Raw genomic sequence first — 60948 nt, 5'->3', positions numbered from 1 at the left:
GCTCCTAAGTAATGTAAAATATATATGTGGCTTACATCTTTTTATTTTTTAAAAGTTCTATTTATTTAATTTCGAGAGAGACAGAGACAATGCGAGTGGGAAGGGGGGGAGGGAGAGGGAGAGAGAGAGAGAGAGAGAGAGAGAGAAAGAGAATATCCTGATGTGGGGCATGAACTCACAAAACCGTGAGATTGTGACCTGAGCCGAAACCAAGTTGGATGCTTAACCGACTGAGCCACCCAACCACCCCTATATCGTATTAAAACAAAATTTTTTTTAAACATTTATTCATTTTTGAGAACAGAGAGAGACAGGCTGCGAGCAGGGGAGGGGCAGAGAGAGAGGGAGACACAGAATCTGAAACAGGCTCCAGGCTCTGAGCTGTCAGCACAGAGCCCAAGGTGGGGCTGGAACCCACAAACCGTGAGATCATGACCTGAGCTGAAGTCAGGCACTCAACCGACTGAGCCACCCAGGCGCCCCAGTACACCGTATTTTTAAATGGACAGTGCTCTACTAAATCATCAGCCTAGCCTCTTAAGCCAACATAGAACAGGACCTTCTACTCAAGCCCACCTTAGTATTTCCTCATTCTAAAATAATAAAGTGATGGATGATAGAAAATTGTGAGTACCTGTGGTTTTATTCATTTAAGGCAGGCATGCCCTGTTATCAAATCGAAGTTGCTATTACCAGCTGACAGCTCAAGAAAAATACTTTCTGGCAAAGACAGCAAAATAGTTAACATGTTCAGTAAGTGTTAGATTGCCTTTAGTCACCCATGCTAAAAAAACCCCAAATCCTTGAATTCCATCTTTATCCCTGTTTTTCTTCTATATCCAGTTACTAAAATGTTAGCCCTTCCTGTTAAGTTTTTCAATTTTATTCCTTTTCTCTCGTAACTAATCCAAGTCTTGTTCACCTTGCTTTTAAAATTCAGTTTCCAAGTAGTCTCCCAGCTTTTCTCCCCTATCCACATTTGTTCCATTTTAAAGTCTATTTTTTCTTTTTTTTAGAGAGCACAGAGTGAGCGTGTGAGCGGGGGGGGGGGGGGGGGTGGGAGGGGGCGGGAGGGAGACAGAGAGGGAGGGGGAGAGGGAGGGAAGGAAATCCTAAGCAGGCTCCACACCATTAGCACCGAGCCCCACGTGGGGCTCAAACTCATAGGAGCTGTGAGATTGTGACCTGAGCCGAAATCAAGAGCAGCTTAACCGACTGAGCCACCCAGGTGCCCCTCGTTCCATTTTATATATTGCAACAAAATCATCTTCCATAGTATTTTTTTGCAAATATAATTCTCTGCTCAAAAACTGCCACTTTTCCTACGTTGCCCAAAGGAAGATTCCTTCATCTAGCATTCAAGCCAGGCTTTTTCATTCCTTATCTTTTGGTACTATCCTCCATAAAACCTGGGCTTTAGAGCAACTAGACTGACTTTATGTAAAGCACTTAGAACCATGCCTGGTTTATACTGTAATAACTATATATCTTAGCTATTATTATTATTGCTGACTTTCATTTGAGTAAGCTGTATGCATTTCTACCTCTGGAACACTGCTAAATCCTTTTTCCTATTTGAATAGGTCTGTCTGCAAAGGGAAAAGTAGTGATTTAAACAATCTGACTGGCACAAGCCAATTGTTAACTCCTTGAGAAAACAACTTCTCTTCCTGCAATAGATAGAAACTGTGAACAATAATTTTCTTTTTTTTTTTTTTTGAGAGAGAGAGAGAGAGAGAGAGAGAGAACGAGAACCAGTGGGGGGTGGGGTGCAGAGAGAGGACAGAGCATCTGGAGTGGGCTCTGTGCTGACAGCAGAGAGCTTGATGCTGGGCTTGAACTCACAAAACGCGAAATCATGATCGGAGCCAAAGTCAGATGCTTAACTGACTAAGCCACCCAGGTGCCCCTAAACCCTAATTTTCTACAAGATGTAATAACATTTAAGACTAGATGAGATATAAATAAAAGGTAGTATTTCTTGGGGTGCCTGGGTGGCTCAGTTGGTGGAGCATGCAATGCTTGATCTCAGGGTTGTGGGTTCAAGCCCCATGGTGGGTGTAGAGATTACTTAAGAAAAAGAACATCTTTAGAAAAAATAAAAAGCGGTACTTAAAAAACAGGCTGAAAAAATATGTGTTCTGGATTTAGGGCCAGATGGCTCTCCAACTTTGGTGTATATTAGAATAACCTGGGAAACTTTCAAAACTAATTTAAATGCCTGGGCCCCACTCCAGGTTTATTGAGTCTCTAGCAGTAGGCCTGAGGCGCATGAATTTTTTAAAAGCTCCAAGGCAACTCATATGCACCTTTTCAAAAGCTTGGCGGGTCATCTTCCTGTGCACCTACACCCAAGAATCATTGGTTTAAACAAGAGAAACTTTTGGGTTAAGGAGGCTGGTCATGTCTGGCATGTTTTCACCATGTTCTCCTGGCACATTTTTGAAACAGAAAATTCAGAGAACTGATTTGCCCTGATTTATGTGTTTGAGTAGTGTTCTTAAAATAAAAAACATCCTCCACCCTTGAGTTGATTTAGGGGATCAGAAAAGAAAAAAACCAAATACATCCCAAATACTACACTTGATTTTCACCTAAAGCCTTCTCTGCTAGCCCGACTTCTATTAATTTATAAATTTCAAAACAGAATTACTTAAGTAAATATATATTTAACTATGTACAACATTTACAGCTTACAGACTTAACTCAAAATTATACACTTGAGTAAATGTGTAAAAAGTTGGCAATATAGTATGTAATACTTGAAAAATTTCAAAAACAACTTTACCTCAAAAATATTTTACACCAACTTTCCAAAGTGCTATCTTCACAGGTTCATTGTATCTTAACAACCCAGTTAGGCATGAAGTAACCAAGATCATATCCAGAGACAGCACTTTTGGTACCACTGTAGAGGGTGTAGAAATCTTGGGTCTTTGAAACCCTATAATAAAGCCCCTTTTACCCTCCAATCCTGAGACAACAAATCTTGTAGTTCTCCCTCATCATCGCTGTCAACATTCTCCTCTTCCTTTTTCTGCAGTTCTTTTATAGTCAGAACCTCTTTAAGCTTATTTTTAATTTCATCCTGGCGATTCCGAAGCTTTTCCACCCGACGGTAACATTCTATCTGCTCATCGATCTCCCCAATTTGCCGGTCCAACCGTCCCTCCTCATCCTCTTCAGCAACTATGGCTTCAGAAATGGTATTGACCTGTCTCATGGCCTTTTGAAATTCGTCCCACTCTTTGTCCATCTGATCCTTTGGGGCATCAACCTTTCGAACCCTAGCGTCTATTTCAGGGTCATCAAAAAAGCCTTCCGGTAATGCTTCCGCTGTGTTTTCTCTCCTTTCCACTACTTTTTCATGTATTTCTGCTTTCTCAATGGACCCTGAATGAGGAATTAAAGGGGCCTTGGGAGGATTTGTATCCGAGAAGCCGCTTGGCAGCATACTACTTGTTGCCTCCCTCGAGGAGGAAAGCGAGTGTTCCTTGCCCTGTGCATCGGGCGGCTGCTTGCCGGCGTCTCCCCTTTTCCCTTCTCCTCCCTCCTCCTCCTCCTCCTCCTCTTCTTCCTCATCTTCATAATCAGGGAGTAAACCGAGTCCTGAAACCTTAATGAGGGTCGCTCTAGTGGACTCCTTCCCTGCTTTGTCAAAGTTGGTGGACAAAGCGGATGTGGAGGGCTGTACCTGGGGCAGCGGGGAGGCCTTGGGTCTTTTGGCATCTTGACCGTCCGCCTCCGACGCCTTCCTCTTGGCTGACTGAGGCACTGAGCTGGCGGACGGACCCTGGGTGGCTTCCTTCGCGCCTTTCAGCTCGGCCACTTTCTCCCGGTGCTGCTTTCCCAGGACGTGAGTCTGCCACAGGAGCTCGCTCTTCACCGGGGTGTTGCACAGGGCACAGCTCAGCTGCCCCAAACGGTTGTACTTCGCAAATGGAGATTCTATCCGTTTCCGGTTGGTGCTCAGACGCTGCTTCTCCTTCATCAAGCGCCGCAGTTCGTCCTGATTCACCACTCGCTTCCCCGCCGGAGTGCGAGCGGAGGCGGGGGACGCCATCTTGGCGCCCTGACCCAAGGTGATTCTGGCTTCCGTGCGGGCGAGGCCTGGTAACGTCACTTCCTGTGCTGGCGAGGATTGGCTGAGGGTTCGCGAGCGCGGGCGGTGGCGCCGGGATTTCCCTCAGGATCCGCGCTAAGGCTGTCTTTGCCGGCCGGGTCGCACGCTCAACGGTGCTATGGCTGCGATCACGGCGGTGAACTCCAAGGCAGAGGTGGCGCGGGCCCGGTCGGCCTGGGCCGTCAACATATGCGCCGCCCGAGGGCTGCAAGATGTGCTACGTACCAACTTGGGGCCCAAGGGCACCATGAAAATGTGAGGCGGCGGTTAGGGAGCCGGGGGCTTGTTGGGTGTCGCTGCGCGCTCTGAGGCCGACGTTCCATGAAGGGCCTGGAGCGACGGGACGCACCTGTGGGCCTGGTTGTCCTCGTTCTCATTCTTGCCCTGAGGTCATCCCTGGCCTGGGGCGGGAGGAGCCCGAGGAAAGGGCCCCCAATGAAGCTGTGACACCCACTCCCCACTCCCTACCCCCCGCCCACGTTAACGCTCTTGTGCAGTTGGAAAGTCGTTTCATCTGGTGTCTCTTTAGAAACATAAGCGGTTTAACTCCCCTGCTCTTTGAGACTATATGCCCTTAGGTTGGTTTGTGTTTGGCAGTGTGTTGTAGCGTTAAGGGCACAAAGACCTTGCGGTTGCAAATCCAAGTTCCCCTTCCAGCGTGCGTCCTTAGGCAACTTAACTTGAACGCTCCGCGCCATCAGCATGCATTTACTTAGTATCACAAGTTACTTTGGAAGAGTGAGGAAAAAAGAGCAAAAAATGTGTAAGGGGGAAAGATGCATTCTAAGAGGAATGAGCAAAATTAATACTAACGGTAAAAGAGAATGCTTGTGTACTAATTGGATGCTGGGAACACAGATGGTGAAGGTATCATATATGTTATTGATCATATATATCGCAAATATAATACTGAGGAAAGGGACTAATTACTGATGGTGGTAGGGAGAAGGAAAAACCTCCCGAAAACAGATTTTTAATCAGAGTCTTGATAAGTTAGAGTTCACCAGTTGGAGAAGGGAGTAAAGGCCTCCTGGTAAGTTAAGGAATGAGAAAGTCCAGTGGTGTAAATCCAACAGAAGTGAAAACAAGCATGACATATTAAAGGAACCATAGTATTTTCCCACCAGATCTCATTTGGTAGATGCCAGGAAAAATGGACATAAACCAGTTTGGGAAGGGTGAACTAGGTCATTGCCAAATAGTCTGGATTTTACCTTGAAGGTGATGGAGAACATAAAATTCATTGAAAGATTTTTTCCCCATGTTTGTAAGAATCATTGAAAGATTTTTGATCAGAAAACTGACTGAGCCACATTGCCTTTTAGAAAGATAAATGTAGTGTGGAAGGTAGATTCAAATTCAGAGATATTAGGATGCTGCTTAAGTAGTCCAGGCTAGAGATGTTGACAGTTGAACATGGAGAGGAGGGAGTAGATTCAAGAAATACTTAGGTTGTACAATTGACAGAACTTGATGATCTAATCAATGTGAGGGATGAGGGAAGAAAGTAAGTTGAGTGAATGAATGGTAACGTTTCACACACACACACACACACACACACAAAACCTACAGCAAATTTACAAATTTGTGGTTTGTAGACTTACAAATACTCTTCTTGGACCAAACTGCCATTCATAACTCATCAATTTCTGTTACCCTTAAACTTGTAAATGCTCCATTTGGAATGAAATTGCTATAGCAGTCCACATGGGGAGAAGTGATTCTGTAGGCTGTACATGGTGGTGGTTACCATGGAGTCTCCCTATGGCACATAGATGTTTTGAAGCCCAGTTCCTGATATCAAGGATCGAGACTGGGAAGAACTGAGAATATCTTGCTTGACCCTTGCCATCTGAGGTTTAATAACATCACTGTTTTCTGAACAGGCTTATTTCTGGTGCAGGTGACATCAAACTCACCAAAGATGGCAACGTACTGCTCCATGAGATGGTGAGCTGATGCTACTGACTCTAAGAAACCTTAATAAGCCTAAAACATAGTACAAATTGTATATCCTTAAAAAAATTTTTTTTAATGTTTATTTTTGAGAGAGAGAGAGAGAGAGAGAGACAGAGCACGAGTTGGGGAGGGGCAGAGAGAGAGGGAGACATAGAATCTGAAGCAGGCTCCAGGCTCCCAGCTGTCAGCCCAGAGCCCGACGCAGGGCTCGAACCCATGAGATGTGAGATCATGACCTTAGCCGAAGTCAGACACCCAACCGATCAAGCCACCCAGGTGCCCCACAAATTGTATATCCTTAAACCAAGGCTGTCAGCTTGCTCATACTGCAGTCATGAGTTATACTTGCTGGGTTAAACCTTAATAAAAGATATTTTTGGTTGTTTTCAAATCTTCATACAGTCCAAGTAATAGCTTAGAGATACTTCCAAATTAGTTCCATCTTTTAAAGGCACTGTGTTATGTTCTTTGTAATCATGAAAACATAAAAAATCCTTTGCAATTTTAGTAAATATATTCATCTTAGAGATTGAAGGATTTAATGTTATTTTGGAAATGTCATTGCATTCTAAAGCAAAGACTCTTCTAAAATGTTCAAACCTCATTAGTTCTCAATTTAAAAATTTTGGGTATTGACATTTATTAAGTATTGATACTACAGAATTTGTGAACGTGTAGAGTGAGGCTTATTTCATTTCTTAATTTTACTGGTGCCCTTAGGTTATCTTTTTGCATTGGACTGTTTTTTTTTTTTTTCAATCTCGTTCTTTTAATCTGTTGCTTGCTTTTTCCAGCAAATTCAACACCCAACAGCTTCCTTGATAGCAAAAGTAGCAACAGCCCAGGATGACATTACAGGAGATGGTACTACTTCCAATGTTCTAATTATTGGAGAGTTACTAAAACAAGCTGATCTTTACATATCTGAGGTATTAGCATATTACAGAATTCACATTCATGTAGTACTTCACTGTTTTAAATGTTTGTTTATTTTTGAATCGGGGGGGAGGGGCAGAAAAGGGGGATAAACAGAGGCTTTGTCGCCAGACTCGAACCCACGAACTGTGAGATCACCACCTGAGCTGAAGTTGGATGCTTAGCCGACTGAGCCACCCAGGTGGAAATTGTTGTTTTCACTCGTACAATGGTTTAATTTTAGAGGGCAAAAGTTAATTTTTATCAAGATACTTAAAAAAAATTTTTTTTAATGTTTATTTTTTATTTTTTTTTTCAACGTTTATTTATTTTTGGGACAGAGAGAGACAGAGCATGAACGGGGGAGGGGCAGAGAGAGAGGGAGACACAGAATCGGAAACAGGCTCCAGGCTCTGAGCCGTCAGCCCAGAGCCCGACGCGGGGCTCGAACTCACGGACCGCGAGATCGTGACCTGGCTGAAGTCGGACGCTTAACCGACTGCGCCACCCAGGCGCCCCTAATGTTTATTTTTTAAATTTAATTTTATTTTTTTAATTTACCCCCAAATTAGTTAGCATATAGTGCAACAGTGATTTCAGGAGTAGATTCCTTAATACCTCTTACCCATTTAGCCCATCCCCCCCTCCCACACCCCCTCTAGCAACCCTCTGTTTGTTCTCCGTATTGAAGTCTCTTATGTTTTGTCCCCCTCCCTGTTTTTATATTATTTTTGCTTCCCTTCTCTTGTGTTCATCTGTTCTGTGTCTTAAAGTCCTCATATAAGTGAAGTCATATGATATTTGTCTTTCTCTGACTAATTTCGCTTAGCATAATACCCTCTAGTTCCATCCACGTAGTTGCAAATGGCAAGATTTCATTCTTTTTGATTGCCGAGTAATACTCCATTGTATATATATACCACATCTTCTTTATCCATTCATCCATCGATGGACAGTTGGACTCTTTCCCTACTTTGGCTATTGTTGATAGTGCCGCTATACACATTGGGGTGCATGTGCCCCTTCAAAACAGCATGCCTGTATCCCTTGGATAAATGCCTAGTAGTGCAGTTGCTGGGTTGTAGGGTAGTTCTATTTTTAATTTTTTGAGGAACCTCCATACTGTTTTCCAGAGTGGCTGCCCAAGTTTGCATTTTCACCAGCAGTGCCCAAGAGATCGTCTCTCTCCGCATCCTCACCAACATCTGTTGTTGCCTGAGTTGTTAATGTTAGCCATTCTGACTGGTGTGAGGTGATGTCTCATTGTGGTTTCGATTCGTATTTCCCTGATGATGAGTGATGTTGAGCATTTTTTCATGTGTCGGTTGGCCATCTGGATGTCTTCTTTGGAGAAGTGTCTATTCATGTCTTTTGCCCATTTCATCACTGGGTTGTTTTCTGAGTGTTGAGTTTGATAAGTTCTCTATAGATTTTGGATACTAACCCTTTATCTGATTTGTCGTTTGCAGATATATTCTCCCATTCTGTCTGTTGCCTTTTAGTTTTGCTGATTGTTTCCTACCCTGTGCAGAAGGTTTTTTTTTTATCTTGATGAGGTCCCAATAGTTCATTTTTGCTTTTGTTTCCCTTGCCTCTGGAGACGTGTTGAGTAAGAAGTTGCTGCGGCCAAGATCAAAGAGGTTTTTGCCTGCTTTCTCTTACAGGATTTTGATGGCTTTCTGTCTTATATTTAGGTCTTTCATCCATTTTGAGTTTATTTTTGTGTATGGTGTAAGAAAGTGGTCCAGGTTCATTCTTCTGCATGTCACTGTCCAGTTTTCCAGTTTTCCCAGCATCACTTGCTGAAGAGACTGTCTTTATTCCACTGGATATTATTTTCTATTTGTCAAAGATTAGTTGGTCATACGTTTGTGGGTCCATTTCTGGGTTCTCCATTCTGTTCCACTGATCTGAGTGTTTTTGTGCCAATTTTTATCAAGATACTTTAGTACAATTGTAAATTTTCTTTTTTTAGTGTTTATTTATTTTTGAGAGAGACAGAGACAGAATGAGAGTGGGTTGGGGCAGAGAGAGAGAGGGAGACACAGAATCCGAAGCAGTCTCCAGGCTCTGAGCTGTCAGCACGGAGCCTGACGTGGGGCTTGAACTCACGAGCCGTGAGATCATGACTTGACCTGAAGCCGGACGCTCAACCGACTAAGCCACCCAGGCACCCCGGTTTTAGTACAATTGTAAATGGAAGTAATAATGAACTCTTTTTTTTTTTTTGCCAAAATAATTCCTTTCATTAGAATGATATCCCTTTTTAAAAAATGAAATATTTAAGGTATATAAGAAGGTAAAAAATTAGCCATATACCCATGAATAATGACCTAAAAAAGAAAACATCACTGATGAAGTCTAAACCAAATTATGCACCTTTTAAAAAATAACTGGGGAAAAATAATTGAAGGTTTTCACACTGTGAATTTACCTACCTTTCTATTTTATTTTCCTTATAAACGATCTACTCTAGCCAGACTCCTCCAGTCTACTCACTAGCCTCTGAAATCACTACACACATTTCTATGTCACTGCCTTTGTTCAATCTGTATCCTTTTCTTGGCATTATTTATCTGTCTAATCTAATTAAGTATTTGGGTTTTTTCCTTTCTTTCAAGAACCATTTCAGCAAAGCATTACCTGTCCAAGTGCTAAGATTAGTACTTTGCATTTCATTTAGTATTGGGAATTGTCTAATAATTCAGTACCTGCAACGTACCTCATTTAGGATGCCTTTGGCTGTAAGCAGTAGAAACTTGACTGAAAGTCACTTAAACAGTAAGTTATCTCCCATTACAGAACATCCAAGTTTGGTTGATTGAAAATGTCTATTAGTCATCAAGTACCCTGGTCCTTTCTGTGTCTTGGCTCTTCCATTTATAGTGCTGTTTCATGATAAAGCTTATTTCTGTCCTGATTATAAGACTGTCAGAGAAAAGTAGGACTACTTGCTTCCTTTAATAACACTCAGCAGGAGAGGGAGGATAAAACTATTTGCCCAATTATGGAGTTTAACTCCTTCCTTTATAATATAATTGGGCCAACTTTGATCTGTGTCCATCCCAAATCAATAACAGGTTTTAGGGGAATTGATTTAATCCAATCAGGATCCACCCCTTGAGTTAGCTAGAGAGGGTAGCTTCCTCTGAAGACCTGAGGAAGAGATACCTAAACAAGATTAGGGTTTGGTTAGGGAAAAAAAAGTTTGGGGAGGGGGAGATGCTGACGGGCGTTGACATAATTGTGAAACTGTGGCAGTATAGTGATAAACCTAAGTACCAGATGTGATAGAAACACTGAGGAAGGAATGATAGCCTAAACTTGCCCGAATTAGGAAGCACTCTTTGGAGGAAGTAAGACCTGGGTTAAATCTTTAGAATGAGAAGCAGTGAACCAGTGGAAAGAGTGAGGAGCAAGGAGAAAGACATTCCAGGCAGAAGGAACAAAATTAACAGAGGCAAAATTAACAGAGAAGAGAAGCAGCATGGTATGTGTGTAAAGCTGCAAGCATTTTAGTGTTGGCCAGACTTTAAAGTGCTGTGGGACGGCAAGGAAAGGCAGGAGAAGTAGGTGGAAGCTGGATTACAGAGGGCATGTGGTATACTAACCACGAAGAATGTTCGTGTTAACATATTAATGACTGATCTGGTCAGATTGGCATTTTAAATATTCGAGGGACAGCTTTAAGGGAGTCAAGACTAGAGGATCATAGTCCGGGTGAGAAATTGTGAGATCCGAGACTGAGGAAGTGTTTTGAAAATGTTTAATAACATCCAGGGTCTGGAGTCAGGCTTTGTAGGTTTAAATCCTGGCTCAACCACTTAATATCCTGGTGATCTAAAGCAAGTTTCATTATTATAAACCTCAATTTCCTCATCTGTGAAACAGAAATAATACCCACTTCATAGTGTTGAGAGGATTGAATGAAATAAGCCTTTTAGATTAGAACCTGGCACAAATCCTTAAGAAATGTTAACTTTAAAAAATTATTGTAAGACTGATGTAGAGGAATGGAGGAAGGGAATAAATTAGACCCAGTTCCAGCTTTCAATAAGTTTATATATTTTTCCAGAAAAGACAATTAAAAAAATTATTTTGTTGGGGTGCCTGGGTGGCTCGGTCGGTTGAGCGTCCGACTTCGGCTCAGGTCATGATCTCACGGTCCGTGGGTTCGAGCCCCGCGTCGGGCTCTGTGCTGACCGCTCAGAGCCTGGAGCCTGTTTCAGATTCTGTGTCTCCCTCTCTCTGTGACCCTCCCCCGTTCATGCTCTGTCTCTCTCTGTCTCAAAAATAAATAAAAAAAAGTTAAAAAAAATTTTTTAGGGGCGCCTGGGTGGCGCAGTCGGTTAAGCGTTCGACTTCAGCCAGGTCACGATCTCGCGGTCCATGAGTTCGAGCCCCGCGTCGGGCTCTGGGCTGATGGCTCAGAGCCTGGAGCCTGTTTCCCATTCTGTGTCTCCCTCTCTCTCTGCCCCTCCCCCGTTCATGCTCTGTCTCTCTCTGTCCCAAAAATAAATAAACGTTGAAAAAAAAATTAAAAAAAAATTTTTTTTAAATAAAAAAAAATTATTTTGTTATAATATCAAGCCTATAGAAATGTTTCAGGAATATTCCAAAGAATAACATTTCTCTCTTTCTCAGATATAAACGTATATATGGTGCATGCATATATGTATGTATGTACATATTTTTTTTGAATGGTGTAAGTTGCAGACATGATCATCTAAATATTTCAGTGTATGTTTCTTAAAAAAATTTTTTTTTAAATTTTATTTATTTTGAGAGACAGAGAGGGAGAGAGAGAATCCAAGCAGGCTCCAGTGCTGTCTGTGCAGAGCCTGATGTGGGTCTGGATCTCACAAACTGTGAGATCATGACCTAAGCCGAAATGAAGAGTTGGACACTTACCTGACTGAGCCACCCAGACGCCCCTCGGTATATATTTCTTAAAACCACGATATTCTCTTATGTAATCACAGAATAGTGATCAAAACCAGAAAATTAATATTAACATTGATACATTGATACAGTAGTATAATCTATAGATTTTATTCCTATTTTATCATTTGTCCCAACAGTGTCCTTTATAGCAGAAGAAAATCTACGTTCATGCATTACATTCAGTTGTCCTATCCTTATAGTCTTCTTTATTTTTTAATTTTTAACATTTTCTCAAAAAAAATTTTTAATGTTTATCTGTTTTTGAGAGAGAGAGAGAGAGAGAGCGAGCGAGCACGGATGCCGGGGAGGGGCCAAGAGAGAGGGAGACACAGAATCTGAAGCAGGCTCCAGGCTTCATTTATTTAGGGGCTCCTGGTGGCTTAGCTGGTTTAGCGTCTGACTTCAGGTCATGATCTTGTGGTTTGTGAGTTCAAGCCTCACACCAGGCATGCTGCTGTCAGCCTATCAGCGCAGAGTCCACTTTGGATCCTCTGTCCCCCCTCTCTGTCCCTCCCCTCTTGCGCTCTCCCAAAATAAATATATCTAAAAAAAAGTCAGATGCTTAACTGACTGAGCCACCCAGGTGCCCTCCTTTAGTCTCTTTTAAACTGGAATTATCCTGAGCTGTCTTTTGTGTTTTATGACATTGCTACTTTTAGAGTACAGCCAATTATTTTGTACAAAGTCCTCAATTTGGATTTGACTATCACAATTAGACTCAGGTAATAAACTTCTGGCATGAAATACCATAGACGTGTGGTAGTGTTCTTAATGCATTGTATCAGGAGGCACATGATGTCTATTTGTCCCATTGCTGTGATGTTAACATTTGGTGAAGGTGGTGTTTGTCTGTACTTTCCTCCAAATCAGCGTTGGTTCTTTTCCTCTGCATTAAAGGAGTCTTTTCTTTTGTGCCCATTCGGAAGGGTACCACATGACAGTGTGTCATAATTTTTGGAAATAAAGAGGAATTTTGTAGTGTTTTGTCCTGGACATAAATTTTTTTCTGTAAGTTTGAGGTTGTTTTAAATATGAAGCACTGAAAAATTACTTTCATAAGTTATGTACATGCATTTGTCTTGAGTGCCATTGATGTGGGTAATATTACTTTCTTTGGACATACCTATTAACAGGAGAAGATGGTTACTTTTACTTTGGATGACTTACCTTATGATTTTTAGTTTTATGTTGATGTGACAGGGCCTGCACCCTAGAATAATAGCTGAAGGATTTGAAGCTGCGAAGATAAAAGCACTTGAAGTTCTGGAAAAGGTTAAAATTAACAAAGAGATGAAAAGAGAAGTCCTCTTAGATGTGGCTAGAACATCTCTACAAACTAAAGTTCCTGCTGAATTGGCTGATGTGTTAACAGAGGTTTGTGATTAAACTTTTGCATTCAGAACAAATATAGACTAATGCATGATGATATTTTTATTTTTCCTATAAGAATCAACTATCATATGTGGTTCTTTTGAACATGAAATAAAATACAGAAGGCAAACATTTATTCACTTAGTTATAGTCTATACTTGATTGGTCAGAACAGTATGTGTAATTTTTCAAAAGTGTCATATTAAACCTTCTTTTAAGTTAACATGAAAGTTAATGAAAGGGGCCTGGCTGCCTTCTTAAACCTTCTTTTATTTTTATATTAAATTTAATTTATTGTCAAATTGGTTTCCATACAACACCCAGTGCTCATCCCAACAGGTGCCCTCCTCAATGCCCATCACCCACTTTCCCCTCTCCCCCATCCCCCATCAACCCTCAGTTTGTTCTCAGTATTTAAGAGTCTCTTATATTAAACTTTCTGTTAAGTTAACATGCAGGGAGCTTGGCTGCCTGTGGATCAACCCTTGTGGATGTCATTGGGGTGAGGTGCTGGTCTCTTAAAACCTAGAGGTCAATATTTATTATGTGAGGTGACACATAGGTTGTTAAGGTTACCACTTTAATGAAGCGTGATTGATCTGACAGATAATCTTCACATCTGGGAAATGCGTATTTATTTTGTTTACTTCTAAAGGTAAAATGTATGTAATTTAAGGAGTAGATTGGGTATTTTGGGAAGGCTTTTATCAGGTGGCTATAGTTTGATATCATCATTGTTCCTCAGCTTTGTATTTTCTGCAACTTGAATATATTGGTTTATCAGGAATGATGAATTCATAACCAAAATCACAAGGCATTGATATATAAATCAGAATGCTGTCTTGCTAATTTACTCTGAGAAATACAAATGACAAATGGACTAGAACACCTGATTGGTTTCTGGTCAATTCCCCTTACCAATAGGAAAACCTACTTTGCAAATCAGATTAAGATCAGACAATTTCTTGCTCAGCAGAGTTCAAATAAAGACTACAGTATTTTTTCCTGTTGGAGTACATATATCAAGTGATCCAGAATCTTCATGTTATCTGGTTAGTGCGCCCATTCTCTTTTGGAGTTGTAGAAACACTGATACTCTCATTATCCTGGGGTCTTTGTCATTATTCCCTGTTAGGTTCCAAAACCAAGTATCATGTTATCTCAGGTAAACTAAGGTATAGTTTTTTGCTTTATTTATATTTTAGGGTGGTTATATTGTAATACTTAATTTATGTAATTTCATATTACTTTCTTTAAAAAAAAATTTTTTTTAGCATTTATTTAGTTTTGAGAGACAGAGCACGAATGGGGGAGGGGCAGAGAGAGAGAGGGACATACAGAATCCAAAGCAGGCTTCAGGCTCTGAGCTGTCAGCACAGAGCCCGATGCGGGGCTGGAACCCACGAACCATGTGATCATGACCTGAGCTGAAGTCGGACATTTAACCGACTGAACCACCCAAGCTTTCTGAGCTAAGCAATAGGATATATTATTGTACCATGCTATATATCCCTGGGGCTATGTGGCAGAATAAATAGCACATGTCTTTCTGGAGTATCAATTTCACGCTGCAATTTTGGGGAAAAGCATTACTTTCACATTAAAACAAATGTATATCATGGCATGACGTAGAAGCTTTTCATGATAAAACACAAAATTTAAGACACTTCGTGTTAGTGTAACCAGCAAATTTTAGCTTTTACCTCAGATTACATTTCCTTCTTTTCCATTAAATATGTCTTTTGGTGGAAAAGTTTGAGTAGTGTTGGTAGTAGAGCAGTGGCTTGGCAGTTAAAGAAAACGGAATTCTAGGCCTGGCTCTGCTTTTAGACCTTGTGTTAAGTCTGTAAATTCTTAAAAGTTTCAGAGTTTACTTTACTTAACTGTAAAATGAAGGCTTTGGGCCTGATGATCTCTGAAGTTCCTTCAGGGTCTAAAGTACCCACTGGCATTGATTATTACTAATGTCCATGACAGAGTGGCCTTTGTGGCCTTGCCCTATATTTTGGGGCCTGAAGCCCTTTATCTGTTTAGTCTGATGATTACTTGGGCCAGTGATTTCTTTTAATAGACCAGTAGATTAAGGAGTAGATTGGGTATTTTGGGAAGGCTTTTATCAGGTGGCTATAGTTTGATATCATCATTGTTCCTCAGCTTTGTATTTTCTGCAACTTGAATATATTGGTTTATCAGGAATGATGAATTCATAACCAAAAACCTAGACCAGTAATTTAATAGACCAGTAATTTACTGTTCTCATTCACTTCTCTTTCAGGCTGTGGTGGATTCTGTTTTGGCTATTAGAAGACCGGGTTATCCTATTGATCTCTTCATGATAGAAATCATGGAGATGAAGCATAAATCAGAAACAGATACAAAGTAAATTACATACACTTTTTTTTTAAGGTTTTATTTTTAAGTAATCTCTACACCAACATGGGGCTTGAACTTACAACCCCAAGATCAAAGTTGTATGCTCCTGCGACTGAGCCAGCCACGTGCCCCTAAATTACATAAACTTTGACAATACATGGATTCTAGAATATTTGGTGTCATTCAGATACTTTTTTTTCATTAATTTCATTAGTTACTTTAATTCAATATCAGTCTATTTTTTAAAAAATGTTTATTTTTGAGAGAGAGCACAGGCGGGGGAGGAGCGGAGAGGGAGGGGAACAGAGGATCCGAAGCGGGCTCTGCACTGACAACAGTGAGCCCAATGTGGGGCTTGAACTCATGAACCATGAGATCATGACTTGAGCCGACGTTGGACACTCAACTGACTGAGCCACTCAGGCGCCCCTCAACATCAGTCTGTTAATTCAACATATATTAAGTGAATACTTACCCTGAGGCAGTCATTGTTTTGGGTGCTAGGAATGAAGAGTAGTACAAAACAGAATTTCTTTCTCTAAGAAGATTATGTTTTTAGTTGTGGGAGATAATAAATACATAAGTGATAATAAATGCTGGGAAGAAACTAGAGTGACTGAGAGCATGTGTGTGATTTTGGAGTGCTCAGGGAAGATCCTTGTGATTGGAAACTAAACTCAAGAGCTAAGGAGGTATCTGAAGAAATAAGGGAATTAGCCATGTGTATATTTGGATGAAGAGTTCTAAGTCAAGGGAATGACGGTTGAAAAGGCCCCAAGGCACCAGTGTGCTGGGGTGTCCCAGTGTGCCTGGAGCACAGTAAGTAAGAGGAAAAAAGAGTAGGATTTGAAGTTGGAGAGGAAAGAGAGGTCAGACAATTGACATGGTCTGGGTAAGTATGTACTCAGAATATGTAGCATGTTGTTGATTTTGGACTTAATGAATTTTAAACTTTCTTTTATGGAAAATTCTAAACATATATAAAAGCAGAAAGAATAGAATAGTGAACTCTCACATACCTGTCACGTTTATCAATTTTCAATCTGTGGCCCATTTTATTTTTCCTTTTATTTCCCCTTATAAACTCCTCTTTCTCTTCCTCATCCCAAACCTGGGTTATTTTGAAGCCAATCCAAATATCATATTTCATTTGAAAATACTTTATTTTAATATATGTGTGTGTTTGTGGATCTCTTTATTTACTTATTTCTTGAAGTTTTATTTGGTTTTTCTTAGATTGGCCATTGCACTTTTTATGGTGTCTTATTCCCTGCAGATCTTTCCAAGCCTGCCTTTTATTATTAAAAAAATTTTTTTTAAATGTTTATTTATTTTTGAGAGAGAGAAAGTGTACGAGCAGGGGAGGGGCAGAGAGAGAGGGAGACACAGAATCTGAAGCAGGCTCCAGGCTCTGAGCGGTCAGCACAGAGCCCAGCGTTGGGCTCGAACGCACAAACTGAGATCATGACCTGAGCCAAAGTTGGACACTTAACTGACTGAGCCACCCAGGCGCCCCTGTGTTTTGTTTCTATATGTGCCATTCATCATGTTTGAAAAAGGTATTTGTAGAAATTATTTGACACCTAGGATGAAGGTGCATTTCTGCACAGAGGATTTGAATTTGCTGTTGCAAGGAGCCTGGGGAATACTTTAAATTAAATCCACAGCTTGAGGGTTCTGTTTTTGTTTGTTTTTAATATCTAGTTGTGTTTAAAAATTTTTTTTTAATATTTATTTTTGAGAGACAGAGAGAGAGAGAGGCAGACTGCAAGCAGCGGGAGGGGCAGAGAGAGAAGAAGACACAGAATCAGAAGCAGTCTCCAGGCTCTGAGAGTCTCCAGGCTCTATCAGCACAGAGCCCAATGCGGGTCTTGAACCCATGAACTGTGAGATCATGACCTGAGTCGAAGTCAGTCACTTAACCGACTGAGCCACCCAGGTGCCCCTAGTTTTGTTTTTTTAAATGTTTGTTTATTGAGAGAGAGAGAGAGAGAGAGAGAGAGAGAGAGAGAGAGAGAGGAAGCGTATGATCAGGCAAGGGGCGGAGAGGGGGAGAGAGAGAATCTGAAGCAGGCTCCTCGCTGTCAGCACAGAGCCCCACACAGGGCTTGATCTCATGAACCATGAGATCATGACCTGAGCCAAAACCAAGAGTCAGACGCTTAACCGAGTGAGCCACCCAGGCATCCCAAATATCCAGTTGGTAGTTCTAACTACTGATTCATATGAGGACTGCTTGCTTCTAGTTCATCCTTCTGGTTTATGCCCTGAGTATGTAGCCCTTTGGTGTTCCTACTTAAAGTGAAGAGTGTCTCCTATTAGACCTCTACCTTCGATGAGCCCTGAGCTTTTCATTCTGTCCCCCTCTCATAGTGAGGTTGTTGAAACCCAAATTCAGATTGATCTGAATTGTCAAGTGACTTTAGGATAAGAGTACTTGCAGTTCTTTTCTTATCCTTTGGAGTTCATGTTTTCTTTACTATTTTAAAGCTCTCCAGTGTTTTTAAGCATTTAATTTTTTTAATGTTTATTTATTTTTGAGAGACAGAGACAGAATGTGAGTGGGGGAGAGGCAGAGAGAGCAGGAAACACAGAATCTGAAGCAGGCTCCAGGCTCTGAGCTGTCAGCACAGAGCCCGATGGAGAGCTCAAACCCACAAACCTGAGCCAAAGTTGGACGCCTAACCAACTGAGCCACCCAGGTGCTCCTAAGGTTTTTGTTTTTAACCCAGCATTTTGCTTTTGGTAGTAGGGTTGGTCCAAATTAGTCTACTATTGCTGAGGGCAATAGCAGTTCTGATTTATATTTCAGGAGTATCTCTGTGGTTATTGTGGGGAGAATGCACTGTGAAGCAGGGCATTTCCCAGGGCAAGGGCAGAAGTGGAGCCCAGTCAGGAATCTGTTGTAATATGGGTGAGGGGTGAAAACACTTTAGATCAGGGTATACTTAGAAGGAGCAGTAGGATCTGTTGATGGTTTGACATAGAATGTGACAGAAATAGTGTCAAGGATGTCTCTTGGGGCTTTGCATGGAGCATCTGAAGAAGGGGAAATGCCATTTCTTGGGATGGAAAAGACTCGGGGGAACAGATTTGGGGAAATAAATCAAGAGCGCAGTTTGGGAAATGTTATGTTTTAAGATGCCTGTTAGGCATCCATGTGTGAGTAGGGAGTTGGAGAGGTGTGTCTGCAGTTCAGAATAGAGGTCTGATCTAGAAAAATATTTGGGAGTCATCTGTGTATAGATGACTTAAAGCTTATGAGAGGTAGTGAGATCAGCTGAGAAGTGAATATAGATAGAAGTTTAAAGTTGGTCCCTGGAAACTCAAATGTTTAGAAATTGAGAAGACAAGGAGTGCCTGGGTGGCTCAGTTGCTTAAGTGTCCAACTCTTTTTTTTTTGTTTTTTTTTTTTTCAACGTTTATTTATTTTTGGGACAGAGAGAGACAGAGCATGAACGGGGGAGGGGCAGAGAGAGAGGGAGACACAGAATCGGAAACAGGCTCCAGGCTCTGAGCCATCAGCCCAGAGCCCGACGCGGGGCTCGAACTCACGGACCGCGAGATCGTGACCCGGCTGAAGTCGGACGCCTAACCGACTGCGCCACCCAGGCGCCCCCTAAGTGTCCAACTCTTGATTAAGGCTCAGGTCATGATCTCGTGGTCTGTGAGTTTGAGCCCCATGTCAGGCTCTGTGCTGACTGCATGGAGCCTGCTTCGGATTCTCTCTCTCTCCCCCTTTCTCTGCCCCTTCCCTGCTCACACACACTCTCTCTGTCAAAATAAATAAGCTTAAAAAAAAAAAAAGAAATTGAGAAGATGAGAAGGATTCAGCACCAGAAGGGATGGTCACTGAGATAGGAGGAAAGCCAAGAGAAAGTATTGTCCCAGAAGCTAAGAGAGGAAAATGTTTCAAGGGGAGAATAATCAAGTATGTCATATGCTGCTGAAACTTAGAGCAAGTTGTTGTGGATTGAAAATTGACCATTAGATATGGAAGGCATTTAATGTTTTTGGTGAATTGGATGGGAACTGATTCAATAAAGGAGTAGGTGTGAAAGTTGGATTGAAGTGGGCTTGAGAGAGAGAAGTGGTTAAGGAAGAAGTGAGGGTGCAAGCATACACAGCTCCAAGGAGGTTAGCAGAGAAACGGGCAGTAGCTAGAAGGGAGGATGGGAAGGGACTTGAAGGAGAAGCATTCTTTGTTTTAAAGATGAGAATTTTCATGGCAAGTCTGTGTCCTGACGAGAATGCTCCTGGAGGCAGGAGGAACTGACATGGGGGAAGAGGGGATGATGCCGGAGCAGAGACCAGAAAGGGGATAGAGTACACACATGCAGGGGTTAACCTGAGAGAAGAGCATGGACAGTTCGCTCATAGGAACAGGAGGTTCAGGGTCAAGTGCAGGTGGACTGGTAGAGGTAGTGATGGGACAGTGTATTTTCTCAAAGCACAAGGTCACTTGCTGAGAATGAGAGAGGGGGGAAGAGTAAAGAGACCTGGAGAGTGACAAGTGTTGAACATATAGTTTGCTTGTTTTCTTCCTAAAGAAAAGCTCTGCACTTTCAGCTGGTAGTTGGATAATTAGATTAAAATGTTGTAGTCAGATTAAAATTAGTAGTTAAATTAAAAGTTTGAAAACTTCCTTATAATTGTGTTTAACTATTTTAACAATTATTTCTTTTATGTTTATGTATAACAAATATTGGTTATAAAAGATTTGTAAATAGAAATACCACTCCCTAATTGGGTATAAATGAAGTTTTAAAAGTTATAAAAATATTTACTCTTGAAAGAAAATTTCAACGATAGGAAAAAAGCATCTCCCACTCCTGAATTATCTGTATTCCTACCACCCAAGCATAACTCTACTCTTAATTTCTTTTCATTTTTTCTTGTCAGTACTGAGGTGCTTATTTTCTGAAAGAGTAGTTATAATCATGCTTTATAGGTAGTTTGCTATTCTGTGTTTGTTTATCAGCTACCACTGTAAATATTTTTCCATGTCATTACATAGTTTTCACGACCACGAAATAGTTGGGTCATTTATTTGCTGAACAATGCCTTATTATTGGACATTTAGGTTAACAATGTTTGGTGGTTCCATATAATTATTTTGAACAAATGTTCCTAAGAAACTCACTGTGTGCCTACCTTTCAATACTTGACCAGCTGTGTCATATGTGTGAGCCACATAATTTAGAGAATAATTCTGGGTTGACTTTTCATTGTGACTTCCCAGTCACACTGTGTTAAAATAAATTTTCTTTTCTAATTTTGCTAATTATGTGTTAGGCTTAAAGTTGGTGCAAGGAAACAGTGTGTGCCCCAGTAGTTCTGTTACAATTTTAAGAATACACTCCTTATTTTATAACAAATTTTAGAGTGTATATTCAGAGGAAGAAACATTACATATTTTTAATAGGTTGATCAGAGGATTAGTTCTGGATCATGGTGCCCGTCATCCAGATATGAAGAAACGAGTAGAAGATGCGTTTATCCTTTCTTGCAATGTATCACTAGAATATGAAAAAACGTACGTGTCAGTTACTCTTTGTGAATTTTGAAATTGTATTTTCTTTTTAAATTTTCTTTTAACATTTATTTATTTGAGAGAGAGACACACAACAGAGCGTGAGCAGGGGAGGGGCAGAGAGAGAGGGAGACACAGAATCCAAAGCAGGCTCTGTGCTGTCAGCACAGAGACCAACACAGGGCTCGAGCTCCCAAGCTGTGAGATCATGACCTGAGCTGAAGTCAGACACTCAACCGACTGAGCCACCTAGGCACTCCTGAAATTGTATTTTCTAAAAGTGTTTTTTTAATCTCTTGCTTCCCTGCCAGATGTTTAGTGTAAACGCCTTCTGCCTTTTCCTCCTCTCTCTTCTGCCTTTACTAGCTTATTTTTATTAATCTTTTAGAGAGGTGAGCTCTGGTTTCTTTTATAAGTCTGCTGAAGAGAAAGAGAAACTGGTAAAAGCTGAAAGAAAATTTATTGAAGATCGAGTACAAAAAATAATAGACCTGAAAGACAAAGTCTGTGCTCAGTCCAGTAAAGGATTTGTTGTCATTAATCAAAAGGTGAGAAAGAAAATTTTGATTTTAACTATGTGTAAATGTTTTTCACCATTTCTCAGAGTGTGGTCTGTGGATTCCTGGGAGTCCATAAGACCATTTCAGGGAGTCTGTGAGGTCAAAATTATTTTCATGATAATAATAGTAATAATAATGCCTTTTACGTTGTGCTGACATTTGCAATGATCACGCAAAGTCAACGTTAGGTAAAACTACTGGTGCATTAGTACAAATCAAAGCAGTAGCACCAAACTGTACTAATAGTCATTATATTCTTTTTCCCATTTTACCGTACACTTGCGGTTAAAAAAAAAAAAGTTTCATTTGAGAATATCTTGATGAAGTGGTAAAACTTATTAATTTTATTGAATTTTGATCCTTACATAGGCATCCTTTTATAATTCTGTGTGACGGAGTGTGAAATCTGCACATCAGAATATGGTTATCTTGAAGGAAAACTCTTGTATAATTGAGTTGCAAGCTGACCTAGCCACTTTTTTCATGGAATGCCATTTTTACTTTAAAGAATAACTGACAGGGGCAGCTGGTTGGCTCAGTGGGTAGAACAAGTGACTATTGACCTCAGGGTTGTGAGTTCAAGGCATACATTGGGCAGACAGATTACTTAAAAAAAAAAGTAACTGACAAACTGTGGTTATTTAGATGTGGGTATTTGGCAGGTTTTTCTCAAAAAAGAAGTGGTTCTGTCACTTCAAGGAAAACAGTTGACAGTATTTGTTGCCAATAAATTTGAGCTTTCAAGCAAAAATTAAAATTTTGGAAAACTTGTATCTGCCATTGTGAATGTCACAGCTCTCCAATACTTAAAGGACTTTTCTGATAATGTTAATGGTGATATTAGCAAATGTGATATTTCTGATATTGTAGAACTATGAAATGTATCAGCATTTGGAAGCTCTGCTTAACATAGTGAACCAATGTTTTCTTCTTTTTTTCTTTTCAGATTTTTATTTAAATTCTAGTTAGGTAACATACAGTGCAGTATTAGTTTCAGGAATAGAATTCAGTGATTCATCACTTACATACAACACCCAGTACTCATCACAAGTCCCCTCTTTAATACCCATCACCCATCTAGCCCATCCCCCACCCTCAATGTTTTCTAAATGACAAAAAAACCATATGATTTAACAAAATCATGCATGGGTAAATAATACACTCGAAGTGTAAGACAGGCAAGTGGATTTGATTTTATTATTATTATTATTTTAAAGTTTATTTATTTTTGAGAGAGAGAGAGGGAGAGAGTGAGTGAGCATGAGTGAGCAGGGGAGGGGCAGAGAGAGAGGAAGAGAGAGGATCTCAACAGGCCCCGTGCTGTCAGTGCAGAGACCTACACGGGGCTTGAAATCATGAACTGTGAGATCATGACCTGAGCCAAAATCAGGAGTTGGACGCTTAACTGAGCCACCCAGGTGCCCCAGACAGGTGGATTTTCATATGAGAGAGTATGGAAATTTTGTTGAGGGGCCCATGGGTGGCTTAGTTGGTTAAGTGTTGGGCTTTGGCTCAGGTCATGAGCTCAGGGTTCGTTAGTTTGAGCCCCGTGCTGGGCTCTGTTCTGACAGCTCAGACCCTGCAGCCTGCTTTGGATTCTGTGTCTCCCTCTCTCTCTATCCCTCCCCCGCTCACACTCTGTCCCTCTCTCTCTCTTAAAAATAAACATTTTAAAAAAAATTTAAGAAAAGTTTGATAAGTTCCATATTTCACCTCGAAACTAACCTTTAAGAAACTATTATTTATTGAGTTTTGGTGTAGTATCAAAGAAGAACACATTTATCTGAAAAGTTATTAAAATATTCCTCTTTTTCCCAGTATGTATTTGTGTGAGGCCAAGCTTTCTTCATATACTTTAACCAAAACAAGATATCACACCATATTGAAGGCAGAAGCAGATGAGACTCCATATGTCTTCTGTTAAGACCGACATTAAAACGATATAAAAAATGTGAAACCGTGCCATTACTTTAACCTACATATTTTTTTGTTTATGAAAGTATAGTAAGTTTTCACTTAAAAATGTTATTTATGTTAACATAAAATGAGTTTACTATTATTTTGAATTTTAATTTATGATAACTTAGAGTCCACATAAACAAAAGTTTTTTGGGTTCTTAATTTTTAAGAATGTGAAGCAGTGCTGAGATAAAAAAAGTTTGAGAACTAGTGGCTTAAGATGTGCTTATAACTTTTTGCTAATTTGATTTTAGGGAATTGATCCATTTTCCTTAGATGCTCTTGCAAAACATGGCATAGTAGCTCTTCGCAGGGCAAAAAGAAGAAATATGGAAAGGTAAGCTTGCAGATAATTATGTATCCTAAGTTTTTAGCAGATTAAATTGAAATGATTCCATGATATTCCTTTTAACTTGCATGTAAACATTGTTGAGCAAAGTAGTAGCATACATGTTCCAAATTTTGTTTTTAATTTCAATAAATAATGGAAATGTCAAAAATCAAGATTGTTAACCTACGTCAGAACTTTGTTGCAGGACAAAGGTTTTCATCTTCTTAAAACAGATTTTAGGGGTGCCTGGGTGGCTCAGTCAGTTAAGCATATGACTCTTGGTTTCAGCTCAGGTCATGATCTCATGGTTTCATGAGTTTGAGCTCCACATTGGGCTCTGCACTGAGAGTTCAGAGCCTGCTTAAGATTTTCTCTCTCTCCCTCTCTCTCTGCCCCTCCCCTGTGTGCTCTCTCTCTCTCTCTCAAAAATAAATAAATGAACTTAAAAAATTTTTTAAAAACCCAGATTTTAAAAACAGTACAATACAGTGACAATGCAGTCTTCTGTGTTAGGTATTTTTTCACCTTTGAGAAATTAAGTCTTTCATGCTTACCATAATCAAAGCTACGACAACCTCTGTAATTTCAGACTCTCTCTTGCTTGTGGTGGAATGGCTGTGAATTCTCTTGAAGACCTCGGTATACATTGTTTGGGGCATGCTGGTCTTGTACATGAGTGTACATTAGTGAGTATATCTGTGGGCAGTGGTTATAAAGTGAAGAGTAAACTTTTTTTTTTTTTTTTTACACGTACTAAATCTTTTCATTCAGGCTTTACCTTTTGATATCTGAATAATCCTCAGGATGTATTTTACAATTTATCTTTCTAAATGTTTGTTAAGAGTTCAAATATAACTTAACTGCTTTTAGTGTCTATTTAGTTACGTTTGATGAGAAAAATTTGCAAGATTGGATTCTAATATTATAAACTAGGACTTCACCTCATAATGACATTAAATATTAGAGTTATATCTTCTTGGATTACCCTCTAGGGTGAAGAAAAGTTCACTTTTATCGAGGCCTGTGTTAACCCTCGTTCTGTCACCTTGTTGGTTAAAGGACCAAATAAGCATACTCTCACACAAATCAAGGATGCTCTAAGGGATGGACTTCGTGCCATCAAAAATGCCATTGAAGATGGTAGGCTCTTTTTTATGATGGATATGAACCTTATGTATTTTAAAAGCGGTACTAAATCTGTCATGGTACACACAGTATTTTAGAAGATATGACTGATTACTCTTCTTTATTTCACTTTGGACAATTTATAATTTGGATTGTGAAGATTTTTCCTTTGCATTATTTGTAGTGAGTATGCTGCCCTTTTAATTAGCTTCTGTTTATGACATGAAAAAGCACTTAATTTAATGCTTTAGTATCTTTTTTTTGATACGTTATCTTAGTTTATTCAAATACCAGTGTGATTACACGTGGTCCAAGAGGGCTCAAATAACAAACCAAATGTAAATAGATGTTAAAGATTGGTCTTCAAACATTATAGCCAATGATGCCATGCTTGCCTATGATCTTACCGACATAAAACCACATCCACACCTCAGTGGCCTCCAAACCAGTCAGCGAGATTCCTTAACTGTGAACCTTTTGAAGCTACCAGTTTGAGTGCTTTTGCCTATTTTTTTCAAGCTCTGAATAGCTGTAGGGATCTCAGCAGGAATTGGAGGAGCCAGCTTAATTTGGCATAGCGCCAAAATGTGGCCAGTCGGGGCTTCAGGTAAGTTGTGACCTTACCAGCACCAAATACTGGTGTTCATTCACCAGCCCTGGGGCCTTCTCTGCAAGGTTATGGACAAACTAGGCCATAGTTCCAGGATGGAAAGACTGTTACCCCACACTATAATAAAGTTTTTTTATTTTTAGAAATTTATTTTTAAACATGAAAAGGATTTAATAGCTTAGAACTCATTCTGTTACCTTAGATGTAGTATAATTTTAAGAATGATTAGGACAGAATATTAGCATTTATTATTTATTGATAATTTATAAACTACCTTCTAAAAGGAGTTGAGGTAGATAATTCAATAAAAAACAGACGTTTAAAATAGAACGATAAGCACGTGGAAAATGCTCAACATAGTCATTGGGAAAATGAAAATGAAAACCATAAAGAGATACCATTTCACAACTGTTAGGATGGCTATAAATCAAAAAACCTGGATGATAATAAATGTTGGCAAAGATGTGGAGAGATTGGAGCCTTCAACATTGCTGGTGGGAACTGTTGGAAAATAGCTGGGAGTTCCTTAACAAGTTAAACACAGAGACAGGGTGCCTGGGTGGCTCAGTTCGTTGGGTGACTGACCAGCTCAGGTCATGATCTCATGGTCCGTGGGTTCGAGCCCCGCGTCGGGCTCTGTGCTGACAGCTCAGAGCCTGGAGCCTGTTTTGTATTCTGTGTCTCCCTCTCTCTCTGCCTCTCCCCTGCTTGCACTCTGTCTCTGTCTCTCAAAAATGAATAAACATTTAAAAATTTAAAAATTAGGGTCACCTGGGTGGCTTGGTCAGTTGGGTGTCTGACTTTGGCTCAGGTCATGATCTCACGGTTTGTGAGTTTGAGCCCCGCTTTGGGCTCTGTGCTGACCGCTCAGAGCCTGGAGCCTGCTTCAGATTCTGTGTCTCCTTCTCTCTCTTCTCCTCCCCCCCTTGTGTTCTATCAAAAATAAATAAACATTAAAAAATTTTTCTTTTTTCAAAGTTAAACACAGAGATACTATATGACCCAGCAAATCAACTCTTAGGTATACCATAATATACCTTTGATCAAAGTGTTCCAGCTACGTTTGTTGAAAAGACTCTTCTTTCACCAATGCGTTGCTTTTGCATCTTTGATGAAGACCATTTGTCCATATTTGTGTGGTTTTATTTCTGGGTTTTTATTCTGTTCCACTAATCTGTTTGTCTGGCTCAATATTAATATACTATCCTGATCACTGTAACTTTATAATAAGTCTTGAAATCAGCAATGTTAATCCTCTCATGTTGTTCTTTTCTAAGTTATTTTGGTTATTTAAAATCTTTTGCATTTCCATATGAATTTTAGAATCAGCTTGTCACTACTAAAAAGACTGCTGAGATTTTGATTAGAATTTCACTGAATCTGTGGAACATTTTGGGAATAATTGATATCTTGATATCTTAACAATATTGAGTCATGGTATATCTATTTATTTCAGCCTTTTTTTAAAATAAGTTTATTTTTTTTAAGTTTACTTATTTATTTTGAGAGAGAGAGAGAGAGAGAGAGAGAGAGAAAGACGTAGGGAGAGAGAGAGAGGTGGAGAGAATCCCAAGCAGGCTCCACATTGTTAGTACAGAGCTTGATGCAGGGCTGGATCCCACGAACCAGGAGATCATGACCTGAGCCAAAATCAAGAGTCAGACTCAACTGACTGAGCTCTCCAGGCGCCCCTATTTGGGCCTTCTTGACTCTGTCTGAGTAATATATATATATATATATATATACACACACACACACACACACACATATATATATATATACACATATACATATATATATGTGTGTGTGTGTGTATATATATATATTTTTTTACCCCAGCAATATTTTGTGATTCTTAGTGGCATATATTTTTTTCAGATGTATCTATGTATTTCATGAATTTTGATCCTGTTATACATGATGTTTTTAAAATTTCAATTTCTGATTAACATATAGATACTGATTTTTGTTTACTGATCTTGAATTCTGCAACCTTGTTAAACTCACTTATTCTAGTAGCTTTCCTACAGATTTAATTGAGTTGTCTATATAAATAATCATGTTGTCTGCTAATAAAGACCGTTTTACTTGTTTCTTTCCAATCTGGATATCTTTTATTTCCTTTTTCTCTTTATTTCATGGGCTAGAAGCTGCAATACATTGTTGAATGGAAATAGTGAGAGTGGGCATTCTTTCCTTGCTCCTGATAATGGGGGGAAAATATTCAGCCTTTCTCTATTATGTATGATATTTAGCTGTAGGGTTTTCATAGAAGCCCTCTGTCATATTGAGGAAGTTCCCCTCTCTTGCTGAGACCTTTTATCATGAATAGATGTTGGATTTTGTCAGTTGCTTTTCTGTTGATCTATTGAGATGATTACATGTTTTTTCTCTTTAAGTTTATTAATGTGGTAAATTACATTGATTTTCAAACGTTCAACCAAACTTACATTCTTGGGGTAAACCCTACTTACTTATGATGTATTATTTTCTTTAAAAATGGATTACAATTTTTAAAATTATTTTTTTAAATTGTGGATATAAGTATATAGTTTGTCATTTTAATCATTTGTAAGTATTACAGTTCAGTGGCAATAAATCCTTTCTTTCACACTGTTGTGTAGCCATCATGATCATGTATCCACAGAACATTTTCCATCTTAAGTACTGAAACTTTATACCCATTAAATAATAACTCTCCATTCCCCTCTCCTCCCAGCTCATGGAAGCCACTATTCTGCTTTCTGTCTCTATGAATTTGACTATTCTGTGTACCTCATTTGAGTGGAATCATCCAGTATCTGTCTTTTTGGGCCGGCTTATTTCACTTAGCACGATGTCTTCAAGGTTCATCCTTGAATGATGTGTCAGAATTTCCTTGCTTCTTCGGGCTGAATAATACTGTATTGTATGTATAAATCACATTTTATTTATCTATTTATCCAGTGATGGAAACTTAGATCACTTCATCTTTTGGGTATTGTAAGTAATGCTGCTATGTATTTCTATATATTATTGGACTTGATTTGCTAATATGCTGTTAAGAATTTTTTTAAGTTTTATTTATTTATTTTGAGAGAGAGAGAGAGAGAGAGTGCAAATGAGGGAAGGGCAGAGAGAGAGGTAGAGAGAGAATCCTAAGCAGGCTCCATGCCCAGCGTGGAGCCCAACGTAGGGCTAGATCTCATGAACTCTGAGATCATGACCTGGGTGGAAGTAGGACTCTTAACCGACTGAGCCACCCAGGCACCTCTATGCTGTTAAGAATTTTTATATCTATGTTCATAAGGGGTACTTGTGTATTTTCTTTCTTGTAATGCCTTTATCTTTTTTGCTGTTAGAATAATGGTGACCTCATAGAATGAGTTGGAAAGTATTCTCTCCTCTTTAATTTTCTGAAAGTGTTGAAATCTTGTGTAGAATTGGTATTTATTTCTTAAATGTTTGGTAGAATTCACCAGTAAAGCTATCTGGGTCTGGAGTTTTCTTAATGGGAAAATTTTACTATGAATTCAATCTTTTTAATAGAGACAGGGGTATTCAGGTTATCTGTCTTTTTTGAGTTTGTGTCTTTCACGAAATTTGTCCATTTCATCTGTTAAGATGATCAAACTACTGCCCATGAGCTAAATCCTTTTTGCTGCCTGGTTTTGGTAAATAAAGTTTTATTGGGGTACAGCTATACCCATTATATATGTATTGTCTGTGGCTCTTTTTGTGCTATAGTGACAGAGTTGATTAGTTAAAAAGAGATGGTGTGGTTCATAGAACCTGAAGTATTTATATCTGATCTTTTATAGAAAGTTTGCTAATCCCTTAACTTTTCAAATTTATTAGCATAAAATTGTTCATAATATTCCCTTACTATTATGCTTCTCATGTCTGTGGAATCTATAGTGATATTACCTTTTTCATTTCTGACATTGTTTATTTTTTTTGGACACTGTTCATTTTTATTTCATTGATTTCCACTCTCATTATTTCTTTTTTCTGTTTATATTAGGTTTTATTTGCTCTTTTCTAGTTCTTAAGGTGAGAGCTGAGGTCATTGGTTTGAGACCCTTCTTTCTAGCATAGGTGTTTAGTGATATAAGTTTCTCTTCAGGTATTGCTTGAGTAGCATCCCACAAATTGTGATATGTTGTGTTTTCACAGAATGGGATCAGGGAGGTTTTCAAAGTTACTGGCAATGTTCTGTTTCTTAAGCTGGGTGGGAAGTACATGAGTACATTTATTTGTGCATTTATTCTTTGTACTTTACACATATAAATATTCTTTTGTGTATATTCAGTATTTCACAGGAACTTAAAAAAGTTTTTTAAAATTATGTTTTAATTCCAGTATAATTAACATACAGTGTTACACCACAGGGAACTTTTAACTTAAAAAAAATATTTTTTTAATGTTTATTTATTTTTGAGACAGAGGGAGACAGAGTGCGAGTGGGGGAGGGGCAGAGAGAGAGGGAGACACAGAATCTGAAACAGGCTCCAGGCTCTGAGCTGTCAGCACAGAGCCCAGTGTGGGGCTCGAACCCACAAACTGTGAGATCATGACCTGAGCCGAAGTCAGGCACTCAATAGAGTGAGCCACCCAGGCGCCTCGGGAACTTTTAACTTTTTAAAAGTGTGAATGGGAAGCAAGGATGCAATCATCTTGTGGGTAGACAACTCTTTTGAACAGTTTTGTTGTACAGAGAAGCAGATGAAGGGGCTAGTAATTAAAAAATGATGTGGGATAGGGACACCTGGTGGCTCAGTCATTTTAAGCATCCTACTCTTGATTCCGGCTCAGGTTATGATCTCACGGTTCATGGGTTCAAGCCCTGCATCGGGTTCTGTGCTGACAGCGCGGTGCCTGCTTGGGATTCTTTCTCTCCTTCTCTCTCTGCCCCTCTCCAGCTCACTCTCTCTCTCTCAAAATAGATAAACAAATATTTAAAAAAATGATGTGGGACAAAGGAGAGATTCTTCTTGTTTTGTTTTAAAGATGGGTGATTCCAAAACAAATTTGCTGATTCAAAGGAGAGTCATAAACTTTATAAAACCATACCAGCAGGTATAAAAGTCATATCCTGTTGTGAAAATTGATGTTTTTAAACAGAGCTTTTGCCTTAGAATAATGAAAACACCTATATTTTTTCCTTAGGTAGCAGTTTGGGTTTTGCTTCAGTATAGAAAACAAATACTTCATTAAGTCCCAAGAATTCCATACCAAAATGGTGGCCAAATCATCTTGGCCTAAATTTTTTTCAAATCGGATGTTACAATTTATTACCTGTCCCTATACATGATAAATAATTACCTTTTGCATGTAGTCATAAAGGAATAAGATGAAGGTGGGAAGAATGTCTACTTTTACAAACAATTAAATAAGCTGGTTGCAGCCAGTTGTCTGTACCATGCCTAATTTTTTAATGGTATGTAACTTCAGGATGCTTCATAAGACATCTAAGTAATCACTGAACTATGCAACTTACTTTATTTCTGTGTCTACTTAGGTATATTTTAGATGTAGGCCATATAATAGGTAATAGAACACACCTGAATAGCTAATTGCTTTTTTTCTCTATTTTTTTTGTTTGTTTATTTTGTTTAATTATTTTTCCCTGTATGGAATGTCTTGCCAATCTTTTTTCCTCCAATAGGTTGTGTGGTTCTAGGAGCAGGTGCAGTTGAAGTGGCAATAGCTGAAGCTCTTGTTAATTACAAGCATAGTGTAAAAGGAAGAGCTCGTCTTGGAGTACAAGCTTTTGCTAATGCCTTACTCATTATTCCTAAGGTACAACTATCCTAATGGCTAAAGAACAACTGGTTAGATCTAAGGGTGTTGGATTACAAATTGCCCACATTATCTAACACCAGAGTAGAGAGAGTTTTAATTTGCATTTCCCCACACAGTTTTGTCTAAGATATTTTACAGCAAAAGCAGGGAAACTTTTGGGATAATAGCTCAGAATCCTTGTCAGAGTTTCCTGAAAGCACTAAGTTACCCCCTTGCTAATCTCTGAGCTCCAAAAGTGGAAGTAAGTCCAGAAATTTCCTTCAAAAATAATTTATGATTAATCATAATGAAAAAGTTTAGAACTTAAAATTTAACTAGACTTTTGCGTAGATTTTTGTTTTGTTGGTGGTATCCAAAGTATTAATTATTATTTTAAACTGTGGGAATGAGAACTCCAAATACTAACATGCTTTTGTCATTTTCATTATAATTCCTGGAAAAGGAGAGAAACCAGGTATTTTTTCCATGTGTCAACAAAGGAAACAGACTACCATTCCTTTTCCTTTGCCTTAATCTGGTTGTGAACCACTTAGAAACACAGAAGACCATGTCAAAGATGTTATTACCATGAATTAAAAACATTAAGAACAATGCTAGCGGCGCGCCTGGGTGGCTCGGTCGGTTAAGCGTCTGACTTCGGCTCAGGTCATGATCTTATGGTCTGTGAGTTCGAGCCCCGCATCGGGCTCTGTGCTGACAGCTCAGAGCCTGGAGCCTGTTTCAGATTCTGTGTCTCCCTCTCTCTCTCTGCCCCTCCCCTGTTCATGCTCTGTCTCTCTCTGTCTCAAAAATAAATAAACATTAAAAAATTTTTTTAAATAAAAAAATAAAAAAAAAAGAACAATGCTAGCAAAGTCTCTTTGGTAATTGCTTTAAATTATTCACAATTTGTGGAATCTCTGAGAATCAGATATCTATTTTTCTCTTTCCCCAAAACAGCAAAGTCAGTTAAGTAATGATCCTGTAGTTGACACAAACTGGTAAGCCTGGTATACAGTGGTGGTTCCTTACTCATCAGCTGTTGGTTTTGTACTACTTGGAAATAAACCTGGTGTGGAGTGCTATTAGCTCCATTCCTGTTGTCACAGGTCATGACTCTCTTCATGTTGGTAAGGGACACAAGCATCCTGCAAATATGAAGGGTTCTTTTAGCAGGTATGTAGGAAAAGCTGGAAAATGTGTGGCTAGAGGGACGAGAAGAAACCATACCATTCTACTTCTTTACTTTATCTATCTATCTATCTATCTATCTATCTATCTATCTATCTATCTATTCTCTACACCCAATGTGAAGCTCAAACTCACAACCCTGAGATGGAGTTACATACTCTTCCAACTGAGCCAGCCAGGTGTCCCTCTTTCCATTTTTTAAGAGATCTTTTGCAAGGAGGGAAATTACTGTAGTGGGGTGGGGATGGGGGTACTATAATGTCCTCAGAATTTAGTGTGATGTACATACGGAAAATGTTTAAGTAAATATAAAAACTGCTAGAGACATAAAATACTAATTTGTTTTAGATTAAGGACAGAATTCTTCAAGGGTACCTGGGTGGCTCAGTTGGTTAAGCATTAGACTCTTGATTTTGTCTCAGGCCATGATCTCACAGTTGTGAGATTGAGCCCTGAGTTGGGCTCTGTGCTGGGCATGGAACCTGCTTAAGATTCTTTATTTCCCTCCCCCTCTGCCCTTTGCCCGCTTGCTTGTGTGCATGCACTCTCTCTCAATGAATGGAATTCTTTAAAAGGAGGGGATTACTGTATTATAAGTGTGTTTTCACAAGACTAGAGAGCAGTGCCTTATTTATTATCTTTGATATTCAAATATATGTGTGAAGGTATTTCATACATATATTTATTATTATTTTTATTCCTAAAGGTTCTTGCTCAGAATTCTGGTTATGACCTGCAGGAAACTCTAGTAAAAGTTCAGGCTGAACATTCAGAATCAAAACAACCTGTTGGCATAGACTTGAATACAGGTAAGAAAGTGAAGAAAAATTAGCTGCTCAGTAAAGAAAGAGGTTATACTCCAGTGACCCAGAAGTTTGCAATTTTTTTTTTTTAATTTTTTTTTTCAACGTTTATTTATTTTTGGGACAGAGAGAGACAGAGCATGAACGGGGGAGGGGCAGAGAGAGAGGGAGACACAGAATCGGAAACAGGCTCCAGGCTCTGAGCCATCAGCCCAGAGCCTGACGCGGGGCTCGAACTCCCGGACCGCGAGATCGTGACCTGGCTGAAGTCGGACGCTTAACCGACTGCGCCACCCAGGCGCCCCGAGAAGTTTGCAATTTAAAAAGAGAGGGTGGTCAGGGTAGAGCTAATTGAGAATATGTCTGTAGAAAGAAATCAAAGGAAGTGATGAAGTAGCCATGTTGGGGAACTGGGGAAAGAGTATCCTAGGCAGAGGGAACAGCCAGTGGAAAAGCCAGTGTTTGAAGTTTTTGAGGAGGAGGAAGGAGATGAGAGAAGTAATAGAAAGATCATACAGGGACATGTGGGCCAGTCCAAGGACTTTGACTTTGACTGTAATGAGATAGGGAGCAATTTTTAGTAGAGGTGGGACATGGCCTAATTATGTTTAAAAGGATCACTGTGGTTGTTCTGTGGAGGGAAGTCCACTGAAGAGCTGGAAGGTTGAAATTGCCATTAACCTCATTGAAGAACTGTGGGTGCAGCAGGTTGTATAGGGGGAGGTCAGCACTGAGTTTTGGCAAAGCTAAGTTTGAAGTGTCTTTGACTTTCAAGTGAAATAGACAATTGGAAGTATGAGTATGGAGCTCAAGAAATAATTCTGGGTTGGGGGCACTTGGGTGGCTCAGTTGGTTAAGCGCCGATTTCCGCTCAGGTCAAGATCTTCTGGTTCGTGAGTTCGAAGCCACCCTGGGCTCTGTGCTGACAGCCTGGAGCCCGGAGCCTGCTTCAGATTCTGGGTTTCCCTCTATCTCTGCTCCTCCCCGCCTCGCACTCTGTGTGTGTGTGTGTCTCAAAAATCAATAATTAAAAGAAAAACTTAAAAAAAAAAAGAGGTCTGGATTGGAGATAAAAACTTGAGAGTTGCCAAAGTGCACATGGTTTAAATCAAGAAGACTGGATGAAATCGCCTAAGGAGTGAGTATAGAGAGAGAAGGAAAGAATCCAGGACTGAGCTTTTGGGTATTCCAAAATTAAGGGAAGAAGAGGAAAATCCAGGAAAGTCAACAGAAAAGGAGCCACTAACAAAAAAGAAAAAAGTCAGGCTGAACATGGTGGCCTGGGAGGCAAGTGAGAAAGAGTAGTGAGGAGGCCATGTTAAATGTTGCTGATAGATGAGGCCTGAGAACTGGCCACTGGATTTGATTTGATACCATGGAGTTCATTGTGACCTGGACACTATAGTTTTGTTGGTACATTAAGTACTGTTAGAATATATAATCAGTATTAACAGAATATATCAAGATTGTATTGTTAACATTGTTTTTATTTGCAGGTGAGCCAATGTTAGCAGCTGATGCAGGAGTTTGGGATAACTATTGTGTGAAAAAACAACTTCTTCACTCTTGGTAAATTCATATTAATAAAAATAAAGACTTTTAGGGACATAATAACATTAAAACTTGTCTATTATTTTTACCACTCTATAGTAGAAAAATGGTTAAGTGTATGAAAAGGTGTGGTATCCAGTTACTAACACTAGCTTCCGTCATTTTTCAGTCCCTTTTCCATTTTAATTCTAGTAGTGTGATATATAAGAAATGTTTATCTTACTGTTTATTTGAGGGGGAAGGGAAAGAGGGAAGTTAACTAAAATAGTACCACATGCATAGGGGGGAAAGGCAAATGATGTGCCAAAAATGAGCTCAGTTTTGCTACAATTTAAAATCAAACTTTTACTTTATCAGCAAAGGAGTTGAAATTACAAGAGTTGATGTTTGTATTTATAATAGCTTTGTCTCATAAGATCTCATACCAACATCATTGATGAACAAAGTACTTTTAGTAGCTAAAGATTGCTGGGGGAAAAGATGGGAGTGGGTTGGTAGACTCTACTCACCCTATTATCTTTTTCCTCAGCACAGTGATTGCCACCAACATTCTCCTGGTTGATGAAATTATGCGAGCTGGTATGTCTTCTCTTAAAGGGTGATTGAGTTCAAAACCAACTCTTCTGGAAGCTGAGATTTAGTATACCTTATATCCAACTACCGTTATATACTGAGCCATTCTCAAGTTCTGTACAATAAATCCAGTTTATATTTGTTGGTCTTAGCAGTCTCAATAATACTTCATCAAAGTATAAAGAATACAAGAAATATTTTCACAGTAAAGGAATAATAGTGAAAATATTTGTTCTTAAGAGTACTAACATTTGGGGCACTTGGCTGGCTCAGAAGAGCATGTGACTCTTGATCTTGGGGTTGTGAGCTTGGGCTCCACATTGAGGGTAGAAATTACTTAAATAAGTATATACAAAAAAAGATTTCTAACTTCTTACCCTTTATTGTATGTATAATATTATGAAATAATAGAAATATATATTTGGTCTTCATCCTCGGTTCCTGGCACAAGAGCTTTTAAAACTGTAATTTCCTGGGGCGCCTGGGTGGCGCAGTCGGTTAAGCGTCCGACTTCAGCCAGGTCACGATCTTGCGGTGTGTGAGTTTGAGCCCCGCGTCAGGCTCTGGGCGGATGGCTCAGAGCCTGGAGCCTGTTTCGGATTCTGTGTCTCCCTCTCTCTCTGCCCCTCCCCCGTTCATGCTCTGTCTCTCTCTGTCCCAAAAATAAATAAACGTTGAAAAAAAAATTAAAAAAAAAAAAAAAACTGTAATTTCCTGAGGAATAGGGGTGATAGGAGCTTTTTTTTTTTTTCTTTCTTTTTTTTTTTTTTGGTTATAGTATTTGGTCTTTGTTTCCACTTCCCAGCCTGGAGAGCTTCTTTTTTTTTATTAAAAAAATTTTTTTTAAATGTTTACTTATTTTTGAGTGACACAGAGAGAGAACTAGCAAAGGAAGAGCAGAGAGACAGAGACACAGAATCCAAAGCAGGCTCTGGGCTCTGAGCTATCAGCACAGTGCCCGATGTGGGACTTGAACACAGAAACCACAAGATCATGACCTGAGCAGAAGTTGGATGCTCAACCGATGGAGCCATCCAGGCACTCCCAGTCCCAGAGAGCTTCTAACACCACTGGAATCTCTGAAATTAATGAGTGTCTTTTTGTATGCTAATGAGTGACTGATGGGCCCTTAGGAGGGCAGTTGTATGCCAGAGGGACCAACCTTGTGATGGGAGGGTTAGAACTTTCAGCCTCTCCCCCACACCTCCCACTCTACCCCTCTACCTCTGGGGTAGGTAGAAGGGCTGGAGATTGAGTTGCTAGGTCATAGGTCATGCCTATGTGATGAAGCCTGTGTAGAGAGTCAGTGTGCTCCAACCCTCCTGGGAACAGAGGCTCCTGGGTCTGGGAACCTTCTGACCTCACACCATGGACCTCTTCATTAGGTTGTTCATTTATATCTTTTATAATATCCTTTATAATAAGCTACTAAATGTAAGTACATGAGTTCTGTGAGCTGCTGTAGCAAATTATCAAACATGAGGAGGGGGTCATGGGCACCCTGATTTCTAGCCCTGTTGGACAGAAGTGTGAGTTACATGGGTACCCATTACTTGCAATTGGTGTCTGAAGTGGGAGGTCAGTCTTAATTGCTTCTCGGCCTTTTGGCTAAGATCAGGTGAAGTGGGGGGCAGTCTTGTGGGAGTGAGCCCTTGGTCTGTGGGGTCTGCACTAACTCTAGGTAGTTGGTGTCAGAATTGTTTGTAGAACACCCACTTGGTATCTGGAGAGTTGTAGAATTGATTGCTGTGTGAAAACCCCATACACATTTGGAGTCAGAAGTGTTGTGAGAAGAGTTTTCCTTTCATAGGCTACTGTACTTTTCATAAAATAGAATCCATTATGATTCTTAGACCTTTCGACAACTTTTAGTGAACAAAATAGGGAGCACAGGTTTTCTAGTACCCAAGTCAATTTCCAGTTTATCAGAAGATATAAATATAACAGGCAAACATTTTATTCTCTCTCGAAAGTCCTTCAGTAACTTCTTGCTGCCACTTGTTCCTCTTACAAATATGACATCACTTTGTGACTATAGCTTTGGATTTCACTGGATACATGACAGTTTATTTTGATTGTAGTATGTTATATTTTACCTGAATTTTTGGTATATGTGATCAGCAACTTATGCTTCTGTGCTAGTTCTCCGACTGGATGGTTAAATAGAGCAGGTTTCATCTGCAAAGGTGGGGATTGTTGGCACCAACATTGGGAAATAATTGTTTTTGGCTTTGAATGCAGCTCTTGTTTCAGTATTATAGCAAAAGCTTTCTTGTTTGAAACACTGGAATGAATCTATTGTACTTCTTATTATCATTGGGCTGCTTGTAGTTCATTTCTTTCCATGGACACAAGTTGATAAGGAGATTAAAATATGGCAGGTGCGTTAGTGGGACTTGGGCCTCTGTTAGTGCATATGGGAGGTTTGTGTAACCATTTCCTGACTTTGTTGAAAACCTATACTTTTGGGGCACCTGGGTGACTCAATTGGTTAAATGTCCAACTTTGGCTCAGGTCATGATCTCACGGTTCATGGGCTCCAGCCCTGCATTGGGCTCTCTGCTGTCAGCGTGGAACCCGCTTTGTATCCTCTGTCTCCCTTCTCTCTCTGCCCCTCTCCCACTTTCTCTCTCTCTCTCTCCAAAATAAAACATTAAAAAAAATTTAAAAAAAAAAATTTTTTTTTTCAACGTTTATTTATTTTTGGGACAGAGAGAGACAGAGCATGAACGGGGGAGGGGCAGAGAGAGAGGGAGACACAGAATCGGAAACAGGCTCCAGGCTCTGAGCCATCAGCCCAGAGCCCGACGCGGGGCTCGAACTCACGGACCGCGAGATCGTGACCTGGCTGAAGTCGAACGCTTAACCGACTGCGCCACCCAGGCGCCCCCAAAACATTAAAAAAATTTTAAAAAAGAACAAAAACCTATATTTTTATACCCCTTTTCCCCCTGACTTGGTATGTTGTCAACATCTTTCTGGGTTAATAACCGTGCTTCTGAGCTATATAATTTTTTTTGTGGTTACATGACATTTCATTGTATGGCTATTCTGTGATTATTTAATTGAGTTTTCAATTTTTTTCCCAGTAAAAACAAACATCTCCTCCTTTAGCTTCTATCCTTATTTTATAGGATAGACCTTTTAAGATGTGTATATCATGCATACTGCCAGACTTTCTCTTTTCTATGTAAAATGTTTAAATTATGGAATATTTCAAATATATTGAAAAGATTGAAAAAGTATGATTAACACCTTTGTACCCTCCACCTAGCTTTAACAAATAGTAACATTTTGTCATGTTTGCTTCAGATTTTCTTTAAAGAAATAAAGTGCAGATGCTGTTAAATTGCCACTCTTTCCCACCCACACCCCATCATTTGCTTTTCCCACTCTTTCTCCCTAGAAAAAGACTGCCTAGAGGTAGTCTTTGATCTTTGATATGTATCATCCTCATGCACTTAAAAAAAGCCTTTTTATATGTATGCATATGCCTGTAGCAATGCAAAATTTTTCTTTTTGGGTTTTAAAAGTGTATAAAATGTATATACTTTTACTGCTTTAATTTCCTACTTGACATATGGTTTTGCGATTTATCCATTCATTCATTTATCCTTTCATTTTAGCTGTTTTCAAGTGTGTTTCTATACTATAAGGTACTTATCCATCAATGGACCTTTTGGTTATTTCTAATTTTACATCATTTTAAACATTGCAGCATTGAATTTCTGTGTACATGTCTTCTTGGGCACATATATGAGAGTGTTCTTGGAGATTATACCTAGAAATGGGATGGCTTGGGTTTAGTGTTCCTCATCTTTATATTTACTAAGTGATTATTTCACTTTACATTCTCCCCAGCAATATATAATAGTTACATGCCCTTATAACCTTACCAAGTCTTGGTATTTTTAAAGTTGTAATTCTTGCCCACCTGAAGGGTATAAAATTATATCTTGTCTTGGGGTGTCTGGGTGGCTCAGTCGGTTAAGCGTCCGGCTTCAGCTCAGGTCACGATCTCGCAGTTCGTGAGTTTGAGGCTGGCGTTGGGCTCTATGCTGACAGCTCAGAGCCTGGAGCCTGCTTCAGATTCTGTGTCTCCTCCTTTCTCTCTGCCCTTCCCCTACTCATGCTCTGTCTCTCTCTATCTCTCAATAAATAAACTTAAAAAAATTTTTTTTAAATAAAAAAAATTTTATATCTTGTCTTAATAGGGATTGCTGTGATTACTAGTATAATTGAACATATTTTCATAAATCTGTTGGCCATTTTCAGTTCTATAAAATTGCCTATTCACATTGTTGTGTATTTTTTCATTGGATTTATCTTTCAGATTGGTATATCTATCTGTCTGTCTATCCATATTTTGCAATATTTTCTCCAAGACTGAGGTCTTCTTACCTTTGCAAAGTACACAGAATAATTTGACACACATATTTTTATTCTTATATACTGAATTTTTTGCGCCTCTACTTCAGCAATAAAGATATTTTCTTATATTTTATGAGTTTTCAAATTTTATCACTTTTAGGCCTTTAATTCATTGGAATTTATTTTCATTTTTGTATGTGTTGTGGATCTATTCCCGCCCCCCCCCCCCCAATAGCGAACCAAGTATTCTCAGACTGGCTGATTTATGTTATCACCTCTGTCATACATTGCATTGCCTTGAATTGATCAAATTTTTAAATTTGTGTTTATTTCTGGTTTAAATATTTTGTTCCCTTGGTCTGGTAGATTTTTAATTCTTAAAACTTTATAAAAATTCTTGATATGTGGTAGGATGGTCCCCCAACCCCTTCTTTATTTTCTTCAAAATTGTTTTGGCTATTCCTGGATCTCATCTTTTCTTTCTTTCATATGAATTTTAGGATCAGTTTGTTGAGTTATGTGTTTTGATTAGAACTGCAATTATTTTATAGATTTTTTCAGGTAGAAATGAATGTAGAATATATATACACACCTCATAAATATTTGATATCACTTCATTTATATCTTACTAAGTGCTTCAGTTGTTTTACATTAGTAAATGTTTTGTTTACAATAAAGCTTTAGATTTTCTATATAAAAATGTATCTTTGGTTAGATTTATTCCTATGTGTCTTATTTTGGAAGCTATTATGAATAGGATGTTTAAAAAAATGTACTTTTTAATTGTTTGTCACTGTACTATTGGCCCTTTATGGAGGTTTATATATTGGCTTTTGTATTCCACAACCTTGCCAAACTCTTACTATTGCAGTAGTTTTTCTGTAGATTATTTTGGATTATTTGGGTTGATAATAATAGTTCTTTCGTGTTACCAATCCTTGTACTGCCTCTGCTTTTTTTCTGTTGCACTGAAGTTTCTGAGACCCTACGTGTTATAATATTAAATGGAAGCAGTGATGGCAGTCACTTATATTTTGTTCTTGCCTTTAGAGGGGTATGTTTCTACTGTTTTACTAGTTTTGTTTGTTTTTGCTGTGAAATGTTGGCAGGTAGCTAGCTATAAAGGCTTAAGTCTGTTCCTTTCTATTTCTGTTTTGCTAAGAGTTTTTTTTTAAAAAGTTATGCTTATTGAGTTTTATCAAATGCTTTCTGCATACATTGAGATTTTTTCCTTTAATCTGTTAATGTGGTGACTTACTTTAATAGTTTCTAATGTTAAACTATTCTTGTATTCCTGAGATAAATCCTGTTTGATTTGATATACCACATTTGTTGATTCTGAGATGCAGATTTTTCACATTTCACATTTCTGTCACATTCTGTTAGAATATATTTCACAGTCAATGGCATCTTCTAATTGCTTTTGTTTGAACTTGGTCACCTGTAATTCTTTAGTGTTTTAATCAGCAACCATGTAGGATCACTTGAGGAAGAAATATGAGTCCTGATTATTGATTGAAAACTTTTGTTGTTGTCTTCTGGTATGGTAAAGAAACTTTCAGCATCAAAACTTTCAGAATGTGTGCCAGTGGCTTAGAAGAAAATGCCAGAAATAGCAGTAGAGTATCTTCAATGAAATGTACCACCACCTCTTGATGGCAAGAATGAATATCAAAGACTGAGTTTAAAAGTGATTTAGAGGAGCTAGACTGTAAATATGGGGATCTTACCTTTTTTTTTTTTTTCTGCTTATGTTTTCCTTGTTATGGATGCATGAGAATGATAGATGACAAAACCTATGTGAGTCTAAAAAAGCTTCTTCAGTTAAGTATGGAATAAAATGTATGAGTGATAAGAAAGCATTATGTTATGGTTGAATGACAGCAGATTTTCTTTCTTAGTATTTAAAGTAATGGTGTATCTTACAGTCAGTGACATTTTGGATTCAATGAAATTTTGTATTAACTTTTTGTATGTTGCTGCACTTGATGCTAATATTTATTTAAATTTATGCATGTGTTCATAAGCAGTATTGGTTCTACTTGTTCACTACAGCCTTTCCTTGACTTATGATGGAATTAAATCCTGGTAAACCCATCATAAGTTGAAAATATTGTAAGTTGAGGCGTGTCTGGGTGGCTCAGTCAGTTAAGCGGCCGACTCTTGGTTTCGGCCTGGGTCATGATCTCATGGTTCGTGAGTTCGAGCCCCGATTTGGGCTCTGGTCTGATAGGGCAGAGCCTGCTTGGGATTCTCTCACTCCCTCTGTCTCTGCCCCTCCCCTGCTTGTGCTCTCTCTGTCTCTCAAAATAAACTTAAAAAAGAAAAGAAAAGAAAAGAAAAAAAAAGAAAAGAAAAGAAAAGAAAAGATCCTAAGTTAAAAATGCATTGAGGTACCTAACCTACCTAACACCGTGTAACTTAGCCTAGCATACCTTAAACATGCTTTTGCAGCATTGTGAAGTCAAAAAATTGTAAATTGGACCATCGTAAGCTGGGGACCATCTGTATCCTTGTTTGGTATAAATGACATATTAACCTCATAAAATGAGTTGGGAGTTATTTCTCTTACTCTTTTCTTTGGAATAGTTGAGTCATTAAAATGGAGAGTTCTCTCTGGACAATTTCTGGACAGTTTTTAAATGGGAGGAATAGATTTTTGACTACTGATTTTTTTCATTGTTATAGGTCTTAAGTGTTTTCTTTTGAGTCTGTTCTGATAATTTATATTTTTATAGAAACCCTCTATAAATTGATGCTTTTTCCTTTGAAGTCTTATCTTGTTTTGTGTTACTCTAGAGATTCTGGCTCTTTTAGCTATGATGGGGTGGATGGGGTGGGTGGAGAGAAGATAATATTTTTCTTTTTCCATTCTTTTACTTTCTTTGTTATTAAGTTTTAAGTATGACTCTAAAAACAGCCTATAACTAGATTTTTATTTTTAAAATTCTGACATTAAAAAAATTTTTTTAATGTTTATTTTTGTGAGACAGAGAGAGAGAGAGAGACACAGACTGCAGGCAGGGGAGGGGCAGAGAGAGAGGGAGACACAGAATCTGAAGCAGGCTCCAGGCTCTGAGCTGTCAGCATAGAGCCCTGTGTGGCACTCCATCTCATGAACTATGAGATCACAACCAGAGCTGAAGTCGGACGCTTAACCAACTGAACCACCCAGATGCCCCGACACTGTCTTTTTAAAGTTTATCTATTTACTTTTGAAAGAGAGAGAAGGTGCAAGTGAGGGAAGGGCAGAGAGAGAGAGAGAGAGAGAGAGAGAGAGAGAGAGAATCCCAAGCAGGCTTCACACTGTCAGTGTGGAGACTGACACGGGGCTCAAACCCACAAACTATGAGATCATGACCTGAGCTGAAATCAAGAGTCAGATGTTTGGGGCGCCTGGGTGGCGCAGTCGGTTAAGCGTCCGACTTCAGCCAGGTCACGATCTCGCGGTCCGAACGATCTCGCGGTCCGTGAGTTCGAGCCCCGCGTCGGGCTCTGGGCTGATGGCTCAGAGCCTGGAGCCTGTTTCCGATTCTGTGTCTCCCTCTCTCTCTGCCCCTCCCCCGTTCATGCTCTGTCTCTCTCTGTCCCAAAAATAAATAAACGTTGGAAAAAAAAAAAAAAGTCAGATGTTTAACTGACTGAGCCACCCATGTGCTCCTCTGACACTTTTAACTAGCAAGTTAATTTTTTATGATTATTGATATATTGGATTTATTTCTTCCATATAATTTTGGTACTTTCTGCTTACCTCTCTTTTTTATGCTTTTCTTCTTTTACTTCTCTTGGAATGGTACAGTTTTATAGTTTATTCCCCCTCTTTTACCTCTGCTAGTTTGGAAATCATCTATCTTATTATTACTTTAAAAATTTTAACTTGCATACTTAATGTAGTTACTAACTTTCTGCTCCTCCCTAGCATTATAAACTCATTAAAACATTTTAAATATAGTCATCCCCTCTTGTTTTACATGTGTTCTTATTCAGTATTTTGTTCCATCTTATTTTTTAAATCCCCTTAGTTAGTCATAATAATAATTATTGTTTTATATAGCCAGTTATTGTTTATAATTTCCATATGCTTACTCATTTCTTTGTTCACCTTTCTTGTAACTATCTTTTTCCATCTGGGCTCACTTTCTTTCTTACTGATGCATATATCCTTAGTCCTTGTCGTGTGAGTCTGGCAATGATATTCTCGGTTTTGCTTCCCTCAAGAGGTTTTTTACATTGCCCCCCTACCACTGAGTGGTAATTTAGCTGAGTGGAGAATTCTAAGTTAACCATTATTTTCCCTCAGCACTTTGAAAATATTATTTCCTTATTTTCTGCTATAGTCTATGCTTTGCAATTTCAACAATGTTGCCAAATTCCCCTCACTAGGGGTTGTACCAGTTTGGGTTCCCATCACCAATTTATAGAGCATGGGAACTCACTTTTACCTTTTTTAAAAACTCCGGTAGCATAAAGTTTTTTTTTTTTTTTTTTTAACAGTAAGCTCTATGGCCAATGTGGGGCTTGAACTCATAGCCCTGAGATCAAGAGTCACGGCTCTACCAGCTCAGCCAGCCAGGTGCCCCATCAGGTAGCATAAAATCTTCATCCGAGCCTGAGCACAGTGCAGACTTCGGGCTTCAGTTTCTTGTAGGAGCCCTGAGCGGAGCAAGTTCCCTTACTGCTTTGCGTGGCAGTAAGGTGGGGAGAGTTTGTGTAGCATCACAGAGAGGTGGCCTTTCCAAGGCTCTTCTCTCACTTAGGGCCTGGTATCAACTCTGTCCTTCGAGGATGGCCATGTTTCTGTGTGGGCATCGGAACTTGACACCTGGACTGGATCTTATGTCTAGTTTCTTATTTTCCTGGGCTTCTATCTACTATTCATCTTTAGAGTTTATCACTCTCTGTGGGTTTTCTCATGAGGCAAATATGCGTCTCTTTTAAAGTTCAGTATAGTTTTTATTTTTTGTTTGTTTGCTTGTTTTCTGCTATTATTCAAATTGTGTAAAATATGCATAACATAAAATTTACTATTTTAATCATTTAAAGTGTACAGTTCGGTGGCATTAAGTCGTTCATATTGATGTGCAGCCATTACCACCATCCATCTCCAGAACTTTTTTCTTTCAAAACTGAAATGCTTTACCCATTAAACAACAACTCCCTGTTATCTTCTCTCCACAGTCTCTGGCAACCACCATTCTACTTTCTGTTTCTATGAGTCTGACTACTCTATGTACCTCATATGAGTAGAATCATATCGTATTTGTCCTTCTGTGACTGGCTTATTTCACTTAGCATAATGGCTTTAAGATTTATCTCTATTATGGCAAGTGTTGGAATTCCCTTCCTTTTTAAGACTGAATAATGTTCCATTGCATAGGTACACCACATTTCATTTATCTACTCATTTGTTGATGGGCACTTGGGTTGCTTCTACCTTTTGGCTATTGTGAATAATGGCTATGAACATGTGTATATAAATATCTCTTTGTGTCCTTGCTTTCAGTTTTTGAGATATATACCCAGAAGTGGAATTGTTGGATCATGTGATAACCTGTGTTTAAATTTTTGAGCCATCACCATACATTTTACATAACTACCAGCAGTACACAAGGGTTCCAATTTCTCTGCGTCCTTGCCAATACCTTTTCTTTTCTGTTATTTTTATTTTGTTTTATTTTATTTTATTTTATTTTGTTTTGTTTTGTTTTATTTTATTTTATATTTTATTTTATATTTTAGAGAGAGAGCGAGCAAGCAGGGGAGGGGCAGAGAGACAGAGACAGAATCTGAAGCAGGCTCCAGGATCCAAGCTGTCAGCACAGAGCCCAACATGGGCCTCGAACCCACAAACTGGGAGATTGTGACCTGAGCCAAAACCAAGAGTTGGATGCTTAACCGACTGAGCCACCCAGGTGCCCCTATTATTTTTTTCCATAATGGCCATCCTAATGAGTATAAAATAGTATATCATAATGTGCTGTATAGTTTCAAGTATGCTGCATTTTATCTGGCATTTTTTTGTGTTTGTGAATTGACGGGAGGTCATCCACATCAGCTAAATCTTATATGTGCTACAACTGCCAGACCTATCCTGTTTTAATGCAAATTGCTTAACTAATTTTCTGTCTTCTGTAGAGTAGCCAACTTTTAAATATGTGAAAATTTGTAACAATTCCCTTAAAAATAATTAAAAAAAAAGACTTTATCCCAAGTTTGTTTCATAAACCTCTCAGTTTCAGTTAAAGTATCATGAGCCAAGAATGTTATCCCCCTGTCTGCCATTCTCCTAACAGTTTGTTTCTTACCTATCTTTTTTTTTATAGTCCATTCCATAACAATAACTCTTTCTTTGAGATCACTTTATTGGTGCCATCACTATTGCTTTATGTTTTGATCCTGTCTGATAGTCATACATTACTACCCTCCCAACCTCCCACAATACACTGCCATCCCAGGGTTTTGGCTCTTGAACATAATTCAGTTTAATATCTCTAAGTATTAAGGCCTTGTAACAATCCATTCACTCTTCCTTTACAGCTGCCTATATAATTGTCAAAGAGATCTAGGGGAACAGGGATACAATCATTAAGGACATCCCTAGTGACTCTGTAAATAGACTTGCTTTCCTTATCCTATTCTAGATTAAGGTCTTTAAGCTTATCAACCAGGAAATCAGGTGCCTCATGAATTAGAGTTAATCTTCAATCATACTTTTCCTGGCCAGATGTTTAGGCTATATGGGAAAGGGACAGGAATGGGAAACTGGAAGATCAGTGTTTTAGAATTTAGAAGATCAGTGATTTAATGCCTTAGTGAAACACAAACAGCTGCTGCTAAGCTATTTCTTTCTTTTTTTTTTTTTAATTTTTTAATGTTTATTCATTTTTGAGAGAGTGAGCAGGGTAGGGGCAGAGAGAGAGGCAGACACAGAATCCGAAGCAGGCTCCAGGCTCCAAGCTGTCAGCACAGAGCCCGACATGGGGCTTGAACCCACAGTCTGTGAGATCATGACCTGAAACGAAGTTGGGTGCTTAACCAACTGAGCCACCCAGGCGACCAGCTGCTAAGCTATTTCTAAAGATTGCCTTACAACATACACTTGATTATGAATTCTTGATTACACTGCTCTTTAGTTTTTTCATAAATATTAGCCTTTTAAAAAGGAGACTTGGGCATCTGAGTTGGAGTCTTCACTGAGCCTTTACTGGGCATTATGTTTGAGGACAGAGAGAGAAGTACCAGAGTGCTGATATTTCCCCAGAGCCTACAAATGGTAAGAATGGTTTTCCCATGATCAGGTTTGCCATGTTCTCTGTGCTCTTGATGGTACAGAACTGAGCTGATGACAGTCACAATGAGCAATGACTGCAGTTTCCTTCCTTCTGAGACTTTCTTAACATTTCTCAGTTGCTTCGTCCCAGAGTCAGCTGGCATAGCCCCGTGTCTGCTAGTTCCCTGGGCCAGGATGGAGCCAAGTGTCTTGTTGGACAAATAGCCTGTGGGCCTAAATCTGGCTCCTGCCCATGCAGGAGATAAATCTAGATGCAGAGGTTGAAGAACAGGTTCGGGCCATATGCTTGCCTGGCAGGTACTTCACAAAAGCTCAAGATGCATAGGGTAAGGCTGTGAAAGCAGTGAGCTTAAAAGGACCTTTCCTGTTGCCTCTTTCTTCTCTAGCCCTGGAGTTGTATGCAGTGTTTGTTGGGGGGGGGTGCCGTTGACATATGGGAGTCACCATTCGTTGTGCTTGACTGTCCTATCCATTGGCGATGTTCCACATTCCTAGCACTCAGGCAGTACACCCCCATTCCTTGTGGCAACTAAGAATGCCCTTGCATTTCCAGATGTCCTCTGGAAGATGGTACCACTGAAGGAAACTTTCTTCAGGAATCTACCCAATTGTATATCATTTGTATTACCTGCTTCTTTGTCTTCACTAACAGCCTCAAGAAGTTCTCTTTTCTCCCTCACCCCCGATCTGGCTCAGAGAATGTGATGGGCTATCCTGTGGGAAAGACAGTGTTGGAGACTCTTTCTGTCATGGAGTTGTCTTTGTAGAACTGGGTTGTGCTGGCAGTTAAGAATTCTGGCTCTGGAACCAGAGTGTGTGGGATCATATTCTGTCTCGACCATCTATTGGCCGTGTAACCTGGGGCCAGTTAACTAAAATTTTCTCATCTGTAAAAGGGGGACAGTATTGTACCTATCTTACAGGTTTGTTGTGGGCATAAGTTAGTATGTATAAATTGCTTCACAGAGTTCTTGGTTCATATTTTGTACTTAACAGCTGTTTAGCTATTATTTTAATTACTATCAATGGTATGCATAAGAGGAGTGTTAGGGGCATAGCTGGTGACATAAATAGAGTAAAATCAACTAGTGACAATAACCCTGGAAGCTTCTGGCTTTAGCTGTTGGAGCTCAGGAAGTGTCAACATTGCTTTGACTGTGGGACCAGGATCATGCTGCCTGGAGACAGGTTGGGTGCCTGAGAATATGCCAAAGCGGTGAGTCAAATGAGTGTTTTCTTTCCTGTTTCCCCATTTGACACGCTGTCAGTCTCTACCCTAGACTATGCCTGATGAAACTTACATAGTTTTTTTTTGGGGGGGGCGGGGGCCTAATATTGCTGAAAGACCATAAGGCCTGTGAAGCCATTTTCCCTACAGTGTAGGGAAAATATTTCTGCTTAAGCACTGTGTGACATGAGTTGGGAGTTCTTTTCTGTTGCTCCAAATTAAATTTTCTGGAGATGCAGGCTTGATCTTACACACACATGTGGGTAAGCTGAAAGAGTATGGTCTCAGGGCACCAACAATGTCCTGACACTCAAACTTTTCTACCTCCTGTGGCTAAAATTCCAACATCAGCATTTAATTCTTTTGTATTAAGCATTATCGGCTTTCTGGGTTTTTGTTTTAAATGCAGGTGTGTAGAGGGGTGCCTGGGTGGCTCAGTCATTTAAGCATCTGACTTCAGCTCAGGTCATGATCTCACCGTTCGTGAGTTTGAGCCCCACATCAGGCTCTGTGCTGACAGCTCAGAGCCTGGGACCTGCTTCGGATTCTGTGTCTCCCTCTCTCTCTGCCCCTCACTGCTCATACTCTGTCTCTCTGTCTCTCTCAAATATAAATATTAAGAAAAATTAAATGCAAGTGTGCAGAAAAGAGCTAACATAGCAGGCCTGACTCCTTTCAAAGGCCTGCTTCCAAGATTTGTTCCTAGTCGGCATCTGGTAGCTTGGATTTGGGGGTGTTCCCACCACCGTAACTGGTAAGAGTGGCTCACTGTGCCTAAGGTAAGCTGTCAATAATATGGTTTATGCTGAACATTGGCTTTCCTTTTGGGAGTCTGGAACTTGGGTTTATCTCAGGCATAGGGCACCCACGTGACCAGCCTCCAGTAAAAACCCTGGTCACTGAGCCTCTGATGTCCTTCCCTGGTTGGCAACACTTCACAGGTGTCACAGTTTTTTGCTGGGAGAATTAAGAGCATCCTGACTGACTCCAGTGAGAGAGGGCCTTGGAAAACTTGCACTTGACTTCTTTTGGACTTAGTCCCATGTGCCTTTGTTGATTTTGCTTTGTATTCTTTTTCTGTAATAAATTATAGCCATGAGTATGACTATATACTGAGTACTTTGAGTCTTCTTAGTGAATCAATGAACCTGAGGATGGTCTTGGGGGCCCCCAACACAATATTCCTGATATCACAAGAAAATTATAGAACAATATCTAAGCAGAAATCCTCAATAAATATTAGCAAGCTGAATCCAGTATCACAAAAAAGATTATGCAGTATATGACCCAAGTGGGATTTATCCCAGGAATGAAAAGTTGTTTTTATATTAAAAAATCAATTAATATAATATGCCATATTAATAGAATAAAGGACAAAACCCATAAAATTATCTCCATATGCACACATAAGGAAGATCATTAACAAATTTCATGGTACAACTCAATAAACTTAGAGTAGAAGGAAACTTCCTTAACCAAAGATGTCCACTCACCTCTTTTTTTTCCTTCAAGTTTTATTTATTTATTTTGAGAGAGAGAGAATGTAAGCAGGGGAGGAGCAAAGAGACAGAGGGAGAGAGAGAGAGAGTCCCAAGCAGGCTGTGCAGAGCCCAATGCCGGGCTTGAACCTATGAACTGTGAGATTATGACCTGAGCCAGAATCAAAAGGAGGACGCTTAACCGACTGAACCATCCAGATGCCCCCGCTCATCTCTTCAATTTAACATAGTATTAGAGGAAGAACTGTGTTCCCAGACAACATTGTCTGGTATCTAGAAACTCTAAGGAATTAATAAGCACAAGGTGTCCTAAGAGAAGATTGTCAGGTTTGTATGAGAATGGGTTTGGGGACTTTCTTCCTGGAGTCCTGAAGAACCTGGCAACTTGGGACTTGGAGACAGAGGAGGTATTGAATGGGAAATTCAAAATCTGCCTGCTACCTGGTATGTGGTTAATTCATCTACTAGAGTGTACGGGTAACTGGGAAGACAATGTGCTCTGGTGTGTATCTCTAAGACAAGAACAAGGGATGTAGGGATGTTGGCTGTTTAAAATCGCTGTAATGCCTGTGCCTTCTCAAGAATTACTGAGAGTGAACAGGGAGGGCTCTTACCCAAAGGGACGGGAGGGTCGTGGCTTTTGGAAACAGACAGATTCAACTTTGAATCCTGTTTCTTTCCCTTACTTGGCTGTGGGATTTGGGACAATGTGTCAGCCTCAGTTTCCAGATGGGGATGATGGTAATAACCATTGTATCTGTTAAGGCATGCATTTGACTGCCAGCAAATGAGATGAGGAATAGTAGTAACTTGATTAATAATAAAGAAGTTTATTTCTGACCCATGTTCAGAGGCAGGGAGATCAGGCTTGTATAGTGGTTCCTCAGTATCATCTGGGACCCAGGACCCTACATTTTTTGTTCCACTATTCTGAACATAAGATTCCCATCCTCAGAGTTTCCTTTATGATCCATGATGTCTATTAGATATTCAGTCATCATAACTGAGTTCCAGGCAGGAAGCAGGAGAAAAGGAGAAATAGCCCAAAGGGCCTGCCTCAGAGTCTGTTCGATTTAAGGATCTTTTCCAGAAGTCTCACACAATGACTTCTTTGACATTTCGTTGGCTACAACTGAGTCTTATGGCTATACCTAATTGAAGTAGAGACTTTAAAACGAGTCTTTAGTTAGGCTCATTGACACTCTCTGTAAAACCAGAGTTCTCATTCTCCAGAAGTAGTGAAGCATGACACTGGATTGGCCAAGCAGCTCCAGCCACATCTACCTTGCTGAGCTAGCTGATGGAAGGACTTTGTGATGTAATACACAAAAAACCAAGCTCAGAGCAGGAACTCACGAGTGTTTTTCCCCTATCTACCCCAAGGCTGTCACTTGCTTCAGCCAGGAATGAGATGCATGTTCCTTATGGGGCCGAGTGAAGGATGTAGGAGACGGGCACAAACCAAGGAATCCTTCTGAGAGAAGCACCTTTCCCATGTTTGAATACTTGGTTCAGTGCCTGCCACTATGTAGATGCCCATAAGTGCTTTTGGATGAATGAAAGAGCATGGGATTTGGAGTCAGGCAAAGCTCATACTTGAATCTTGTGTTTGCCACTTCCTGGTAAGGTTACCTAACCTCTTGAGTCTCAGTGTCCTTGTCTATAACTTGGGCATGATGATGAGTTTCTTTCTTCACAACCCATGAAAGGATCAAATAGGAAGGAAAGCACTTTGTGAAATTCTCAAGCACTGAATGGATAGCATCATCATTGAATTTCATGGGGAGAAAAACAGTATGGGAGGCAAAAGTCACCCCTTGAGTTCCCTCCCCCCCCCCACCCCAACCTTGCCCAGCTTGCTTCTCTTCAAGCCATCTTTGTGCAGGTCCCTGTCCCTACATAGCATCTTCCAAAGCCATGAGCATGGACCATAAAGCCAGCCAACACGGGTTGGGTCCCTGTTCTGTCCCTTCACTGGCTTACTCTTTGAGTAAGTTACTTAACTGCTCTGTGCCTCAGTTTCCTCATCTGTAAAATGACATCATCATAGTTGTTGGCCTCACAGAGTTGTTCGCAAGATGAAGAGACTTAACACAAAGCTTTAAGAACCACTCCCCACACACGCTGTTAAGCTGCTCTTTTTATTTGGCATGTTCCTTCTCTCTGCCTACTTTGTCTACACTGTGCACCCTTTTCCCTTCCCCACTGAAATCCATAATCCTCTTGTTTCTTGTGAAGAATGAAGCACCTCTTCTCCCGTTCCTGTGGCCACCTCGGCGGCCCTCCCTCACCACCTGCTTCTCTTTGGCGATGCCTCAGTGGATGACAAAGTTTGCCACCTCCTTCTCCCCACAGAACCTTAAGCGGCATCAGAGTGGAGCTTGGGAGTAGATGTGTTGCTGTGGCGGCAGTTGGGGTGACAGCTCGTGTCGGGAGGGCTCTCCTGTGTCTCCAGTCCCCACCCGCCACTGTGGCCTAAAGGCCTTACCTTGCACCACCCCTGCCACTTCTCTTCAGCCACGCTGGTCTCCCTGGCTGTTTCTGTCTTGGGGACTTTGCTTTTCTCACCGCCTAGAACACTCTTCCCCTAGGCCCCTGCATGCTTTACTCCTTTACTTAATTTAGTCCCACTTATTAATTTTTTTTTTAAACTCTGCCTCCTCCCATGTTCTGTATTGTCTGCTTTATTTTTCCTCGGACTACTCATCCTACCTGAGATTCCAATAAAATGCTCATTGTTAATTGCTGATCTGCCCGGAACTGGAATGGAAGAGGCTTTCTGTCCCCAGCTGAGTCCTCAGTGCCTAGAACGGTCCCTGGCACATAGCAGGGGCTCCAGGAGCTTTTGTTGATGGAGTGGAATGCTGGTTAATGCTGACCTTTCTCTGACCATTTTTTCCTTCTTGAGCCTGAGGTGGGGGGTGAACTCTGGGGTGGGATAGGAAGGAGGAGGCTGGTTGTCACCTGGTGGGCTTTCAACAGCAGGGCTTGGGGTGCTGTTCTGGGACCTCTGTTTTCTCCTCTCCTGGCCCCAGATCCTTGGCACCTGCAATCAAAGTTAGTTATAGTCTGTTTCATATATGTTGTCATCATCTTAATTTTCACAGGGATCAAACAGTTGACCTCAGGCAAAACTGGTCACTGTGTAAGTGGCTTGCCCTCCCACCCTCCGTCCTTCTTTTAGGGCATGCTGGCACAGCGCAGAGAATCCAGGGTGCAAGACTTTCTCATCCTTAGGGCAGGTGTGGCTGCTGCAGGCAGGACTGGCCGTGGAGAGACAGGGCTGAAGGGCAGGGTTCCTTTCCCAACTTGGGCATCATCCCCTGGCCCAGAGCCTGCTCAGGGCCAGCCTGCTCCACCCCTCCCCAGCCTCTACATTTTGCTGCAGGCTATTAAGGGCCCCCATCTGCACACCTCTCATTAATTAAAAATGCTACAAACCATCTGTTTGAGAGGAAGCCTCAGAGAGGGGCTGCCTGCCTGAGGCTGCATTTTCTCCTACTTCTCAACTTTAATTGAAAACTTAATTTTAGAAGAAAACCCAGGCCCATAAACAAACCCTTCTTGCTGCTGGTGGCAGTGATGGTGGAGGGGGTGGGCCAGGTGAACTTATAGGCAACAACAGCTCTGGAGTCCAGGGTAGTGTGCTGGGCAGAATTTAGGAACTTGGTTAGCCAGCTTATCAGAGAGGAGGAGAGAGGAGCTAAGACCCAGAAGCTGGTGGCTAGAAGAACAGGTCCAGAGATACAGGGACAGTCCAGCCTAGAAGAATACACCTTAGGCATGAGGGGAGCCAGGAGGCCCAGAGCATCTCCCAACTTCTCTGACGGTGTGTGGCCAAGCCATTCCCCAAGTCAGCTACTTTCCCAACCTGGGATACTGGAGTCGGGATTTTGCTTGGCTTTGTGCAGTGGGATGGTTTAGGGATGAGGGCCTTCTACAGGGAGTGGGGGCAGACCATGGCTTTTATACTGCCCCTGACTGCTTCCTTCCACCCTTGGTCTGTCTTGCTATTGCCCCTGCCCTGCCTGTCTCCCTGGGAATGTTTTCAGTTTTTTTTTTTTTTTAATTTTTTATGTTTATTTTTGAGAGAGACAGACAGAGTTTGAGCAGGGGAGGGGCCGAGAGAGAAGGAGACACAGAATCTGAAGCAGCTCCAGGCTCTGAGCTGTGAGCACAGAGCCTGATGTGGGGCTCAAACTCATGAACAGTGAGATCATGACCTGAGCCACAGTCGGACGTTTAACCGACTGAGCCACACAGGTGCCCCTTGTTGTTTTTTTTTTTTTTCCAAGTAGGCTTCATGCCCAACAAGGGGCCCAATGTGGGGCTCAACCAAGGGGACTGAACCCATGACCTCAAGATCAAGACCCGAGCTGAGATTAAGAGTCGGATGCCCAACTGACAGAGCCACCCTGGTGCCCCTCCCTGGGAATATTTTAAAGGCTTTGAGGTCACTGTCAGGAGTTAAGGGCAGGGAGTCCTGGCGATTTCAGCCAAGGCTTGATCTCCTGGATACTCTGCCCTGTGGCTGGATTTCTTGGAGATGGGAAGGGCAGCTCCCTGGCAACAGGATAGAATGCAATCCTTCTCCCTCATCAACACACAAAAGGCCGTCTGGTTCACTAATGACATTCTTTTCAACTACCACCTCCCTCCCCCACCAAGCAAGACCAAGAGTTATCATTCCCATTTCTCCATTTTCCAGGAAAGGAGACTGATGGCTGGACAGACAGGGACTTGCCCAAGTCACTAACACAGTCATTAGAGCCGGAGCTGATTCAGAACCCAGGCCTGGCACAAGGCCAATTCTCTTTCTGCCCCATCTCCCTGTCTCTTCTGGTCCTCATCCTGTGGCTCTTGGAGCAGAGGGGATGATGAACTCTGAACCTGATGCTGAGCTCAGACCATGGTGAGGGTGACTATATGCCAGCCAGAAGCAGCTGATTTAAACCTGTGTCCCCTACTGTGGAGCCTCAGATCCTTGGTCATGTGTACTGAGTGAAAAGATGAATGATTGAATGGATGAGGGAAAGAAGGAAGAAAGGAAGCTTGTTTCCTCTAAGGCAAGCCATTCTGGCAGCCTCCGAGACTTAGAAATTGGAGAGAAGCAAGCCAGGAGAAATCACTGGTGAATCTGGACAAGCCCAACCTGCTCATTTTAAAGAAGAGGCCCAGACATGAAGTGACAGGCCTGGGGTCACAGGCCCACTTTTGGCTTTGGCCTGACTTTTTCTCTTTCCTCTCTTGCCCTGGGTGGAGATCAAGGGCAGAAGGATCTGAGCTGCTTAGAATGGGCTTCACATCGAGTCACGCCAGCCTCTCTCCATCTAATCTCCCCAAATCAATTTGCAAAACTTCCATTAATACTGTCAGGAAATCTGCAAGCTGTTTAAAGCCAGGGCAGCGCAGTAACTGCCAGCCTAACAGCTATCTGGGGGGGAGACCAACATTAATGGCATAATTAAAGATTAGCGTGGCCTTGGGCAGTTCAACAAAATTTACCTTTCTCAGCAACTGCTGGTAGAAGAACTTTGAGTGGTGGGAGAGCCCCACCCTCACTAAGGGCTGGGCCAAGTGGCTTTGCGCCTCTCTGTATTAACACTGCACATATCCCCAGGAGGCTGGCATCTTCTGGGGACAGGGACCAGGAGCAGCAACCTGTTTTGTCAGGTTGAGTGAGGTGGGTCCAAGGAAATACTGTAGAGCAGGGCTTGTCAAACTCTGGTGGGCACCCGCATCACTTGGGACTCCTGTGAATGCAGGTGCTTATCCAGAAAGGTTGGGGTGGGACCTAAGACTCCGCCTTTCTGACGAGCTCCCAGGTGATGTGTGTGCTGCTAGCTCTTGGAGCACATAGTGAGTAGCGAAGCCCTAGAGATAAAATCCAGAGATGAGGACGGGGGTCATGGCTCAAACACTCATGAACGCAAGATGAGGCCGGCTACCGGGTTGTTTCATTGGTGTTTCCAAGCCAGCCCTGACGGGGTTCTTTCTTATGTGGGAACTGGGGCATAGGGCTTAAGGCAGATAGCTCTGAAACCCCAGCAGCCCCAGTTCAGAATCCTGGCTCCAGCGCTCAGTGCCTAGAAGATGGAAATAGTAATTGTACCTGCTTTATGGAGTTGTTATAAGGACTAAGTGAGATCATTCATTTAAAGTATAAGCTCTGAGCGCGTAGGAAGTGCTCCGTGTCAGTGTGAGATTTTTTTCTTTCTAAAAAAAATTTGTTTAAAATTTATTTTTGAGAGCACGTGTGTGTGCCAGCAAGGTTAGGGGCAGAGAGAGAGGGGGACAGAGGATCCAAAGCAGGCTCTGTGCTGACAGCAGAGAGCCCGATGTGGGGCTCAAACTCACGAACTGTGAGATCATGACCTAAGCCAAAGTCAGATGGTTAACAGAGACACCCAGGTGCCCCAGTGTGAGATTTCTTTCAAGCCTCAAGACAGTTTGCACAGAAAAGGATATTCAGAGGACGCTTATGTTTTTTTTTTTAATTAAAAAAATTTTTTAATGTTTATTTTTGAGAGAGAGAGAAAGACAGAGTGTGAACAAGGGAGGGGCAGAGAGAGAAGGAAACACAGAATCTGAAGTAGGTTCCAGGCTCCGAGCCATCAGCACAGAGCCTGATGCAGGGCTTGAACCCACGAACTGTGAGATTATGACCTTAGCTGAAGTTGGATGCTCGACTGAGCCACCCGGGTACCCCCCTAAAACTTTATGTTTTAAAAAAGTTTATTTATTTAGAGAGAACACACACACCTTCAAATACTTAAAACATCATTTGATATATTTCATAGATTTCATTTTATTTTTAAGTACTATGATTTATTACCTGTGAAATCTTCCCAAGTAATTAGGTAATTTTTATAAATGCAAAGGAATCTTAAGTTATCTTAAGTGTTCTAGCACTTCACACATATGAATTTAAGATGATTTTTTCACCTTAAAGTCACAAATATAACTCAATTGTTAAATCACATTTTAGATTGGAACTAAAGGCCAACTTGCTATTCAAATAGGCCAAGTTCTCAAAATACTGTAAATACAGCGCCAATATGCACAGAGCCTTTAACATCTAAAAACGTTCACCCTGTGGGTTTGAATTTCTCAAATATTTCTATGAGGATGGAAGGTCTTTACCCACTAAGGAGATAATTATACCTTCCTAAGTGGTTTGGGGAGTCACCTTCTTTGACAGTTAAGGTTGCCTAATCAGAGTCATCGGCCACAACTCTGGCTGGATTCTTATCAGCGGCATAGATGGAGCCTGCCAAGCTCCATATTTAGATGCTCTTTCAGGGATGCTATAAAGTAAAGAAGGAGGTGGTTATGCAGTCCGCACCCCAGGACTCGAGTGCCTTCATTACTCCACTACGGAAATATGCAACCCCTCCTAGGCCACCACAACATGTGCTCAGACATGGCTTTTGTTGGCCTCTTGAGATCTTGAAATATCTTCCTATCTCCAGGTTTTAATAACCTTTGACCTTGAGGAGAATGCTGCAGTTCTGTTTAGATTCTTTCTGTTAGGTTCACACTTCCTGACACATTAAAATGGCAGCCTTTGGAATTCTGGTTCTCTCTTGTGATTTGGTTTAGCTTTGTGGTTGCCACTCCCAGAGTCATGCTCTGATAAATCAATGTTAGCACTAAATTATGTTTATTGGCACTGATCATCTTAAAAGGAAGGTGAAGGGGTCTCTCTGCAGAACCCTAGGGTATCCAGGAGGATGCCACACAGGGACCCCCAGCTCCTCGGGTTCTGACCACCTGTGGTTGCTCCTCTTCTGGACATTTATGGTGGAAAGGAAGGAGCATCAGCTGAGGGTCTGAGTCAGAGACCTCGGGCAAGTAGCTTCACCTCCCTGAGCCTCAGTTTCCTAGTGGGTGTAATGGGGATTGTGGTATTTCCCTTGATAGGGTTATCAGGAGGAGCCCAGGAGATGAAAAACCTAGCATAGTACCTGGTACACTATAAGTGCTACAAAAAGTTATGTCCTTGCTCCTTTTCCTTCAGTCCATTTTCAGAATAGCAGCTGATTCCATATATATCTCTCTTTCCATAATTGCAGGCAAGAACAAATCTAAGCTGACAGACCAGATATCCTTTTCTTCAAAACCCTCACCACGTCCACTGCCCACTATGGCTGTCTGGCTGAGTGAGAATGTCACCCCCGAGGGCAGGGGCTCTCTCAGTTCAGACCTAGCAATGTGGGCGGATTGGCCTGGGCCTGGGGATGGCAGCTGACCTGTTTCACAGAGCCATGGCCGTTTCTCCGCAGCCCTCCTTAACCCCACCTTGGGCCCACTCTGCCCTCACTGCCTCCCCTGCAGCACCCTTCTCCTGGGGACACACTGGCATCCCTGGGGTTGTAGAAAGAGCTTGAATTCCAGTTGTGCCATTGATTGGCTGTGGAGACCCAGGGGAGCCATTTCACCCCCTGGGCCTCTTCTTCCCCTTCTGCAGGGTAAGTAGAATAGAATAATAATCTTTGCTTTGCAGGAATGGCATGAGATGAGATGATGGCAGCTTTGCAAACTGTAAAGCCCTGTTCACACGTTTAGAGTAAGGACAGGAGAAGAATGCCGTAATTAAATTAACATTTTTTCCTCCGCATTGTCACCAGCCTGGTGAATTTCTGAGGAGCAGCACAAAGGCCCCTGTCCCCTGCAGAATCTTCCACAGCCAGAGTGAAGTCTTCCCTTGGTCCTTGCTCCCTCACAGCCCAGAACTTTCCCCTATTGGAGTTTGTGGAATGCTCTAATCTACATAGCTAGTGGCCTATAGGTCCGTGTGCCCATTGCACTATGAATCCTGGCCTGTATTTCTCCTTTCTGCCTGTCCAGCATAAAACAGGGCCTGCCTCCATGGATTCTAGCAGAGTGAAAGCGTGATTCAGGCACTAAATACACAGTAGAGCAAGCTGTGCCCCCTCCCCCAAGAATTTTGTTTCCAGCCATCTCCCCCCCTGAGTCTCTTCCTGGACTCCACTGGCCCTCTCACAGCCCCTCCCTGGGCCTCTCCTCCCCTTCTCACCTCAAGCCTGGAACCAGATGCGCAGCTCCCCTTCTCTGCCTGAAGGATTAAATGCAGTGATGAGAAATGTGTTTTCTTATTGTTTTAGGAAGCCCAGTAGGGCTGGGGCGAGGGAGGGAGAAGCAGAATCAGAGGCAACAATTTATCTTGTGGTAAAGGGACTGCAAGGATTCCAGGAAGCTGTGCTCTCACTGCGCACCCCTCCCCCAGCGCTGACCCCTCCTTTACCGGGAAGGTAATTGGCCAGGACAGCTGGCAGCCCACGTGTGCCTGCCCTTGTGCCTGAGGGGACAGACTTCAGATTCTGCTCTGGGACCTCTCATTGGAGGAGCAGGCAGAGGACCTCACTTCCCCCTGCCTGCTGTCCAGGCCTTTGCCTCGGTTTCTTAGGCCCTGAGGTGCCACAGAAAGATGCGGTAGGAAGGAGACAGGAGACAATTGCCATTGCTAGGTATGGCACCTCGAGCCTGTTTCCCCTCTGAAATAGGGATAAGGACAGCAATGTGTGCCTCACATGGGCTGGATGGGTCACATGACCCGGCCTGTGCCTCCTAAGCTCCAAACCCCAGTTTCGTCCTTGTGCTCAGAAAGGTTCTGCCTTTGGGGCTGATGCATAATGACAGCTATGTAAAAGAAGCCAGGGTGCTACCCTGTGGTTTCTACATGGAGATACACCTGCCAGGTGGACAGAACACCCGCCTTGGCACGGCTGACGCACCAGAGACCCAGGCCCAAATGTGGGCTCTGCCACTTACCTGCTGTTGCAGTCTCTACACCTTGGAGCCTCAGTTTCTTCTTCTATAAAATGGGAAGAACAATAATACCTACCTGATAATGTTGTGTGAGGAATAAAGAACTATTGTATGTTAAATGCTTAGCTCTGTTTGGCATTTAGAAAACACATCACAGCATGTTATCGGTTACTTTTATTATTAGTTGGCCTTAAGTGAGCAAGGCTTTCACCCATCACTTGGACAGATTTTCCAAGACGGAATGGTCCCATCTACTTAGCCAAAATGTTCCCAGGGCAAGAGCTGGGATGGGCCCTCTCAAGGTTTGCTTCTGGGAAAGCCATTTTTCCTGTTTCCGTTGCTGACCAAGCTTCTGTACGTGTTGGGCAGAATATAGCGATGGGTTTCTACTTAGTTACAGTTGCAATTTCGTCTTGCCTGACTGAGATTCCTCCTAATGGAAGATGATGGGCAACTCAGCTATTCCCAAACTCCACACTGGTGTTTGGAGCTAGTCTCCAGGTGGGGCCCGCTGGTGACAACATTAATCATGATGATAATATGAATGGTAACACTTGGTGGGCACTTACTACACACCAGGTGACTGTTCGAGAAGCTTTACAACCTCTGAGGCAGGTTCTGTTATCACCCCCATTTTACAGATGAGGAAACTGAGGCCCAAAGAGGTTAAGTCACTTTGCCCAAGGTCCCACATTTGGTTAATCATGCCCACAGATGTGGAATTGATCATGCAACAGTGATATCCTTGTTCATAAGTCATTTTGCACAGGTAGGATAAGATTCGGAAGTGCTGTGTCAAATTTGGCCAAACTGCTATATATTTTACCAATTCACCAGCAAAATGGGGCACTTCCTGTTTCTCCAAAGGAGTATTCTCAAACTTTAACATTAAAAAAAGCTTTTTCCAGCTTTACTGAAGTATAATTGACATTTTTTTTTTTTAATGATTGATAGAATGCCATAGTTATCCTGCTCCTGGTTTTGTGTGTTTCCTTGTTAATAAGGCTGAGGATCTTAGGCCTTAGGTCTGAGGACTGTTTTTGTTTCCTTTTCTGTGAATTGTCTGTTCTTTACCCATTTTTT

At 40.8% G+C, this 60948-nt stretch overlaps 2 protein-coding genes across 3 annotated transcripts; one reads left to right on the top strand and one right to left on the bottom strand.

Annotated features, from left to right (window-relative positions):
* Nucleotides 1-2649: 2649 nt before the first annotated feature.
* ZNF830 (zinc finger protein 830) lies at nt 2650-4072 on the bottom strand. Its single transcript, XM_047080465.1, has one exon. It carries the CDS (start codon nt 4061-4063, stop codon nt 2945-2947), a length of 1119 nt encoding a protein of 372 aa, XP_046936421.1. The 5' UTR covers nt 4064-4072; the 3' UTR covers nt 2650-2944.
* Nucleotides 4073-4241: 169 nt separating this feature from the next.
* CCT6B (chaperonin containing TCP1 subunit 6B) lies at nt 4242-35713 on the top strand. Of its 2 annotated transcripts, XM_047081325.1 has the most exons (14): nt 4242-4378; nt 6010-6073; nt 6877-7011; nt 13142-13315; nt 15588-15691; nt 21111-21221; nt 21607-21766; nt 23992-24074; nt 24658-24754; nt 25061-25208; nt 31451-31584; nt 33464-33566; nt 35057-35129; nt 35641-35713. In XM_047081325.1, the coding sequence occupies exons 1-14, from the start codon at nt 4242-4244 to the stop codon at nt 35711-35713; spliced, it is 1596 nt and encodes a 531-aa protein (XP_046937281.1). The 2 variants fall into 2 exon arrangements, with proteins under 2 accessions (XP_046937281.1, XP_046937282.1); XM_047081326.1 differs by lacking the exon at nt 6877-7011.
* The last annotated feature ends 25235 nt before the right edge of the window (nt 35714-60948 follow it).

This window comes from Lynx rufus, unplaced genomic scaffold (assembly GCF_022079265.1).
Source record: "Lynx rufus isolate CCGP_SWC_20201006 ecotype Redwood Valley unplaced genomic scaffold, mLynRuf1.p SCAF_18, whole genome shotgun sequence".
In the NCBI taxonomy this organism is placed as follows: Eukaryota; Metazoa; Chordata; class Mammalia; order Carnivora; family Felidae; genus Lynx; species Lynx rufus.
The sequence above is the reverse complement of the archived record's forward strand: the minus strand, read 5'-3'. Positions and strand labels throughout refer to the sequence as shown.

Bases quoted from the DNA above. Each gene is read 5' to 3' on its own strand.
- ZNF830 (XM_047080465.1), bottom strand. From the start codon at position 4,063: ATGGCGTCCCCCGCCTCCGCTCGCACTCCGGCGGGGAAGCGAGTGGTG.
- CCT6B (XM_047081325.1), top strand. From the start codon at position 4,242: ATGGCTGCGATCACGGCGGTGAACTCCAAGGCAGAGGTGGCGCGGGCC. The intron at 21,222-21,606 runs GTACGTGTCAGT...TTAATCTTTTAG, and splicing joins TCACTAGAATATGAAAAAAC to AGAGGTGAGCTCTGGTTTCT. The intron at 33,567-35,056 runs GTAAGAAAGTGA...TTTTATTTGCAG, and splicing joins TGGCATAGACTTGAATACAG to GTGAGCCAATGTTAGCAGCT.